The sequence below is a fragment of the Euprymna scolopes genome, chromosome 21 (genome assembly GCF_053919585.1).
Source record: "Euprymna scolopes isolate OS-2025 chromosome 21, ASM5391958v1, whole genome shotgun sequence".
Taxonomy (NCBI): Eukaryota; Metazoa; Mollusca; class Cephalopoda; order Sepiida; family Sepiolidae; genus Euprymna; species Euprymna scolopes.
In genome coordinates this window covers 54,544,767-54,616,855 of record NC_136502.1, presented here as the reverse complement: position 1 = coordinate 54,616,855, position 72,089 = coordinate 54,544,767, and the positions used below count along the sequence as shown (strand labels likewise).

Sequence of the window (72,089 nt, the reverse complement as noted above, 5' to 3'; positions counted from 1 at the left end):
TCAGTGTGGTAATAAGGACCAGTGTTTTTATCAAGATGTTATCTCTAGGTAATTGCAAACCAAGGCTAAGAAGCACTTCACCTGCCCTTTTGGATTTCTTAAAAATTTGTTTTTCATTAAAAACAAGTAGTACAATTATAAACTGGTTCTGTGATCTGACTTCTATTGGGAATATACCCTGGTCCAATAGTTTCAGAATTAGTATCTAAAAACTAATATCATGAAGCACTGATCAATATGATTGATCCTCGGTCACCACTGTCTAACATTTAAAAGTTAGAGTGATGATGTGTGTCTAATTGAATAGAAATTAGGTTTAATAGTATATTTTTTGTTAGAGCGTGTTGTGACTAGCTGCTTGGTGAAAGCAGGCCTCAGACCTGAGTAACAAAGTGGAGTGTTAATTGATTAATTACTGACCATTTAAGGAACTAGTCCATAGATTGTTCAGCTATCAGGATCAAACTCCAATAGATTGCACTGTTGAGAGAGTTATTGTTGAAATATTCTACAGGCCTACCTGACAGGGCATACAATAATTTAATAATAAATTAAAATATGTTTCATTATTCAGCCATATTGATCCATGCTGTTAAGATAAACTTTACGTTTGATTTCACCAATTCCAACTCTTAGTCACGATCAATATATTTTTAATTGTTGATTCACTCACCCAATATTATATTGTAAAAATAAAACTATTTAAAAATCGCTGTAGAATCTGAGATGAAGAATTAAGACTTAAAACAAAAAGAAAATGATTTAGTTCAATTAAGTTCAGATAAAGACTTTGAAATGGCTACGTTTTGGATTTTTATACAAATAGTTGGGTAGGTAGGTCTTATAAAAGGGCTATCTTTGTTATAATTTAAATCAAGAAAGAAGTGGCTTTATCGTAATTTTTATAAAGCTCAATGCTCACTTTTTGTAGGTCTTATGACTATATTAAGAAAAGCATCAGTTGTGTGAATATTCAGTTTAACATCCATTTTTCATCCTGGTATGAATAGAACAGCTTTTAGAAAGTGACGTCGAATCTAACTTATCTAACCAAGTCTTTATCTTTCTTTCATGTGCATTCTTATCAATTTCTCTTATCTTTTCTTTGGCCTTCTCTAGTGAACTGAACCTGCTACATCAACTCTTCAGTTGAACCAAGAACTCTACCCCAGACTTTCAACATTACAGTACTGACAGTCTTCTTTTCTGCACTTATATCTATATTCTACCCAAATTTAATCTTCCTCTGAGGTCATCAAAATGAAAACTATCTTTAACATTCATATTACACATTCATTGAATAATTCTCATATTATTTCTCTTCATGCAACACATGTTCTCAACCCTCACTGATCAGGTTTTACTTACATACATATATGGCACTCCATACACATGCCTTATGCATTGGTTGACAGTGATAATGCTCTGCTGGTTAGTAGCGGCAGCAGTTCCCATCCATTCTTAACTCTTGCAATCATACTATCACCTGCTCCAGTCTGTGCTCAAATCGTGTTACCAAGGTAACAAAACTTCTTGACAACCTCAATAGTTTCACCATTTAGATATACATTCTCCACATTTGAGTTCTCACTCATCTCCATCATTTAACACAAACTGGTTATTATTCCTTTACCTCCCAGTTAGTACACTACACTTAAAATGTATGTAATGCTTACAAGTACCACAAAAAGTTGAATTGCATCAGATTTCTTTCCCACAAACTAAGTAAAAGGACTTTCTTTTTTCTGGGAGTTTTTCAACACTGATCACCACTTTATACCCAAACTTTTACTTTTAATAGTATTCCTCCAAATCTTCAACTTAACAAGTACCATGAATTCCAAAGCAATTACTAAATAATTATAGCATCTCTTCTGGACAAGCCATACAAAAATTTATACATGTTGCTTCTAAGACACAACTGAAAAACAATTAACTCAGTATAAAACCCTGATGTACTCTTACTTTAACATTAAAAGCTCTAACTAAATGTGTTCTTAATTCTAACATGACTTTGAGCATTTCTGTATATTGTTAGTATAGTCTTCACTAACCACTCATTTACACAAAACCAACCAGACAACATCTCTTGGTATTTTGCCAAAATCTTTCTCCAGCTTCACAAAGTAAAAAACAGGGTCTATTATTGCATTTGTCTCTAAATAAATATAGCATCCTCACTGGTGCTTTACGCATCTACACTTATGTGCTATGCAATCACTTTCAAGGTTTAACTCAATAAACTTCAAGCCTCTATAATTTCAATTTTGTGCTTCCACTTTACCTTTGTAATAATTCACAATGGTACTAAGTTCCCAGTCTTACAAGATAACCTGTTTTATGATCCAATTTGTTAAGTCTGTGATCATTTCAATGCCACTTTCACTTGCAGATTTCAACATTTCTGAAACAATGTTGAAGGGTTCTACACCCTTCTTCATTTTACTCACGGTTCCCACACTACTTTGTCTCAATTCTTATAGCTGAACCATATACATGCCATCAAAACTCAGTATTCAACAGTTTTTCATAGTGAAATTTGTAAGCATCCATCTTGTTTTGATCAATTTGTAAGCATCCTTCTTGTCTTGGTCATTTGCTGCTAACACTCCATTATTAATTCGAATGTACTTTTCTCAAACAATATCTATATTTCTCTTTGCCATATGTTTAGCTATATTCTTTTTAGCATCTGGAAACCCAGCTTAACTTCCTTCTTAGTGCTGTATATTGCCTTTCTTCTTTCCTTCTTAGTCACCAAATATATATCTTTATTCGATACACCTTTTATCCACTGTCTCTTATTTCTTTGCTTTTCTTTGGTACATTTTTTATCTGCTTCATTCCACTACCATGTCAGCCTATGCCTCGAATACCCTTCTAGCCCCCACAAGTCTGGCCTGTTATCGCCAACAATGTATCCGTCAGCTTCTACTTCCACACTTCCTATAATGGATCTGTTAGTTGAATGCACCATCACTTTGTCACTAAACTCATGTTTCATGTGTTCTTCATTCAACCTCTACAAGTTTTTTCTGAGACGAAACTTTCTCTTTACCTCATGAGCTTTCTTTTATATTATGCCAATTTCTTCATCAGGTCAATTTCTTTCACATCATTCAAGAGTTATTTGTCCCTTTTTCAAATCAGCAAACTTTAGGCTTTGATGAATCAAAACAAACTTTAGGCTTTGATCCATATGCAGTAAGATGTTTTTTTTCATGAAAAGATGTTTTTAGTGAAAAGGATGTTCGCAACCAACTTATCCATTGTAAGACAAATTCTAAAATTCTTTTTTATGTATTGTTTAAACTATATACATTTCTTTTAGACACACCATCAAAACCATCAGCCTTTCTAACATGATCATTCAAATCTCCTTCTACAGCAAGTTCTTCCTCCTCATCAACTTTGCTAGTTACTGCAGAAAACTTGTATTTTGCATTTTCACGTAAACTATATTGACAGGTGTTATTTTTCATAACAATTCGAAGATACGTTATTGATAACAAGTCTAACAATCTTTATTTTGAGTTTAGTAATGTTTAATTCTGTCAGGTTAAAGCATGGTTCTGTGCAATTCTAGGAAGTCAACCTTCTCAGGTGTTACCATCTCTCTTTGAGAAGAGATTAATTTATCGTTAATTGTTTGAGGCATCCCTACTGAGGAATGCCAATGGAGTTTCTTAGACATTTTTTGTTTGGCTACAGTGCTCTACCTCCTGGATGCTAGCTTTTCAATCTCCACCTTTTCATCTCGGATCACATTTTCCCACAAAAAATCTCATCAGTCCTTTCACACAAGCTTCCAGCAGTCTGAAATATAACTGATTTTCTTGGAAAACCATTTCCTTATTTGAGGCAAAATTTTTTCCAACGTTGGTCCCCTTCAGTGATTAATTTGAAACACCATCTATCTCAATTGATTACCTCCCAAGATTATAGAGAGTTTTACTTGCCCTTTTAAGTTTAAAAATATTACTTTTAATTAGAAACTTGGTTGGATTGGACCCCTCCGACCTATGTCTAAGCCAAGTAAGGTTTAAATGAAGTGCTGCAAATCATGTGTTCATTTAGACAAGCACAGAGATTATTCATTTGTATGCTAATATATATACATGTATATAGATCCATACATGCATATATATATTAATAAAAATATATAAAGCGGCTTATACGCAGTATATATATACAGGCACACATGTACACAAACGCACCTCACATGCATATATACACACATATATACTCATAGAATGAGTAGTATGTCATTATGGATGGATATACCATACCAAAACAAATATGCCTACACGCAACTGCATGTAAACAGATAAAAAATGATGAGGTTTATCATGCTTATTCTTCTCAGCTGTGTTTTGAATATTCAAATGTTAGTTACACTCTAGTGAATATGTTTTGTAATGTTTACAATTAATGATTTAAGATCTTTTATTAAGCAACGTTTCACAATCACTAAATCTAATTTTACTTTTTGATTCATGCTCAAATAAAAGGAGTCATTGTTTTTGTTTTCTTTAAAATTCTCCACTCCAATTGCTGTTCGTTTTATTCTAATAAAATCCAAAAGTATTTAGATAGTGAAGTGCTGTTTATGCACTGTTATTGTTGAAAAAGCATTTATAGTTATATAATCTGTTTTTTACATGTGTTTCTACTATTTACTTTGTATGATTTTTTTTCTTTAAGGTTTTCTATTGAAGATACGATCAGTTGTCTGGTCTAGCTGAAATTTTGCATGTGCAATGATTTATATCTCTATGAGTTATGTGGCAAATTACAGCTCTGAACTAATTGTGGTTTCTGTTTTACAGGTGTTTGAACTGAGTCAGGTGTGAAATGGAGCCTCTTGATCCGGTTTTTGTATTTGAAAGGATGCACACCACAGGAGATTTTTGATGAAATGAAATAAACTTATGGTGATAATGCCCCATCATATGACCTTGTAAAACGCTGGCATTGTCAATTCAAACATGGCCGGAAGTCTGTGGAAACAGCTCTCAGACTTGGTCACTCCACTTCTGCCATTGATGAGGCATCTGTCCATTAAGTTGAGGCTACCATTTTGGAAGATCGGTGCATTACTATTTGCCAAATAGCCCAAGATGTCAAGATTAGTACAGGGTCTGTGGAAACTATCATTCATGACCATTTGCATATGCATAAGGTGTCTGCCAGATGGATTCCCAGGTTGCTCACACCATTCCAGAAGCGAGAATGCGTTGAGTGCTCGAGGATGAATTTGGAGATGTGCCAAGAAGATGAGTCAAAGTTTTTCAAAAGACTGATTACACATGATGAAACCTGGGTCCATCACTATGATCCAGAGACCAAAGACCAGTCAATGCAGTAGAAGCACTTGGACTTCAAAGAAGGTAAGGGTGCAGCCCTCTGCTGGCAAGGTCATGCTCACCGTCTTCTGGGACCAGGACGGAGTAGTGATGACAGATTTCCTGGTAAAGGCTACCACAATTACAGGAGCCTATTATGCTTCACTTTTGAGGAAATTAAGGGAAGCTATCAAAATCAAGAGGCGGGGCAAGATCAAGGACAACGCTCCGGTCCACAACTCGCATGCCACCAGATCAAAAGCACGGGGCGTGTGGTTATGAAATCCTCCCCCATCCTCCCTACTCTCCTGACCTTACACTCTGACTTTCACCTCTTCCCAGCCATTAAGTTGTTTTTGAAAGGAAAGCATTTCCCAGATGATGCAGCCTTGATTTCTGAAGTCACGTTGTGGTTGGAGGACCAACCTGGGGTGTTCTACAAAAACGGTCTCCAGAACTGCATCAAACGATGGGAGAAATGCATAACTCTGGATGGTTCCTATATAGAGAAAGACTAATAACTGTGCCAAGTTTCGCTCTACTGCTATGGGAAGTGGGCCAGGGTCATTACTTACTGCATGCCCCTCGTATATTCGTTAATAGACACTATTTTGTTGTCGACAATCATCTGCATTTTTACAGTTACTACTGTTTTTGTTCACATTATTATGTTCAGATTGCTTATTATTTACATTGTTTCTAATTTGTGTTTTTAATTTGTTTCTCACCTTTAGTGCATTTGTTAATAAGTATTTTGTATTTTTGGGAAGTGTGAGTGTGATTTCTGCCCTAATTTAGTTTTTATCTTTTGGTTCAATGGACATGTAAACCAAATGATTTTTATATTTTTTTCTGTGATTAAATGATTTAATTTGGAATAGGTGCACCATTCATCATATACGTCAGTGTGTTGACCATGCTGAGAGGATCTTATTTGGTCTTGGAATATGTGGTCTGAAACGTTACCAAAGACAAGAATGAAGAAGAAAGAAAAACAATGGCCACTGTTCTCTTTATATGGCTATAAGTTTGTCAAGTTTGTCATGTGATATGCAAATAAGATGCTCTGGTTATGAATAAAATGCCTGTGTTTTGAGAAACTATCAAGTTTAAATTTGGACGTTGAAGAAGCAAGTCTTGTGAACAGTGAGTCACATTTATAAGTTGAAAGTTTAGTGTCAAATGTTGGTGTTGAATTTCTGACAGCAGAGTAAGGAGTGAAGTTGAATTCATTGACATCAGAACCAAGAGTAGAACAAGTAACACTTTTTAATTTATATTTTCTTTTTAGAAGTTATTCTATAATTTTTAATGTATTGTTCTTTAAGGCTTTGTTGTAGTTATTTTCATGTTCATTACTCAAAAACTTCTTCATTGGATGAGTTGTTTGTTTTACTTTGAGTATATGCTTCATTATTGTTAATGGGTAATTTAAGAGTAGGTATATCAGGGTTATGTCTAGTTCTAAGTCATGCATGAAACAAAGCTAACTGGACATTATCCAACCATTTTCCCAGTAACCTTAGCAATGGGTTGGATGTACATCTTCTATTTTAGATCTGGTGCAAAAGTAGATACTTGCTTATCTAAACAAGGACTTCCTAAACAAAATGGCCATTCATTTCAGCTGGTGCAAAACAAGGATTTAAGTATGGATAGTGAAAGGAGAAAAGTTGGGCTATAGAAATACTAAAAGTAACAAGTTAACCTTTTTCTTCATTACATTGTTTCAGATCAGAAGAGAGAGAATAAACAAAATCTTGATCATTAATGCTCTTTGAAGTGCTACCATAGATAGTTTTATTATCTACATAAATGTGAATATGATTCAGAAGATCATGATGATGAAAATAAAGAAGAGAGTTGAATCCAGAATAATTTGTGGATTCATGTGCTTCAGGTTTCTGCTCATCAACAATTAATTTTATCCACCTATATATATATATATATATATATATATATATATATATATATATATATATATATATACAAGGGTTTGATATTTGAGAAGACATCAAATATTCCATGATTAGGAATTTGATAGGGCAAGTGCTATTACCCTAAAAACAAAGTCCTCATTTACTGTGTGATATTAGTCAACTCATCAATCTAGCGAGATAAAATCAATATTTTTGTAATTAAGTAGCTTGCTTTTGCTGAGGTGATTGACAACTTCTTGATTTATCACATGCAAACAACTTACTCATGATGCAGAGAAGACTGGTCAGTCTGTACCGAGATGTAAAAGACTAATCAGTATTTTTAAATAATGGACAGATTGGGAAATTTTCCAAGGAGATGAAAAGCATTTCTCCTTTATGCAACGATTGAATAACTGATCACAGATTCTTAAACACAATCACTGGGATGTTATTAGGACCAGTTGTCGTCCTTTCCAGGGGGAAATTTTTAAAGTAATGCTGATTGCAAAGGAAGAACTTGAAGCAAAGTTATTTGCAAAAATTTTACTTCATTAGATGCTGAAGACATCATTCCTGATCTATTAATTATGATTAGAAGTCTTTTCTTTAAATATCTGCTATTTTAGGTGTTCAAATTATTGTCAATTGTTACAAATAAATACCATTTAGTAAGATGCAAAAGAAATAAATTATTAATATATGTTCATTTTTTGCTCAGATTTGCTTACTTCCCCATGAAGGCAAAATTACGCACTAGATTTATTTTTACTATAAGGGTACCCAGTTTGCACATAATGAAAGAAAAAGAAAAATCATCCCAGTCAAGAAGTATCCTTCTAAGAACAGAGCATCTACTGCATTTTGAATTATTTGCTGAAAATACTTTTAACAACTATTTCACAAAAAACTTTTATTAAATTAACAAAAATACAAGCAGACACAATGGAATAACTCTCAGATGTTACTAAAGCATAAATAACTCTCAGATGTTACTAAAGCATAAATAACTCTCAGATGTTACTAAAGCATAAATAACTCTCAGATGTTACTAAAGCATAAATAACTCTCAGATGTTACTAAAGCATAAATAACTCTCAGATGTTACTAAAGCATAAATAACTCTCAGATGTTACTAAAGCATAAATAACTCTCAGATGTTACTAAAGCATAAATAACTCTCAGATGTTACTAAAGCATAAATAACTCTCAGATGTTACTAAAGCATCGAATAAAAATTTCCAATCTTTTTCTGACGGTAACATATGTCTTTTTATGTCGCTTTATTTAATAAATATTCTTCAAGACACATGTAAAAGAATCATGTTTGTTGAATCAAAAAATTCTTAAATTTGATTAAAATGATATTTTTTTATGTTTAAATTTTTATACTTTAAGGTCTACTCTTAAGTATACACCGAAACAGATTAGGTGTATACTTTAATCCCAGCATGAAAGCCTGGAAATCATGTGTGATTTTGCTAAAACATTTGGTAGAGAAAACAATGTGTAATTTCCTAGTTTACTGTTATGTTCCTATTTACAATGTCTCCCCACGGGACAGAGTTAGACACCAGGGTCGTTTTTTAATGTGGAGAAAAGGAACAAAAATAAAAATTGTCTCAGTCGTGAAAGATTTCTCTTCCACTGACAGAGAACAAGAAATTAAAGTGCAGCATCTGAAGAACAGATACTACACTTTGATCTTGTCCCGAAGGCCAAGCCATGTTGTTTACTGTTATGTTATTCACTTAAAAATAAGTTAAAAAAAAAAAATAAAATCATGATTTATGTATTTATTGTTATATAATGTATCATTAAAAATAATGTAAAAAAAATATTTTTCATGTGATAGTTACCTTATTGTTACTGTCATTTTCTGTTCAATTTTAAAAATTTTAGATGAGTGAATAAAGAAAATCATTAAACCCTACTTAAAGAGTTTTGTAAAATTTATCAATTGGCAAAAACTTTAAAATTTTACTCACAGCTTTTTATTATTTTCAATGAGTAAGCCCTGTTTAGAATATTAATACATCAAACAGATCCCTGACTTGTTGACACACAAATAGTTTTATTATCTTTTTGAGGATACTAGTCTCTTTATCTATCTGTCTTCTATTACAGCAATGTCAGATATGAAGTCAGTTTATAGTGGTGAATCTGGCTGGATGGATGTAAAATTTTCTCTTATCAGATTTGTTACTATTGAGTCAAAATGCCTTACATGACCGTCCATGAACAAATCACCACCTTCTGAAGAAAAAAGGTAACGTCTAAGAGAATGGCCTCCTAGGACAGAACTGGGACAATATTCCACATTTAAACCTAAAGACCTCAGTTTAAAATGAAATGTATCTGATGAGTGTAGAGATATGTCTTCACCTCCAACTGCCAAGTGTATATGCCATGGTTCCTGTTTTTTGCATTCATCTAAATTTCCAGTATTAATAGTTCACTGGCACAAAATCACAGTTCACAATTTATATAATAACCAGCTTGGGTGTTTGGAGGTTGAGCAAAAACAAAAAAGTGGTAGTAAGCAGGCAGGCTCGAACCGCAAAGGAGGAAAAGAATGTGAAAAAAAAGCCTGACGTCTTTGCTGTTGCACCCATCGCCAAACCGGAAGTACTAGATATTAATTTAAACATTAAGGCTAGACAATCAAAAAGAGGGATGACTTTCGAAAATATTGGCGAAAAAAAGACCCCTCCCTGTAGAAAAGTGCCCAGTTGAGGGTGAAAGAGTTAATGTTTCTAGCCAATTTTTCGATATTTGTTGTCCGAAGGGTCGAGCTTTACAATGATACTGATCTCATGAAAAGCCTCTGTCAAAAGTTTCAGGTAGACATACAAACATACATACATTTAAACAGGCAGGTGAGATTTATAGAAAACAGCACACACATGTAGTTCGGGTCTTGTTACTAGTGTCTCTTCATATGAGATAATTTTCCATCTCTCAACTTCTGAATCTCAGCTAAGACTGACACATCTCTTGCCATCATCCTCCTTCCTTGTCCTATGTCACTTCTCTCTCTCTAACAACCAGCATGTCTTGCAGCAGAATTTAAGATTTTCCATTTTTTTTCTCTGCATACTTCTATCAAAAACTAGAGACGTTTGACTTCTTTCTTATTTTAAATTCTCTGTTTTGATCCACTGCCTGTAAATGGCTGTCTATGTTCAACTCGAGATTCTCTTGTCAATTAATAGTATGATGATACATTTGTTGTCAACAGTATCATCATTCTATTAGCAAACGAGCAGATTACTCCTAAGTATATGTATATAGTTACAAGAAAATGAATTATTATCAAAAGCTGTGAAATCAATCTGTTTATTTGCAACAAAACGAATCAACTAGTACAAGACATTAACTGATTATGAGCCGCTTACTCTAGCAGATTAAATAAGTTTTTATCAACTTCATGGAAAAGTTAAGTGCCATTTCATGTAATAGAAAAATGTAGTTTTCTCAAGCAAAAAAAAAAAAAAAAAAATGGCAGCATAAATCCAATCAGAGGAGCTTTAATCCAGTCAGGATCAACATAGTGTGCTGAGCTTCCCGTGTCTAGATAGAAATCTACCACTGAAGTATTTAAAGAGATTCAGTATATTTTATAAAGCGATTCTGACATTTGATCGGGTTGCTCTTATCACCTACGGGTATAAATGTAATCGTTTAAATCTCCTAACATGCCAAAAATATTGAAACAGCTTTGCTCATATAAACTCTACAATATAAAAGAGCAGATTACTTCCAATTCGTAAATGATTGCAAAGTATTTGAAAATGAATTCTAAATAGAAGTTGTGAGCTTAATTTTTGTTTGCAAATCAACTAATACTAGATATTAACTGATAAATTAATTGATCAACTGATGAACAGTTAAATAAGTCCTTTTAATCAATTTCACTTAGAGAGCTTTGTTTTGCTTGTATAGAGGAACTTACAGATTGTTGGTGTATATATTTCTCTGCCCCAGTGAGAAATGTGATGCAAATGTTGGAAAGTGGGATTGAAAAGTCAGCACTCCTGAGAAGAGTACTTTGCCCATGCAGTTCTATCGACATTACTTGGTAGAGGCGCCTCAGGCGATTAGTAATAAACTAACCCATTCTCAAAGAAAAAAGGCAAAGACTTGGAGAATGGATCTCTGAGAACTGCATTATACTGCAGTCAACAGTGAAAAAAGTAATTACAAGAATAATCTAAATTCTATTACTTTTGAAAACTGAGAAAAAATTGTTAGTCTGTGAGTTATTTTCCATTAATAATTCTTTGCATTTATATTAATTTTATCTTCCTTTCAAATATACTTAAACTAATAAGATATTAACTGATTATAAACAGTAGATTAAATAAGTCCTTATCAAATCAACTTGAAGAGCTATTAATTCATCTACTTATACAGAGGAAACTTAGAAATCATTGATTATTTTCCAGTAATAAATCACAAAATTCTTTGCATTTATATATTTTTTCTTGTTTCAGATATGATGCCTACAGAATCAAAACAAATTACAGTCAAACGGAAATTGATAAAACGGACACAGACTGGAGAGAAACCATTTTCCTGTTCATTTTGCGACTCGCGATTTTCTTTCAAATCTGAAATGAATATTCACGTTCGAATGCACACTGGGGAGAAACCATATTCATGTGACGTCTGCGCATCTTCATTTTCGTTGCAATCAAATTATAAGCGTCACATGCGCATACACACTGGTGAGAAGCCATTCACGTGCGACGTTTGTCAGTCATCGTTTTCGGTGAAATCAACATTGGAAGCTCACATGCGAACACACACTGGAGAGAAACCATTTTCCTGTGATGTATGTGCATCTTCATTTTCAAAGATGTCAACATTAAAAACACACATGCGCATCCACACTGGGGAGAAACCGTATGGATGTGAGTTGTGCGGGGCTTTGTTTTCCGTAAAATCAAGTCTAAAAGTGCACATGCATGCACACACTGGCGAGAAGCCATTTTGCTGTGAAGTATGTGGATCTTCATTCTCAGAGAAATCACAGCTAAACAGGCACATGCGCATTCACAGCGGCGAGAAGCTGTATTCATGCGGCATCTGTGCATCGTCGTTTTCACAGCAATCCAACCTAAAAATGCACATGCGAACACACACTGGAGAGAAACCATTTTCATGTGAAATATGTGGATCCTCGTTTTCTCAGCAATCTCATTTGGATAGCCATGTTCGCATACACACTGGAGAGAAACCATTTTCCTGTGACATATGCGCATCCTCGTTTTCCGAGAAGGCAAACCTGAAAGTGCATATGCGCATACACACAGAAGAGAAACCATTCTCATGTGGAATTTGTGCAGCTTTATTTTCGCAGCAAGCACATTTGAAAGTGCACATGAACGTGCATAGTAGGGAATTGGAGAGCATACTGGATACAAATCTCGACTGCCTTCTGCCTCACTGTACGACAGTATGTGAAGATACTGACATGAGAATACTTCCTCTAGGAAGTAAATCTTGATTAAATTTCTACAGTAAAGTAATAAGTGCCCCTTTTACTGATTCTAGTTGAATGCCACAAAACAAGCACAATTCGACTCAGGAATCGAGTGAAACTAGAAATCAACACACAAAGCTATGAAATAGTTAAGTGGTATATTAGACAGAAAGGAAAAACAGTTTTTCTACTTTACACCATTCAGCAGAAGTAAATTTTGACTAAATTTTCTTCCAATATGCTCCATAATTTAGATAAATTGTAATTAAATTAATATCAAATTTTGACACCAATCATGGAATTGTATTTCTCAATTTTAACTCATTAAATGATATGGAATTCAAATTTCACGAAATTTATACGATATATGATACAACTCTGATGTAGGTAGTTTGTTGAAAAGGAACACTTCCGGTCTTCATCTGCATCTGTGCAAAACATTGACATAATTCAATGTATTTTCAAATAGTTCCTTTCACAGTGTTCAAATTCCATTATTTTATTATATTTATTTTTGTAAACATTATTTGTAAAGCTCTCCAATTTCACCATACTTCAAAATTCTCTTTTGTCTTTTTATACAAATCATAAAATAAAATATAAAATCCTTTTGTTTTGTTTTTAAATTATTGCTGCTGATCGTACACTTCTAACATCAACATTTATTTCCTCATTGTAATGGCCGTAACATAATTTTTGAACAGTCGTCACTGTTCTCATATGATCTCAAACGTTATTTTTTTCTGTACTCCACATCTCATATGAACTTTTTAAAGTCTTTATGTTCCAGTACCAGTGACGTCAGTTTGCATGCATTTGCATACGTCTATTTGTATCCACGTTATGTTATACCTGGATATTCCATCTGACATTGTTGTTTAAACAATTGATTTAGTTGAACAATCTTCTGCGGGAAATATTTTGTCTTTAAAAGAAATAAAAGCAGATTTTCATAGAAATTATAGGGATACATCTTTCTGAATCATGGGAAAAAATTCTAATTAGTCCAAATAAAACTTGTTTCAGCTGAGATTCTATTATTCTATATTTTTACATTTTCTTTACAAGTTTGTGAATAAAACAAAATTTTTCCTGATTCTGATACAGTTACTAATTCTGTTATAAATTCTCATTTCCAATATAATTACCGATTCTTTTGTAAATTCTTCATTCCAGTACAGTTATTGATTCTGATTCCGATTCTTTAAAAATTTGTAAATATTTAATTAGTGGTTTATTGCTTTTTTTGAAAGTTCAGATTACTATAAAAACGCTCCTATAATGTCAGCATATATTTTTGCAAACATAAAAATATACTTGGGGGCATATATTACACAAGTAAATCTTAAGAAATATTTTCTCAAATGTTTTCCTTGTAATTTATTGAAAATAAAGACAACTAAAAATTTATTTTGATTTAAAACAAAGCCGATTTGTATTAGTTTACAAAATTAAAAGTTTTCTTTACAAATGATTGAAAATAGTCAACAATTGATATGTAAAATGAGATGGTGTCAGAACAGAAACTCCCTCCCGTGTTAGTTTCTAAATAATGTTACTATTTAGAAAAGACATTTTTAACACGAAAGGCAGGTTGAGGTGGGTTACTATTTGTTTTCCCTTTATGAAAGAATGTCCATATTATGTATAATTATAAAAGTTGGGTTGGTTATTAGATTGACTTGTTTTACTATTGTATTGTGTTTCGTATGGATACGAAACTTCCCAATAGCACTCTCTGTGATGAAGTGCTAACTCCGTATACTACCCCATTAGTGTCCGCCATGTTACTTTGTAGTGTTGACGTCGGACCTGACGTATGGTTCTTTTGTATTAATAAAAACCTTATTTAAAGGGTATACAGTATTTGTTTTACAACAATTTTATTAGCACAAGAGGGTAAAAAAAGTAAAAGATTTTTAAAATGGATTGTGCCCTGGGGCCTTCTCGATTGGACGTAAACCCTAATTCATCTAATGCCGAGTGAGAGTTTAAGCACTGGCTTGCTATGTTCAAATGTTTTTTAGCGGCACTACCCCAGGAAAATCTCAACAAGTTGTCAGTCCTGATAAATTTTATTTCACCGGATATTTTCGAATATGTCAGCGATTGCAGAAATTATGAAGAAGCCTGTCTCAAACTGGAGGCACTCTTTATCAAACCAAAAAACGAGATATATGCACGGACGGCGCCTACTCGCCATGAGGCATCAGCAACCGGGAGAAAATCTGGACGAGTATCTTCGGGCATTACGAGTCCTTAGCAAGGACTGCAATTTTAGGGACGTCAGCGCGGCGATATACGCTAATGAATCGATTTGGGATGCCTTTGTTGCCAGAATTCAGTCCCATACCATTTGCCAGCGTTTGTTGGAAAATAAAACGCTTGACCTGGACACTATGTTTGACCAGGCCCAAGTGCTGGACAATGCAACAAGGAATATGGAATCGTATTCACCAGCACGATACCGGGAACTAATCGCTGCAGCCCTCGGTAAGGAAGAGACATCGGACGTGGATTTTAATCAAATAAACCTAAATGCTGCTAAATCAGAAATTAAATGTTGAAACTGTGGAAATTATAAACACCAAAAATCATGAGGTCCAGCGAAATCGAGTGTTTGTCATCGATGTAAACAGATCTGGTATTTTGCAAAATGCTACAAATCAAATAATTCAATCAACTTCCGCCTCGGTCCTTTATCCAACCTTTGCCTCTATAAGTTCGAGTTCGGCAGTTCCATCGTCCCTACACCGTAGAAATCCACATTTTGGGTCGGTCATTAAGAACACTAATAGACAGTGGTAGCTCTGACAGCTTTATTCATACCAAAGTAGCTGAGGATCTGGATTTCCAAATAACAGATTCAGACAGATTTCGATGGTCTCGTCTGACCTCTCATCCAAAGTTGTATTGTTTTCCTAACATACTTTTTAACAAACGTATGTATCCCAACCAGAAACTGTCAGTTTTAAATAACCTTTATTGTGATGTGATTCTCGGACTGGATTTTCAAAGTAAACATGAAAGTGTTACCTTCAAGTATGGTGGGTGTTCAACTCCTATTGAGATTTATGGACTCGCTGTGGCTTCGGTGGAACTGCCTGAACTTTTTGCTAATAAGAACTGCAAACCGGTTGCCACCAAGTCTAGACGTTATAACTCATGTGCTAGCAAGTTCATTGACTCAGAAGTTAAGTGTCTTTTAAAGGAGGGGATCATCGAAACCTCAAACTCCCCCGGGAGGGCACAAGTGGTCCTTGTGGAATAATCGGAATTATCTCCCTTGGACTGTTAACCCTCTTTCCTCTTAATTGAACTCTTTTGGGATGGGAGAAAAGAAATGTAATGTAATCGAGGCTCACGCGGGCTGGAAGAGGAGTCAATAAATCCTGTCGTATTTCATATTTCTCTTTTTGTTCTGTTCTTCAAAACATTACATGGAGTCAGAAGTGAGATCGAGAAAAAAAAGAAGAATTTTATATATAAAAGGAAAAAACAAAGACATCAAAACAGCAAACAAACCCGGACAACCGGAGTAAATTACAAAAAAAAAAAAAAAAAAAAAAAAAAAAAGAGTTTCGTCAGAAAACTAGTAAGTTTGTTTTATTTTTACAAAAAAAAAAAAGAAAGAAATAAAAAAAAGAAAGAAATAAAAAAAAAGAAAGAAATAAAATTATGGCTCAAAGAAATTTCAACGCCAATATACCGCCCCCGGCAAAAATGTCTCTGTCAGGAAATGTTGCAAACAATTGGAGGAAATTTAAACGAAATTTTTTGAATTATTCTGTGGCCAGTCGATTCTCAAACGAGGGTGATTCAGTATATCAGACTTCTGTTTTCCTTTCTATAATCGGTGAGGAATGTTTCGATATTTTTGAAGGGTTACATTTTAATTCGGAGGAGGATCGAAATAATCTTCAAAAAGTCTTGCAAAAATTTGAGGACTTCTTTGTTGGAGAAACGCATGAAGCGTACGAGTCATACAAATTTCACCTTCGAAAACAGGAGATTGGAAGAAATAAGGGTGAAACAACACTCTGACAAAATCTGCAGTCAAGTCATGAACTATTATAAAATGGACCATTGGCCTGAAACCGCTACACGAGACCCTCAGCTAAGACCCTACTGGTTTATAAGGCAGGACCTTACAGTCTGCCAAGGACTTTTACTGTATCAGAACCGACTAATCATCCCTGCGGATCTTCAAAAAGACATCTTGGCAAAAAGTTGCAATGGATTTATTTGAATTGAATGGCCACAAATACCTCATAGTTATAGACTATTATTCAAGATGGATAGAAATATCACATCTTGAAAATACCAATGCAAGTTGTATCGTAAACCACTGCAAATCAATATTTGCTAAGTACGGTATACCTGAAATGATAATAAGTGACAATGGCCCTCAATTTATATCTAAAGATTTCCTGGAGTTTGCAAAAATCTATGGTTTTATTCACCTTACCAGCAGTCCACACCATCCTCAAGGCAATGGCGAAGCAGAACGTGCTGTTCAGACAGTCAAAAGTCTTTTTAAAAAGTCAAAGGATCCTTACATTACTTTACTTAATTACCGTACTACTCCACTACAGCATGGCCAAAGCCCTGCAGAATTGTTGATGAATAGGAAACTCAGGACTCGCATTCCAGCACTTCCTCACCAAAATGAAAATTATCAACAAAGTGTCGAAAAATTCAAAGAAGCAGACGCTCGGGTCAAAATGAAACAAAAGTTGTATTTTGATAAACGTCATAGAACTAGAAAACAAACCCCTGTTACCCAAGGACAGACAGTTTGGGTGAAAACACCCAAAACGAGCCCAGCCAAAGTGGTAGATACTGTTACTCCAAGATCAGTCCTGGTTGAAACGGACTCAGGATTGTTTCGTAGAAACAGAAACCATCTTCGAAAAAGAAATGAGCACATCGATTTTCCTCAAATAGCTGCACCGACAGAATTATCTGTCTTACCAAATGCATCCAGAGACATTCCTGAGTGCAGCTACAATAATTTAATGGGACAAACTAACCAAACAGATGTGCAGTCAACTGTACATGAGGATATCCAATCCTTTAACTCAGAAAGTCCCAAAGTAAAATATACAAAGAGTGGTAGAAAAATTCAACCATCAGAGAAACTTTCACTATGAATTTGGGACCTGAAAGGGGGATGTGGAATAATCGGAATTATCTCCCTTGGACTCTTAACCCTCTTTCCTCTTAATTGAACTCTTTTGGGATGAGAGAAAAGAAATGTAATGTAATCGAGGCCCACGCGGGCTGGAAGAGGAGTCAATAAATCCTGTCGTATTTCATATTTCTCTTTTTGTTCTGTTCTTATATTAAACCTTCAAAACATTACAGTCCTGGTTAAATCCGATAATCAGAAAAAGAAAATGGTCATTGATTATTCTGAGACTGTGAATAAGTACACAAGTCTTGACGCCTACCCCCTGCCCTGGCTGGATGACGTAGTGAATAAGATTGCTCAGTATAATGTATTCAGCACAATCGACTTGAAAAATGTGTATCACCAGATTCCCATCAATGAGAATGACAAACCCTTCACTGCTTTTGAAGCTAACTCCGGTTTGTATCAGTTCACCCGAATACCCTTTGGGGTTACAAACAGAGTTGCTTGTTGTCAGCAAATTGTCGATGAAATTATTAGTTCTGAGGACTTACACGACACCTTTGGATACTGGACAATATTTTCATCTGTGGATCAGGAGCAACACGATGAGAATCTGGCGAAATTTATCAAAGTAACAGAAAAACGGAAAATTACGTACATAAAGAAAAGTGTGTGTTTTCTGTGAATGAACTGAGCTCCATGGATTATATCATTGGACGCAACGGTCAAATTAAACCAAACCCCGAGAAGTTGAAGCCTTTAAAAGAACTCCCTTATCCAACTGATGACAAATCACTCAAGCGACCCCTGGGTTTTTTCTCGTATTATTCAAAGTGGATCCATAGGTATTCTGATAAGATTCAGCCTCTTATTTAGACCAATTTATTTCCCCTTAATCAGGAAGCTCGAAATGCATTTGAGAGTCTAAAGCTAGATATTGAATCAGATGTAATAAAAACTATCGACGAGAATGCTCCCCTTGAGCTGGAGACTGATGCCTCTGATTGTGCTCTTTCTGGAGTCCTCAACCAAAATGTTTTTTTTCTCACGAACTCTACATGGCTCCGAACTAAACACTCAAGCTGTGTAAAAGGAAACCGCTGCCATTATAGAAGAAGTTAGATATTGGCGTCATTACATCTTGGGGAAGAACTTCAAACTTATTACTGATCAGAAATCAGTAAAATTTGTTTACGATTAAAATCACCATAGTCGAATAAAAAACAATAAATTGTTTCGTTGGAAATTGGAGCTTCCATGCTTCAATTTCGACATTATCTACCGCCCAGGTGAGAATAATCTTGTAGCAACAACCTCCTCAATTTGCATCCATCCTTGTGCCATCCTGGGATTACAAGGATGATGGTCTTCATAAGGAGTAGAAACCTCCCTTACTCTCTTGAGGATATTCGGCAAATGACAAAGGACTGTATTGTTTGCAACAAGTGTAAACCAAGATTTTTCCACTCTGTTGATGGGCCTTTAATCAAATCAACTCAACCTTTCGAGAGGTTGAACCTCGATTTTAAAGGATCGCTATCTTCATCTACCCCAAATAAGTATATGTTGGTATTAGTTGATGAATACAACCCCTTTTCATTTGTATACCCTTGTAAAGACACAAGTACCCAGATTGTACTGCAATCTTGCTCCCACCGGTTTTCTATATTTGGCATGCCCAGCCAAGTTCATTCGAATAACGGGAGTTGTTTCAAGAGTGCTAAGTACAAGAATTATATGCACGGCAAAGGGATCTCCACCAGCTACAGCACTCCATATCACCTGCAGGGGAATGGTCAAGTGGAGCGAATGGATGGAACAGTGTGGAAAACTATTTCATTAGCATTGGAGGACAAAGGTTTGCCGACTGAACACAGGGAAGAGGTTTTAGCAGACTCTCTCCATTCCATTCGGTCTTTAATAGCCACAGCCACAAATGAGACACCTCATGAGCATCTGTTTAAACACCCAAGAAGATCAGTGTCCGGGATAGCGGTACCATCTTGGATGACTGAATCTGGTTTTGTTTTAATGTGGAGACACAGCCAGTTAACTAAATATGAACCTCTAGTTGATAAGGTTGAACTTCTAGATGCTAACCCCCATTATGCCTTTGTTTGATCTAACGAGGGTAGGCACATGACTTGGCCCCGTTGAAAGACTTCCAATTCACCGATCACCCACATGACTCGGAAAACTGGAATGATACACCAGCAGATCAGCAAGAGGAAAATTCACCCCCACCAGTAAAACCACCTGTTTTGCGACGGTCAGAATGTAGTAGAAGACCACCAGATAAGTTGAATTTGTGATTCTAGAGTTTAGTGAATGTTGATTAAATTTATTTTGCGCATCAGAACTATTAAATTGCACTCCTTGTGCTGGCTAAATTAGTGAGTTTTAACATTGCGAACCTGAACTATTAAACTACATTCCTTGCATTGGTTGTGATCAACCCACCTTCATACACTAATACTTGAATGAACTTTCCACCCACGGCAGGAACTTTCCAATTTAATGGAGGGATAAATGTTGTATTGTGTTTCGTATGGATACGAAACTTCCCAAAAGCACTCTCCGTGACGAAGCACTAGCTCTGTATACTACCACATTAGTGTCCGCCATATTACTTTATAGTGTTGTAGTGGACTGGTGGATATATTATATATATGCCCCAGTCGTACAAAATAGGAAAATGAATTTAATTGAGAAAGAAACGAACAACACGTCTATTGAAATAAACGAACTAGAATTTATTTCATGAAGAAACAAATGAAAGAAAAGGGTACAGCACGTGTTTAGTTTGGCGTGCGTCTCTCGCTGTTAACTGGTGAGAAGGAAAGTCTATTGTTGTAGAGAGAGAGAGAGAGAGAGAGAGAGAGAGAGAGTGAGAAAGTCAATCCTGGCCATGGAGAGAAAAAGTGTGTAAGGTGTACGTACTATCTGTTGGCGCTTGCCCCACGCATAGTAGCATGGGACGTGAGGTGTGTGGGCGCATCCCGAAGGAGTGGTTGGTTTGTCGACCGCTCAGGTCTGGAGCTGAATCGCAAAGAAGGAAACAGCTCAGGTCTCTTGCTTTTGTAGTTGTTTCCGGTGATCTTTTGCGCATGTGTGGATTTCCTTTAAAGGGAAGTGACGTTGCCCATGTGTGTGTACATGTGTGTACGTTGTCGTGTGTGTGTGTGTATGCACGTGAATGTGAGTGTATGTACGTGAACGTGAATATATGTATGTGTGTGTACATGCGCGCGTATGTTTGTGTGTGTGTATGTGTATGACAAGAAAAATGGCTTCAGATGTGAACGCGTGTTTTTGTGTGAGACTTGAAAAGGCTTGCACACGTCGGACCCGACATATCGTTCTTTTGTGCTAATAAAAACCTTATTTATACAGTATTTGTTTTACTTACAACAACTGTGAAAAGAAAAACAACAAATAATAACAATCATTAGTATTATTATAATAGTAATAATGGCACATTTATAGATTAACACCCTCAATTAAATCACGATTTCGAAATGAAATTCTACTTTTTCAGGTGATTACGTGTAAAAAGCTTCGAAAACATTTTGGGAAGAAAAACATCATTTTCGAATTTACAATAGGAAGTCAATTTCATATTTAAACTTCAGATGAAATCATCATTTTTAGACAATTCTAGTTTATTTAGAGATGCTCACTAATTTTCTCCACTCACCCTAAGTGTAGCATAGAGGAGTTGATATAACTATTGTGTGTGTGTATATATATATATATATATATATATATATATATATATATATATATATATATATATATATGTATATAATTATTTTTTTGCTATAATAATTAAATACCTACAGACACTAGTGTTTCATCCTTTTGGGATTCTTCAGTGCAGGGTGCCACGATTAACATCAGCTGAATGATTCGAACCCCGCACCACGAGACATCTCTGGCTCGATTAGCGGAGACCGTATCCATTCGCTTACCATTAACCGCGTAAAATAGCGTTGAATTTAAACATTTTAATTTTAAATGTTCATTTATGTCAGTCAGAAAGTGATCTAATCGTTATATGATGATCTATGCATAAGAGCTAAATTGACCGACTTTAATTCTACTGGAAGTGCTCAACGATAAGAAATGAATTTCTTAAAGGAGCTGTCATAATTATATTTTCGCTATAATAATTAAATACCTACAAACACTAGTGTTTCATCCTTTCGGGATTCTTCAGTGCAGGGTGTCACGATTAACACCAGCCGAACGATTCGAACCCCGCACCACGAGACATCTCTGGCTCGATTAGCGGAGACCGTATCAATTCGGCTACCATTAACTGTGTGAAATAGCGTGAAATATATATATATATATATATATATATATATATATATATAGGTTATATTTAGGCAGCATATTCTCATTGAGACAAGTGTTATTAAAAAGCACAAAATTCTTCTGTTTCACTATTTTCATTCTTACTTTCTCCAATCTCCGAATAATTATTTTGCATTTTTCTCCAAATTAGGTTGGATTCATAAGTTTCTTTAGCGAGCACTTTATATATATATATATGTGTGTGTGTGTGTGTGTGTGTGTGTGTGTGTGTGTGTGTGATGGTCACGTAGTGGCTAATTACAAGTTAGGTGGGCGAACAATTTTTTTATATAGATATTTAAATTTTACTACCCTAGGCATTTTTAGAATATTTAATTAACACTATTTATGTCTTAATATACAACGCTTCAAGTATTTTTAATCTATTAATATTATTTTTGCTTTGTAAGACCTTAGTGTTTTCAACCATGATTCTTTGGAGTTCAGAATGATGGCAGCCATGTTTTCCCAAATGTTGTTATATTCAGAGAAGTGGAGAGTAAGTCTTCGTGACTATGTGGTTGTAGTATGTGCGAGCCTTTTCTAGTCTCACACAAAAACACGCGTTCACATTTCAAGCTATATTACTTGTCATATACATATGCGCACACAAACATACGCGCGCATGTCCACACACGTACATATATTCACGTTCGCGTACATACACTCCCATTCATGTGTATATACACACACACTAACATACACACATGTACTCACATACGCGCACACATACGCACACATGGACAATGTCACTTCCCCTTTCAAAGGTAATGCTCACATGTGCAAAAGACCACCGGAAACAACTATAAAAGCAAGAGCAATAAGCAACTTCCCTCTTTTCCAACTCGCCTTCCGAGGTGAGTGGTCTACGGACCAGCCGCTGCTGTTTCGGCAGGCGCACGCATGTGAGCGCCTCACGCCACTTCCTACCATGTGGGGCAAAAAGCTAACAAACAGTACATACACCTTATACGCTATCTCTCTCCATGAACTGGATTGACATTCTCACTCTTTCTCTCTTTATATATACAACTTGTACCTGAGAATACCTTCACGTAGCTGACTGCTAACATGGTGCACAGCTTTACTGATGTCAACCTTCTATCTTTGTCTTTGTCTACATGCTGGACTATCATTCCCATTTCCACTACATTACTCACTAAATCTAGAATATGTTCTTTGCTTTACCAATAAAAAATTAAAGTAGACTGTAAGAGTCAAAATGGGATTTCTAATCTGGTCCTGTGGCCTTTATTTACAGCATAAGAATAATCTTCTAATAAATAAATACATGTGTGTTTTGTTTGTAATACAGTATGCCAAATCGGTTGAGTGCTAATCGGCTGTACAACTAACAAAGTAGACACAGGCAAAGTACCACACATGGCAAACACAAATGAACAGTTGTAAAAGAAACATTTATTTTGCCATGAATACAAGAGACAAATGTAGAACTCGAAAGTCGATCGATGAAGATGCAGAAAGGTAGGAAAACAGAAAATGTTATATCTGAACAGCAGTGGAGACTGGATGGAGAGGAATGTGGGACATCAAATAGCTGGAGATGCAGAAACTGTATCCTGGACAGCATAGGATGACATCACTTGGAAATTGATGTCAATGTACCTGAGGTGTGATGAGATTTCTCAGGTAGGTCCAGTCCACATGGACATGGCCAAGGGAAGGGCTGAATTGTCAGGAAAAGTGGTTGCAGGAATGAAAAACTATAAAGTGAATCTTGGACAGGATTTAAAAGTTTCATTTATTTTATGTCACAAGGAGATTGATGTGGATGTCCCTGAGATGTGATGAAATTCTTCAGGTAGGTCCTGCTGTGTCGATGTGGCCAATGGCTAGATCGACAAAAACAGAGATTGCAAAGGTTGGAAGTGAGGAAGTTGGATTCTGGAGCCAGGCATAAGTGGTCTCAGGTATAGAAAACCAGGTATTGACAGGCACTGGAACAGAGGGCCAGGTGTTGATAAGCACTGAAATGAAGGACGAAGTATCAATGAGCACTGGAACAGGGAGCTGGAAGCTACAGGCAGGATCCTGGTTCAGGAAGGAGCTGAAGCAGGTGTTGCTAGAAGGAACCACTGGAATCAGAGCAGCAAGAGTCAGCTGGAGAAGGAACTGCAAAAATGAAATAAAAAACTGGACAATATAGCTGCAAGAGACAAGTGGATGAATCAGGTGTGAAATCTAATTTTATAGTTTGTTACATTTAAAAGTTTCATTTATTTTATTTTGAAAAACAAAATTAAGCACAAAGCTAATCCAAAAAGTGGACCTTTGAGTTGTCTAAGATATTCCAAGCTAGAGTTCTCAGTCACCATAATACTACATTCTCACTAGATTCCCAAGTCGTTTTTTATTATACATAATATCTGTAAAAATAAAAGTTTGTAAAAGTCGTTTTTAGTAAATGAAACATTTCATTGGCGTGAGGTGAAGGTGAGACATTTCATTGACGTGAGGTGAAGGTGAGACATTTCATTGACGTGAGGTGAAGGTGAGACATTTCATTGACGTGAGTTGAAGGTGAGACATTTCATTGGCGTGAGGTGAAGGTGAGACATTTCATTGACGTGAGATGAAGGTGAGACATTTCATTGACGTGAGGTGAAGGGTAAAAGTTCAAAAGAAATGTTGTAGTAATGCACTAAACCAATTACCTCCTTTTGTATAGGCTCGGATGTAACCTTACCGGCCTAGCTTTCATGCTCAATAAACGTCAATTTAATCGCTCCTCTCTTCGGCTCTATTTCCTATAAATACCACCCCAATAAGTAACACATCATGGTGGCAATGGTGGGATTAAATAACCATGAATAAATATATACAGAAAGAACAATAAAGAAAAGAAAATAACAGACGAAAAAAAAAAAAAATTTGCGCACGCACAGTTGGCCAGTGACCACATGGGGATATGAACGACGCCATATTGGGAAAAAAGCGTGAGTACGTATTATTTACACCCCTTAGAGCCCCGCTCTTAATGATAAAAAATAAATAAATAAAAATAATAAAAAATTAAAAAAACACAAACAATAATAATAATAATAATAATATTTGCCGTCAAAAGAACATCAAAAAACAATAAATTATGGCACACCTCCTACTGACTATGAACTGGTCAGAACCAGACCTCAGCGAAGCTATGTCCCTGTTCAAACAGAAAATGAACCTCTATATAGAGGATGAAGAAATTACTGAACGCACAAAGCAAGCTAGGAAAATATGCTGTGGTATAGGCGACCAAGGCCTAAGACGCCTAAACGCCAGAGGACTCACTGACAAGGAAAAGAAGTCACCGGAACAATTTCTTCGAAAGTCAACTCCGGGTGAATGTAAACTTCCGAATCCATAGACTTCACCTGATGCAGTACCGTCAGAAACAAAACGAGACACTGGACGACTTTGTTACACGAGTCAGAACCTTAGCACATAAATGTGATTTTACAGACGAGGAGCCGAGAGAGCGATTAATAAAGCTCATTATTTTCTCAACACCATACGAAGCCTTCAGAAATGAGCTCTATAGCAAACCAAAGGGGTATAGGGTCGGAAGTACGAAGCCCTCATTGCTGAGAACAAGCAACTTAACCAGCTGGGAATGCCAAAAACTGAAAGAATCGACATCAACTGAGACAGGAAATGTGGGAACTGCAATACCAGCCACAAGCCCAGGCAATGCCCAGCATATAATGATGAATGTTCTGCATGTGAAAGCAAGGGACACTGGGCGAGATGCTGTAGAAAGGTAAAAACCAAAGACCACAGAAGAAAAGGCAAGCACTACAGCAATTCTCGCAGACACCGAAACCAAACCTCAAAGAGAACCGAAGGCAGGACATATCGGAAACGTTTTGATCATATACATACCGGCAGTGATGAGGACGCTTACTGATATATCCTGCGGTTGGTGGCCGTAATAAAAGGATATTCAAGAAAGGTATTCCACAAGGAAAATAAATGGATAAAGAGGTTATGAAGTAATAAAGAAATAAAGAAGTTTATTGAGAATATTTACAGAGACAGCATGTTACGTTTTAAGTGTTCCCGCCCAGGGAAGGCTCTCACAACCGGTAACCGGTGATAACGTTCTTTTGATAAAAAGTTCCGGCGGTGAATTGCTCATCTCGCCATAACACCTCTCCCTAAGACAATTTCTTCCAAGAGAATTTGGCTTAATATCGTTTGCTTTTTGGCTTGGGGCTCAGCCAGTTAACTTTTCTTTTCACCCTTGTACTTTGTCTCCTCAATATCGTTTGAGTTGGTGGAGAAACTGGAACTCTCAAATCTGGAGTAAGTTCTGTTAAGGGTTGGGGAATATTAAAAGAATCATACAAAACCTCTAGGGGCAGGTCATTTTCTTCTGCCTGTTTGTAGTCATCAGTGTGTCGAGGTCTTAGCTGATTTATATGCCTGCGACAGTCGAATTTATTACTTCTTACAGAATATAGCATGTGTCCGATTCTTTTCATGATAATCCCCTCCTCCCAAAAATTTTTTCCACTCCTGTAATTCAGGAAGAATATTCTGTCACCAGGTTTGTAAAACCTTGTTGGAAAATTTTCTTTTGTTGTTGTTACTCTGGTTGCACTTGGTAAAATTCTGTCAAATACAGATCTGATTTTCCGTGCAAACATCAGTTCGGCTGGTGACGAACCGGTATCAGTGTTTGGGTTCAGAGTTATCCTGTACACCAATAAAAATTGTTCAAGACTCTTCTCGTCAGTGTCCATGCCTTGGTTTTTCTTTAAGGTTCTTTTGAATGTATCAACGAACCTTTCTGCTAGGCCATTTGACCTTGGGTGGTAGATTGCCGTTGTTAAATGTTCAATGGCTAGAGCCTTGCAGAATTCTTCAAATTCTTTGCTGGTAAATTGGGTGCCGTTGTCGCTGACGATAGTTTTAGGCACTCCAAAACGACTGAAGAGAACTCTTAGTGCATCTATTGTACTCATCGAAGTAGGGTGTTTGTATTTAAACACTTCTGGCCATTTTGTGAAACTGTCGACGACCACTAAGAAATAATGTCCATTTAAAGGACCTGCATAATCGATATGTAACCGAGTCCATGGTGTACCAGTCTTTGGCCACGGTTGTATCTGCACAGGTGGTGCCTTTGCTTCTAGCTGACACCCTTGACACTCTCTTACGAGTTTTTCAATGTCCTGGTCCATCCTAGGCCAATACGTATATCCACGCATTAAAGCTTTCATTCTCGACATGCCTGGATGACCACTATGAAATTCTTTTAAAATTCTTATCTGAAGCGTAGTCGGTATGACGACTCTGTCTGCGTACATCAAGGTTTGAGCACAAATGGAAAATGGTAAAATTTTAGGGTCTTTCTTTGATTTTCTATTTAGTTGCACCAACCTTTTCATTTTCACAATATAATCATCCTTTTCTGCTGCCTTCTTTATTTCGTCTAGAGTCACTTGTAACTCTCTGATTGTGTTGCACAGTAATCCGGAGAGTTCTTTTTCCTCTGTCAATGCAGCTATTACTGTGTCTTCCAAAGGTTCAGCACACTTTTGGATGAGCCTGGACAGTCCATCTGCATGTCCGATATTTTTGGATGAAATGTACTCCATTTTAAAGTTATAATTTAGTAGAATTATGCTTCATCGTTGGAGTCTGTTTGCAGTGTGCGTAGGTATGCCTTTTTTTAGAGCCAAAAATAGTCAATAAGGTTTTGTTGTCGGTTTGCAAAGTAAACATCCTTCCATGAATAAATCTATGGAATTTTTTAATGGCATAAATAATCGCCAAGCTTTCTTTTTCAATTTGAGAATAGTTTCTTTCAGCCGGCAAAAGTGATCTGGATGCATAGGCTATTGGCTTTGTTGATCCATCTTCAAGTTTATGGAGAAGAACTGCTCCTACTCCGTAGTCACTTGCATCTGATGCAACAATCAATTCTTTCTGTGGATCAAAATGTGCTAGAGCTAAATCTGATAGCAGGCATTTCTTAATATCTTCAAACGCATTTTGGCATTCTTTCGACCAAATCCACTTTTGTCCTTTTTTTAACAAATCATTCAATGGTGCTCTCAACTTATGCATGTTTGGAATATAAATAGCATAATATTGAGCCAAACCCCAAAAAGATTGTAACTGGGCAACATTATTGGGTGCTGGCATCCTCTCGATTGCTTCTGTTCTCTGAGGATCCGGTCTTCTGCCTTGGCTGTCGATAATTTGACCAAGATATTTTAACTGTTTTAAAAAGAATTCACATTTTTCGGCACTTAACTTGAAACCAAATTCCTCAATTCTTTGGAAAACTGCTCTGATGTGTTCCTTATGTTCCTGTACATTTTTACTTTTGACAAGGATGTCATCCAAATATGCGATTGCAACATCTAAATCAGCAAGCATTGTATCCATTATTTGTTGAAATAGTGCTGGGCCCACTTTTAATCCAAAAGGAAGTCTTTTTAGACGGAAAAGTCCTAGATGGGTATTGATACACAAATACTTAGAACATTCTTCACTGACTTTTACCTGAAGGTAAGCTTCCGATAAGTCGATTTTGGAGAAAATTCTACCTCCATTCAGCTTTGTAAAAATGTCTTTAGGAGATGGAAGTGGATAACTATGATCCATCAGACAGTCATTAAGGCCTGTAGAAAAATCGGCACATACCCGAATCTTCTTATTTTTCTTTTTAACATACACAGTGGGGCTCGCCCACTCAGAATAGTAAACTTTTTCGACTACACCATTCTTCTGTAGTCTTTTTAGTTCAATTTCAATATCTTCTTTTGAAGAAAAAGGCACATTTCTTTTTGGTCTAAAAACAGGTTTCACATTCTATTTTAATTCAAAATTTACTTCAGTTTTGGTGCACACTCCTAATCCCTCTGAAAAAACTTTGGGGAATTCACTTTTTAACACTGCCAGAAAATGGTAATTTTGTTTGGAATTTTTCTTTTCCAACGCTCTTACATTATTGCAAAATGAATTTATGGGTAGCTCCCATAAATCAAACAAAACAATCCAATCAATTCCAAAAAGGCAAGAATTTATTCCTGGAACAACTGAAAGGTTTGAGGAAAAAGTTTTCGATCCAAGAGAAACACTGCAATTAAATTCTCCCATGAATTTTAATCGCTCTCCAGAAACACCTTTTGCAATTTTTTGTTTTTTTCTCAGTTTTGGACCACCAATTCTCTTCCAGGTCACTTCGTCGATAATTGATATGTCGCTACCTGTGTCTAAAAGTAGCTTCACTGAGTGACCATTTATTTGTGTGCGAATGAATTTCCGTTTCCCTCCTTGTTTTATTTCTTCTTTGGACAAAACCACATTTACTTTTGGCTTCCATTTCCGTCTTTTGTCTTGCTTAGTTCGGCAGTAGGATGCCCGGTGTCCCACTAGGCCACGTTTGGTACAACGTTGGTCTTTATAAGGGCAGTTTTTTCTTAAGTGCGGGCCTGCACAACTCCAACATTCAAAACTTTTCCCTTTGTCTTTTGGAAATGTCTTCTGTTTTACTACCTGGACTTGGGATGTGACTTTTCCCTCTATCCTCGTAGTGTCCCTTTTTACATTTATCAATTTTTGACATTTCTCTGTCACTTTTTGCAAGTTCATTTCCGGGTCTTGTTCCATGATTGATAATATCCTTGACCTTAAATCCTTGTCCTTCGGTGATGTCACTCCCTGGACAAATATGTAGCACTTAAACATGTCCTCTGATAAATCCTTTAATTTAAACAGTTCACACTGGGCGTTGACTTTACCCGCATATGTGACAATGTCATCAGTTTCGTCTTTTGACATATTTAAACACCTATACCGTGTATGAAAAAGACTATCTCTTTCATCGAATATAACACACAAAATTTTCACCGTTTCAGAAAAAGAGATCTCTTCCGGTTTTTTAGGCAATATCAAATTCGTGAATTTAGTATTTTCTTCTGTGCCCATTTTTTGGAGTAATAGTGTTATTTTTTCCTCATCCGACCACTTCTCGCATCGTTTTGTAAATATCGTTTCAAACCAACGATAATAGGCTGGAAAAGTGTCACCTTTTTCTGGGTCATATTTAAACTCTGAAAGCGAGTTCGTTATACCCTCAGCCGAAAAAAATCTGGATGCACCCTCCTTAGATTTTTCTGACAAAATCGTTTCACAAAATAAGCGATTATCCGTCATTTATTGCATTACAAGAGTTTCGAAACGTTCTTGTTGAATTAGCATTTGTTTTTGAAAATTCATTTGGTCTTTTTGTTGAGCGATTAAACTCTCAGTTAACGTTTTCGTCAACGTCGCTATTTGTTCCGATGTCATTTTCTTTTTAAATGTATCAATAGCAAGTTAACGTATACCACAGAGAAGAAAAAAAAATATATATTGTTCAAAAACAAGATGCTTATTTTCACAGAAAATTGTCAACACATAGGAAAGTTCCGAAAAAAAAATCACTGTTAAAATAACACTTGACAAAATTTCAAGAGACTCTTCGTTCGTCTACTTCAGCAGACACATGTAAACTTCTTTTACAAAATTTTCTTTATTAGATAAACACAGCTTCCTCAGTATTGTTCATTTGTTGTTTTTTTTATTGTATTAACCAAATACAAAAAACACGAGAAAAAATATCTCTCATGAAGAAAGTCACAATTTACACACACACACACACACACACACACACACACACACACACACACACACGTTATATAACGTCAACTCTTTGGGAGTTTAAAAAGAGAAAAACGGAGTTTAACTCGTCAATAATATAAAAATTATTTTTTACTTGCGTAAATTTGTGGCAGACACCAGTCTTTCGCTTTCTCAGAAGCTTTTTCTTCAATTAAAAGTGAACTTTGTGAACAACAATTTTCAGAATGTTCTCAGTTACCACATGTTTTTCTTGTTTTTTTTTAGATGAATTTACAGTTCGTATCTCATCTTCGTCGCCAGTTCCTGCGGTGGGTGGCTGTAATAAAAGGATATTCAAGAAAGGTATTCCACAAGGAAAATAAATTGATAAAGAAGTTCTGAAGTACTAAAAAATAAAGAAGTTTATTGAGAATATTTACAGAGACAGCATGTAACGTTTTAAGTGTTCCAGAACAGGGAAACTCTCACAACCGGTGACCGGTGATAACGTTCTTTCGATAAAAAGTTCCGGCGGTGAATTGCTCATCTCGCCATAACACTTACCTGCAGCACTTCCACTCCATCACTGTCAGTGCAAAATGCATGGACAGCATCACTAAGAGACCTAGGGATGAGACCTACATAAGCCTGAACATCAGGCCACTCCACCTAAAGTATAGAACGCACTGCACCTTACAAATGAAAATTGACTCTGGGGCATCAGGCAATACTCTGCCAATGCAAACTTTCCGGCAAATCTCAAGAAGGTCTGTCCATCTTAAAACCCTGTCCACATGTTAAACTGACCTCATAGGGAGGCGAGTTTCCCATGTCAACACAAGGACTTGGAGTGGACGAACACATTGTTCTACGTTGCAGTCATGGGGCCCCCAACATGTGAAGGCTGAGGCTTATCACAATTCATGTCGACACCTTCAAAAGATGCCCAGTTGCACCCATCATGTCTATCACCCAACTGATGTCTGATTTCCTAAATCAGTTTGAGAGGATAGGAAATTTTAGTGGGACTGCCAAACTCCTACTGAAGGAAGGCGCCGAGCCTTTCATTGACCCTCCATGGAAATGCAGCATCCACCTCAAGGATAAAATAAAGGAGGAAATCAATAGGCTCATTGAGGAAGGTGCTCATGAAGGTCGAAGGTTGGTGCTCCAGCCTCGTGTACAGCACAAAGAAAGATGGGTCGCTTTGAATATGCATGGATCCACAGAAGCTTAACGCAAGTCTTAAAAAGTGCCCACACAAAGTACCCACCGTGGAGGAACTAAACCTAGCTTTTGCAAAAGCCAAAGTATTCAGCAAACTCAATGCCAAGGCTAGATACTGGTCGATACACCTGAATGAAGAATCACAGCTCTTGACAACCTGCAGGACACCTTTTGGACGGGTATGCTGGAAACGCTTACCATTTGGCCTTAACGTCTCCCAGGATATTTTCCAAGCAAAAATGGACCAAATCCTGGAAGGCCTAGATGGTGTGGCCAGTATTGCTGATGATGTGGCAGTATTTGGCCAGAACGATGAAGACCACAGTATCCATCTACACAAACTCATGACCCGAGCAGCCAAAACAGGTCTCGTTTTTAACAGTCAGAAATGCTTCATAAAACAGCCCACCATATCTTTTTTTTGAGAACGTCTACACCCCTAACGGAATAAAACCAGATCCGAACAAGGTACGTGATATAAAGAAGATGCCAAACCCACAAAACAAGGGGGAACTGCAACGCTTCTTGGGTATGTTGAACTACCTGTCCCCATATATTCCCAACTATGCTGAGAAAGCACACCAACTACATGGTCTTCTTAAATCCCAAGCACCATGGGTTTGGGACATTGGACACCAAAGGTGCTACGACCAGCTTAAAGAGATGATCTCCCAGGACACATGCCTGTCGTACTACGATCAGACCAAGCCTATAACGCTCGAAGTGGACACTTCGCAGAAGGGCCTGGGAGTAGCCCTGATCCAGAATGGCAAACCGATTGCATTTAGATTGAAGACGCTTACTGATGCCCAAGCCTGGTACAGCAACATTGAACGGGAAATGTTGGCCGTGGTGCATGGTATTCAACAGTACCATACATACCTTCATGGAAAAGCCTTTTCTGTCATCATCATAAGCCACTGGTAACAAGATGCATTCAGCACCAGACCGGTTACAGCGCATGCTGCTAAAGATCCAACATCATGTATAGACCGGGCAGTGAAATGATCCTCGCTGACACCCAACCCTGACAACAACAAATCAGTTGAGCTGGATGAGAGGGTTGACAACCTAAACGCAGAGGTCAACAAAGATCAAACCATCTCCATCATCAACTTCTCACAGGAAAAACAGAAGATGCTACGGATGGAAACTATCAGAGACCCAACCAGTAATATCCTCAAGGAGGTCATACACCAAGGATTGCCTAACAACATTCGTGATTCACCTACAGGGATCTGCCCATACTGGTCTTTCTGCGATGCACTTGCTATCAAATCGGGAATTTTATTTAAAGGCAGACAAGTTCTCATCCCAGAAACCATGAGAGAAGACATTCTCCACCAAGGCATTGAAAAAACCCACTGATTTGCCAGAGAATGTGTGTACTGCATCAATATCAATAAGGACATTGAAAGGATGTGCAGGTCGTGCACACTATGCCAAGACTACCAGGATGCACACAGGCACAAACCACTGCTCCCACACGACATTCCATCCCAGCCTTGGAAGTTCATCGCATCCGACATATTTGAAATTGATGGACAACAATACCTACTCACTGTCGACAGATACTCTAAATATCCCATCGTCGATGAAATGACATTGTCAGAAAAGCAGTGGCAGACAAAATCAAATACTATGCCTCACTTTTTTGGTCGCTCGGACAAAATTATGACTGACAATGGCCCCCAATACTCTGGACATGCATTCTAAAGCTTCATAAAATCCTGGGGCATAAGACATGTGACAAGCTCACCCCACTCTGCCAGAAGCAATGACTTTGTGGAAAGACATGTGAGACATATCAAGTCGATCATAAAGAAGTGCAAAAGGGAGAGAACTGACATCCACCTTGCTCTGCTTCAAGCCAGGGTAACACCAATAGATAGCAAACTCCCTTTGCCAGCCGAAATGCTGTTTGGCAGACCAATACCTACCACTCTACCCAGTCGGTCAGAACCAGGCAAAGAAGACCATCGCGACCAACTACAGGCAAGGTCGTCAAACATGAAGACCCACCATGATCAGCACAGCGGAGCCAGACTGCTACCCCCACTATATCCAGGCCAATGTGTGCGGATACTCAACAGGACGGATCACACATGGCACCTGGGGACCATCCTCAAAAATGGCGAGGGACACAGTAGTTATATAGTCGAAACGCCTAATGGTGCAAGACACATTTATTTTTTTTTGTTTTTGTTGTGCAAAGAAGTTCCAAAAGCAATGTTTAATTGCTTCATTCAGCAGAATATTTTAATGAAATGTAAATTTCTGAAAGAAAAAAAATTAAATTCACTTACTGCATTTATTTAACAGATAGTAAAATGGTTGCTTTCTTTTGTAGTTGTCAAAAAACCTTAAGCGGAACCGTCAGTCAGCATAAATCAAAAAAGTCGACTGACTGGCAAAGTTTTGCGAACTGATACCACATGATCAGTTTAATTTTAGTTTTAGAACTATTTCCTGAAACAGCCTTTGTTCAGAAAATAGAAAGTACATATATTGTTCTATTAAACCTTTTATTGTTAAAATAATTTGACTTTGCTTGTTTTATTTTTTTTTAAATATAAAGGTTGACAAGATATTTTTCACTTACTAATGAGATTTTTCATTCATTTACTAATGGAAGAGTGTCGGTAAAAAAAAAACTTGCCAAAAGATAAGCGCCCTTTTTTTTCTTTTTTTTTAGTTACAAGTTGGAAAAACCACTGAGTTTTAACATGATTTACTCGCAATGAGAGCACTGTAATATCTTTTTTCGATAAGGGTTAAGTATTCATCAACTTTTTCATGGACTTGACGTAGTTAGGCTGCTTAATAAATAAATAAACTTCGCTCACAAATAAAAAAAATGTTACCTCACGGTCCCTAAAGTTTCGCAACAGTGCAAACATAACTAATCATGAGCCTCAAAGTTTCAAAACAGACAGACAGCACCTATGTATGTGACGGAATAAGAAAACTCATTAAGATAAATAAAGATTACCTTTAAAGTAGTTAATAAAATTCTTATATATCATATTAAATATGTTATGAAAAGTTCTATGACGTTTTTATTATAAATTTTTTACAGCATTAATCTCACTTCAAACAAACATTTCAACTTAAAAATATAAGAGAATCATAATGAAAGAATCGTAAATCTAAGGTATTTTTTAACAATGCGATTCCGACCCCCCCCCCCAAATACACGATTCTTACGATTAATGATTCCGATTAATCGTCCCACCACTAATTGTAACATATATTCCCCGTAAATATAGCAAAATACATTTCGATTGTTTAAACAATGTCACCTAAGAAATGATATAGCCATGCTTAATTTTTTTCTCCAAAAATATGCAACAAAAGTAAAATAATGCAACTTAATTATTTCCTGTCTGACTATTAATGTTAGGAATTTATTTATAAATGTATTCCTAACATTAAGAGAATAAATCTTATTGGACCCAGAAACCAACAAAAACATGCCACAATCGGTAGGCTTATTTACTACTCAGTGTCCACTTCTTACCAACTACATATCTCATTGTATAGCAAATTTTACTTTTACTTTAAGGCTTGTGATGTCATAATCACTTAACATACATCACAATAAAAACCTACAGTTTTGAAGCACGAATATATATAGAAACATGCCTAATGTAAAAATATAAAATCATAATAAAAATACTAGAAAAATAAAATGATAAAATAAGATATTATATAAGAGAGTAATAAAAAGATAAAATAATAAAATATCAAAATAACTATTTGAAATAAGCTATTGAAATTTTTAAGTGACAAATGGTATTAAAATGAGATATATAAAAAACATGGATGTACAGGTTTGATGGAAATTTAATGAAAGATAAGTTTGGAAGGGATTACTGATAATAATTATAATTAAAGTAACAAATAAAAATATCATTAGGCGAGAAGTGTAAGTTAATTAGATTTAAAAATAATGATTTTTAAATCTAATTAACTAACTTCACTTCCAAGATAAGTTTTTATCATTAAATTAAGAGGGTGTATAAACCAGATAATTTTTCTTCTTTCTGGTTTAGATATATTACTTAATGGTATAAGTTCAGTGTAGTTTACTTGTATTTGGGTGTTTTTGTAACTACTATCTTTTAGAGCCGTATTGTAAAAAGCTATCTAAGTATTGGAAATTTCTTTAATTGAGCTGATTAATAGATTTAGGGATATGTTTAAGTGTAGTTTTCGGATGATTTGATAATGGATGAACATAGATTGGATTTGTACTTTCCTTATCATTATTATATGGTTCATATATTCTTTTAATGAGATGAAGATCTAGGAAATAAACTATTTTTACATTTGAAGTTATTTACACTTCATGGTTTATTCTTTTCATTTGTTTAGGACGATTTTGCATTCACATTTTTATTTTTTTACAACTAGAAAACCGCAATTATTTCACCATCTATGCCCTTAATGCTTATATAAGATGTAAAGCTCAACTTGATTGATAATTTCTGCTGAATCTAAAACTATATATTAAAATGTCCGTTGTTCATGTCTGCTGGTCAACACTTTCTAATCATTAGAGATGTCAGAAAGGTTGGAAAATTCTATAACATTTTCGAAAAGTTCCTTTGAGACCCAATAGCAATTTTCAATATCAAATTGAATGAAGGAACATTTTTCTTTGTGGTCACTGTTTGAAAACCAGCTAATGATTTCATCATTATTGATCGACTGATTTACTTTATAAATTGTTTTTATCTGTTTGTTAATTCTTTCTATTTTTCGGTTACTTTTTCCTATTTCAGGTCTAGTTGGATTGATATATCTAGTACATAGTTTATTCTGAAAGTCTGGTTTATGGTCTTAAAGAAGATACGAAGTGCTTTCAATGTTTCCAGATTTTTTTGTACAGGCATTTTAAATTGTCATAGACGCTTGAAAATTTAGTATGTTATTGCTAGACATCTAATCAGATGACGGACCAATTTTTATGATTTCATGTTTAAATAAACAGCTACAGCAAGAATTAGAATACACTCTGTTAAAGCCTGATTGTCAGTGAATTTCAAAAATGCAATCTTGACGTGAGGGCACTTTAAAAGAACGATATGCAATAAAATAGTTTTTAACTTGGAAAAAATGCTACGGAAATAATGCTTAAAAAATAAAAAAACATTGAAATCATTTTATGATATTTCAGTGTTTTTCTTTTCAAAGGATATTTTTTGGCATTTTCCTTTTGAAAAAGAGATGACATTGTCGGAATATCAAGACCTATACTATCCTGGTTATATCAAACAGTAAGTTCATGTTTACTGATTTGTAATGTGATTATCTTGAACAATAAATGGATACACGCAGTAAAAAAAATAACAAAAACAAATAAAACCTTTCATTTTTGTTCATACATCACACTAATACAACAGTTTGTTCCCTGCATTGCTATGGCCTTTTCATACCCCCCATATCTATATATGCATCTATCAATATGTGAAGATTTAAATTGTTTTCAAATCATACTCCAAATAAAGAGTACAGACAACATTATCCAAGTCGTTTGCCTCTATTTCCAGACGAATGCTAATTTCACAGTTGTTTAAACAAGTATCTTTCTTTAGAACAGGATTTCGAAAGCAGTCTTATTTATATCCACTTACATTTTGCAAACAGTTTATTTTTTGTTTTAATTGAGTTTATTCCACGACATCAAAGGTTTTGGGTTAGCATTAGGATTTAATAAAGAGGCTCCTTCCTCAAACTCATATAGGATTTCTTTTTGAGATACAATGATATTCAATTGTTCATTTAACGTATTCCTCTACTTCTCAAACCTCTTACTAACTTAGCAGTAAAGAATATTAATTTCCTTCTTCTCAAGGACCCCATAAATATATGTTATAGTTTATTTATCTTGGTATTGCTAGATTCAAGGATAAGAATTCATCTGATCTGGTGAATTATCCACTATAGTGCTGTTATTTGATAAGTCAGTGTAAAGTCATGCTGTGGAGATCTTATATAGGTTTAAAAAGTATTTAGACAATTTGAGTTTCCTTACAAGGCAAATTGTCCTTATGTAAAAGAAACGTTTAATAGGCATTGCAACGTGTATACAATTGTACTTATTCAATTTTCTGGAGGATGGGGAATCCCGTTGGAGGCTAAACATTGACCCATTATTTCAGGAACTCCATTCAAGAAATCTTTTTAGACTTCTAACCTTTATATGCAATTGTTTGAATTTTTTTTAACTTGATACGCCATCATCATCAGGTCGCTTTCTTTTATCCTTTGTCATGAGATCAATGGTTTCTATGGCTAGAGAGTATTCTAAATTTTTTAAAAATTTTATTTTACTGGGATCGGGGGATTAAACTGGATGCAAGGTTTTTATCTGGTATTTTGTGAAATATTTTGGATTTTATTCTCTTTTCCAACTCTGTTTAAGCCAACATCATTGGAGATACTGACTTCAAGTAGGTTTGCTACTCATAATTTTTAAATTTTCTTTTCCAAATATTGGAGCATTATACTAGATGCCAGGCATTTATCTGCTTTTTCAGAGATTCCAATCATCACTTAAAGTTGAAATCGTTTGGATCTCTCTGGCACTTCATACCTTGTATATTCAATAGGTAGTTTTTAAAATTCTTTTCATAAGCTTGATAGTTCATATGATTAGTGGAATGATTAGAATCTTTCTAAGATGTCAGTTTAGTGTGTATATCAACATGCCTTTGCAAATGTGATTTATTAGAAAATGAGGACTTGCATATTTCACAAGAATATGGTTTTTCCCCAGTGTGTACACGCATGTGTAACTTCAAATGGGCTTGCTGAGCAAATGATGATTTGCATACTTGACAAGAATATGGTTTTTCTCCAGTATGCATGCGCATATGCACTGTCAGATTTGGTTTCTGAGAAAATGAAGAACCACATATTTCACAGGAAAATGGTTTCTCTGCAGTATGTGTACGCATGTGCACTGTCAGATGTGGCTTACGGGAAAACGAAAGTCTGCAAATTTCACATGAATATGGTTTCTCTCCAGTATGTATACGCATATGCATTTTTAAATGTGGTTTGTGGGAAAACGAAGATCCACATGTTTCACATGAAAATGGTTTTTCTCCAGTGTGTACACTCATGTGTTTGCATAAATTGTATTTCTTTGAAAATGACAATTCACAAATCTCACAGGAAAATGGCTTCTCACCAGTGTGTGTTCGAATATGTGCAGTCCAAGCTGATTTCTGAGCAAAAGAAGATCCACAAATTTCACAGGAATATGGTTTCTCTCCAGTGTGTACCCGGATGTGATTCTTGAGAGCCGATTTATCAAAAAACGAAGATTGGCATACTTGGCAGGAAAATGCTTTCTCGCCAGTGTGTACACGAATGTGTTTCTTTAACGTTGACTCCTCGTAGAATGAAGATTGACATACTTCGCATGAATATGGTTTTTTCCCACTATGTTTCAGAATGTGCACTTTCAAATGAGCTTTCTGGTAAAATGAAACTTTACACATTTCACATGAAAATGGTTTTTGCCCAGTGTGTATACGCATGTGGACTTTTAAATTTGATTTCTGGGAAAATGAAGAACCACATATGTCACAACAAAATGGTTTCTCACCAGTGTGTATATGCTTGTGGATCTTCAAACTTGTATTACTGAAAAAAGAAGATCCGCACGTTTCACAAGTAAATGTTTTCTTGCTGGTTTGCATAACTTTGCGTTTGTTTAAATATTGTTTCTGGGAAAATGAAGACTTGCATTTTTCACAGAAAATTTGTTTCTTCTCTGTTGTAATATGCATCTTACTACTTGACTTAGATTCATATGGAAAGGGAGAACTGCACAATGCACAGGATAATGGTTTCTCTACGGTGGCACTAGACATTATATCTGTAAATAAAGAAAATATATTAACACAAAAGTTATTATTTTTTATACCATCTATGTCTTACTCAACAGTTATGTATTTGGATTTTTCATGTTTTCAAGAAAATAAATGGTCAACGATCTATCATAAATTTAATATGATGTTGCTCTTTGTGTTACATGAGAAGGGACAGACCTCAGTAAAGTAAAAGAACAAAATAGATAAGTTTAAAAATGATATTTGGAAAAGGATAGAATTGAACCCATCAAGCAAGAGTTGAAACGATAATATTTAATTTAGAAATGTAGCGCTTGTTCATTGTTCTTAGAATTAACTGGATATATTAAATCATGTCAGTTAAAATAATGGACAATACGAGTTAGAAATAATTATGAATTAAATAGGTTATAAATGATACAATTCAATTTAGGAATTTCTTTGTTTACCAAAGGAGTCGTGATGCATATGCAAAGTGCACATGTAATTTGAACACGTGAGAGAATCACATCGCAGGTATGCCTTCGACGTCATAAAGAAAGAGAATTCATAATATATTGAGTAAGAGAGTCGAGTTAGAGACAGTCAGAGCCAAAGAGATTGTCAGAGAGTAATTTGGTCAAAGACAGTCAGTCAGAGTTAGCTGACGTTCTCTTGGAGGTGGGGAGGAAAGATAAGACCATGTAATCAAAACGACTTGAATTCCTGATTCACCAATCAACCAGCTGGTCGAATAAAGGATCATCATTTTTATTTTGTAAACATAGTCTTTGTATCTTCATTTCATAAAGAAAGGTAAATGTTTTCATCTATCATCTTGTAAAAGAACTTTGTGCAACAGCCTTTACGTGTTAACTGTCTGGCCCATTCCAATCATCATCAAATAATGAATTTCTCCCTCTGATGTGTCAAAAGACTATACGTCATATCTCTCAGTCTCCGTTATAAATGTCTCCCCCCGAATACAAGTGCCTCCCCCAGAATACAAATGTCTCCCTCAGAATACAAATGTCTTCCTCAGAATACAAATGTCCCCCCCCCTTGTTAAACTGTATCCCAGTCATCTGTCAGCAGCAATATACACTCTTTGATATATGTACACACGAGATAAACACACTGAAATATATATACGCACCATTCTGATATGCACACAATATTTTAAAATAATTTAATTTAAGGGTATATATTTGGTTTGTATGTCTTACATGCTAAAGTCATACTTAGTAATAATGTCAACTTTATCTAGAGTAGGGAGTAGAGATGAAAAAATTAACTGACATGATTGATTCATTAATATCTTACTCACAAACACAATCATGACCTTGATCTGCTTCCAGTTGTCTGGTCAGTTAAATTTCGCATGTACAATGATTTATATCTCCATGAGTTAAGTGGCAAATTACAGCTATGAGTTAAGTGGCAAATGAACTAATTATGGTTCTTGTGTAGAGAAAGCCTAATAACTGTGTCAGGTTTCATTGCTTTACTACAATAAGAAATGGGTCAACAGCATTACTTGTATAAAATCCATCACGGTTGCAAATGGAGATGTTTATTTCTATTCAAAAGCTGCATAAAACTAAAAAGGACAGAGAATATCATTAGGCGAAACAAAAGTCATAGCAAAATGAGAAAATAGGCAACAGCACTGATATAAATTAATGAGAGATCGACACTGGAACCATTAGCAAATTATAAGTGTATTCAAACAATGGTAAAATATACCAAGTTCAATGTAACTGTTTGCATGTGGAGATGAAACAAGTAGGAGTGTATTGTCATTATGTTATAAATGCAACATTCCATGTTATAAAACCCAGAAAATTTAGTCAGAGTTTACTTTCAAAGATACTCAATAGTAGTGTTCATTAGACATTATCTCGCTTTTTATATTTTTTTTATCAATTTGTTCAAGCTTAGGATGGAGCATCCTACAGATGCCAAACATTCACTCACTAACTCAGACATTCCAACCGAGAGATCTTTTTAAGATTCTGAATGTCTCTTTTAGTGCAGTTGTCTGACACTCTCTTGCACTTGGTTCACCGGATATATTTGCCAGGTAGTTTTTTACTTTTTATTTTACTTCAGTTAGTTTTAAGAGACCCTTTGATGGCACTCCACGTTTATTTTTTATTGTCGTTTTTAGATCATTTTTTTAGGTCATGATATTTTGTTATCTTTTCTCTTCAGCTCTATTAAGGCTAAAATCATTTGAAACTGTGACATTGATAATGAGCGCAGTTCTGTCATGGTTGTTCCATATTACAATGTCTGACTCAATATGAAGGATCCAAAGATGATTGACGTAAATTGTAAAGGATCATCATGAAAAAGTTGATCTTTGTCACAATTCCCCACAAGAGATGTTAATCACTAAGAACTGAAGGATAATCTATATTGATTGCTTTTGAATGTTATATTTTATCAACTACTTTTATTTATTTCTTTAATGTTTTGTCTGTATCATGGTTTCCAGAGCCGCACATAATATGTCAAACATAGAATATCGCAGTTGTGAAAAGGTATTGAATAAGGGAAGCGCTCTACAAGGAAATTGAAATGGTTAAATACACTAGTGTATATTTGAAGAAATGCCCCCCCTCCCAAACAGAGAATTATCAATTCCCAATTCACATGAGTTAAGGAAAAATGTTTAGAGAAACATTACAGGAACTGTTTTGTCTATAAACAGGCACAAAACTATCAAGAATAGAAACTATCACAAAACTATCAAGAATAGAAACTACCACAAAAATATCAAGAATAGAAACCACCATAAAACTATCATGAATAGAAACTACCACAAAACTATCCAGAATAGAAACTACCACAAAACTATCAAGAATAGAAACTACCGCAAAACTATCAAGAATAGAAACTACCACAAAACTATCAAGAATAGAAACTGCTACAAAACTATCAAGAATAGAAACTACCACAAAACTATCAAGAATAGAAACTGCCACAAAACTATCAAGAATAGAAACTACCGCAAAACTATCAAGAATAGAAACCACCACAACATTATCAAGAATAGAAACTACCACAAAACTATCAAGAATAGAAACTACCACAAAAATATCAAGAATAGAAACCACCATAAAACTATCATGAATAGAAACTACCACAAAACTATCCAGAATAGAAACTACCACAAAACTATCAAGAATAGAAACTACCGCAAAACTATCAAGAATAGAAACTACCACAAAACTATCAAGAATAGAAACCACCACAAAACTATCAAGAATAGAAACTACCACAAAACTATCAAGAATAGAAACCACCACAAAACTATCAAGAATAGAAACTACCACAAAACTATCAAGAATAGAAACCACCACAAAACTATCAAGAATAGAAACTACCACAAAACTATCAAGAATAGAAACTACCACAAAACTATCAAGAATAGAAACCACCACAAAACTATCAAGAATAGAAACTATCACAAAACTATCAAGAATAGAAACTACCACAAAACTATCAAGAATAGAAATTGCCACAAAACTATCAAGAATAGAAACTACCGCAAAACTATCAAGAATAGAAACTACCACAAAACTATCAAGAATAGAAACTACAGTTGGAAAGTGTTAACAAAATCTAGTAACATTCATGGTGAACAATGAATGAAATTCGAGGTTAGAGTGAGCCATTCGAAGTATTTTGGCTATGACATAAGGATTTATTGAGGGCATAGTTGGGTGACCCTGCTGTATAAAAGTGAACACACAGAAAATTTAGCAGTTTAATGTTAAGAATTATTTTAGTTACCATGTTCATGGCAGAACTTAGCTAGCAGATTTGTTTTGAATAACCATTTTCAGATGCTGAGAAATTTTTTGTCATCTTCATTGTTGAAATGTTTTTGAATTGTGTTTGAAAAATAATACATTTTCTTTTACTTTCATTCACACTAAAGCACTTTGCCACTGTGACGTAAGGTGCTACTGTGAATTAGAGGCCATAACTATAGTGACACTGTACGTGGGGAGTTGCATAGTGAGAAATTTATTCATATTACATTTAAATTTCTGCATGTTAGTACAGTATGGGAACCAATGAGCTAAAAGGGAATTCCAAAAGTTAGCAATTTGAGAAAATAAGCTATATGAGTAGAGTATTAGCTAGTAGAGACCCCTAGATGCCTTTTGGCAGCTAGAAACCTCTACAGTAAAGGGGTTGGATTTTACTGAATGTCAGGTCGAGTGGGAATATTTATGTATAGGAAACACTAATGCACTAAGTTCGTCGGAGCACATTCCATTAAAATACTTGTAAAACAAATACAGGGATGCAACATTGATGGGGGAGAGGCTAGAGCTTATATCATAGTGAGTATTTATTTATTAGATTACAATTATTTTTTTAAACTCTGTCTAAGAAGGAAATTAGTAGTTGCTATACCATCCCAGATGTGACGAGAATACTCCATCTATAAGCGATTTGTGGCTGTGTAGAGATATAGTACGCTGGTAAGCGAGAAGATTTCTAATAGAATAGAAGGAGACCATGTTCCTCACATCCTGGTAATGTCCTTTTTGGATTTGTTCCATATCATGTTTCCTGTGAATGTTTGGTCAAAGAGTTTGAATGATGAAAATCAGTAATTAAAAAGGTTTCTTATAATTGTTAAAGGAAAATAGCCTTGCCTTAGCAGCATTAAATGTTGCCATTCATTTATGTCTCCATTCCACTAAAGACTTTTGTTTTGCTAAAACCCACATTCCAATTGTCATTATATAAACAAACTCTGCAACATTTTATTGATTAAAATACCTACCTGGCTTAAATATTTATTAGATTAAATTCCATTATGACTCCAAATCTAATTGTTTTATTTTTCCGACATTCCTTTTTTTGGTGACATATCATTCTGGATATGTTCCTTAAAATGCAAACCATTTTCTTCCCAAAAACTCATGACAACCAAATTATATTACACATATTTAATGTTTCATTTCTTTTGAAGTGCACACCATTTATTTTAGTTGATTACATTCCACTAACTTTCTAGCTGAATTCTTCCACAGGTGTCGACTCCCAGACTAGAACTTTATTCTAACTGGCCTGTCTGCCAATAATGAAAATCCTACCTTTGTTAGTTGAGCCCAGTGACGTAACATAATGAAGTCAATCTTATTGTTATTCTAAATTATCTTTTGTTTTGCTATCAAACTCTGTAACATTTTATTGATGAAAATATCCATCTGACTTAAATTAGATTAAATTCTATTACAACTCAAAGTATAATTGTTTTATTTTTCCAGCATTCCTTTTTTGTTATCGAAATATTTTCTCTGAATATTTCCTATTCCATAACATCTACATTTCTATAACAATGATAATAATAATCTTACTTAGGTGACTTATATACAATATTTTTCCCCAGTGGATGTCTTCAGACTTATCACTGGCAATGAAAATGTTGGAATTGTTTAAATCCGAATAGACATCTAAAGAATTTTAATATTCACAGAGATTTTCGAATTGTGATGTACACAGCTACCTGAATGTTTGACAAGTAGAACCATTTTTCGTATTTGTGCAGTTTATGGACTCTGTCGTTTTTTAGATAAGATTTTCAAGCTAAGTTCAATTTTTTACAGGATCTGTTGTTTATTAACTTGTTAGGTGAAAGTACAGAATAGTTCAAAATATCTACTCTGCAATGTTAAGGATGCTTTTCTAAATAATAATGTTATTATTTTAGTATGGTTTGTAAATTGCATTAGTGTATTTTTTTTTTCGAATAATTCAGTGCCTATTTTTCTTGATTGCCCAAAAGACAACCGATATTTTTAATTGTTTTTTTTCCCCCGTTTAAGAGAGGAGTAGGGGAAGTACACTTCTAATGACAGGAGGCCAAAAAGTTGACATTTTTCTTTTGTTTCATTTATTATTCTTTTTTTTGGCGGGGGGGGGGGCTCTTGTCACCTGAATTGATTCAGTGGCAAAGTTCCATTAAGTTTTGGAGATGGGGATTGATAAATTGGAATTATGTATGTTTATGATGAAGAAGAAGAAGAAGAAGAAGAAGAAGAAGAAGAAGAAGAAGAAGAAAAAATAGTAGTAGGAAGTGCTTTTGCTGAAATAAAAGGTATCGCTTTAAAGACGTGTATAACCCATAAACTGTTGAAAGGGTCAGGTTTTCTGAATACTTGTCTTCACCATTTATTGTCTGCATAATTTAATAAAGGTCTGGCATTTGTCTACGAAAATTTCGATCTTTGTAAGATGTCTGTTTGGTATTTGTACCAAAAATAATTCTAAAATATCTATTTTTCCAAAAATGAATTTCTGGTACAGGTCCAGAATACAACCTAATTAAAAAAATATATATACAGAAAAAATCTCTATGATGTACGTACTCATCACAAAATGAAAATGTCATACTGCAAAAATCACGTGAATTGATAGGGAAGTTTTTTTTTTAATGAAGAAAATTTATTTTTATGAGGAAGCGAGAACGGTGTATCATCTTGATCTGCCCAAATTTTAAAATCTGCTTTGAAATGACTACAACGTACTATTAATCGCTAAAAATCATAAAAATATGATAACCTATATTTAAAAAAGACTACTTTATCAATGTACGCAATTTTTGGAATATGACATTTTCGTTCCGTGAAAGTGTTTACATCATAAATATTTTTCTGAACTTTTGATTTTTAGTTAAGTTGAATTCTGGATGAGAAAAGTATTTTAATATATAAAATAAACAAAGCGAAATGTTTTATCAAAAAACATTTCGCTTTGTTTATTTTATATATTTTTTAAAAATTCACGGTATTTTTTACATTAGGTCCACCTCCACAATTTTCTTTAAAACGCTGACGACTTTTATAGGTCTTCGACTATGCTGAATAAGACAACCTCATTTAACTTTTTAAGAGACAAGTAGTTTTTGAGATATAAAGATCTGTTTACGTACTGTAATTCACTGTCCGTCCTGTTTATACATACGTGCGATAAACAAATCTATTTCTTTGTGACCGACACTGCCACCTAGTGGAAACAAATCCACTTTATTTTCATAACTGGGAAATTCGTAATGTGCATATGTGTAAAACAAAAAATTACGACTTTTTCACTTCCAGGTACTTGTTTAGTTTAATCATACATTAAAAAATGAAATATTGAAAAAAATTATATTGTATGTACCCGTTATGGAATTAAGTTTTCATAAAAAATTTCACTTAATTTGATCAAGTAACGTTTTTGTTTACAGAGGAAAATCAAATTTTAATAAGATTGATCATATCTCGCCATCTTGTCTGTTTCGAGGTGCCATTAAACGAAAAAAGGGATTAACAAAGGACAAAATAAAAAAGGGATTAAAAAAGGAAACTCTGTAAAATAAGCAAAAAAAAAAAAAAACCCTAAAAAACTAAAATATTTATGTAGGTATTTTTTCTGTCCATGTTTCAAATTAATCCCGTCAAATTTTGACAAACTTCAAGTGGTGATCGAGTTATCTTCCTTGGCATGCTCTCCTTCATCTGCAAAGTAGGGAAAATGGTGGGATACAATCGATCTCATTAAAATTTGATTTTCCTCTCAAAAAAGTGAAATTTTAGTTTTATGAGAACTTAATTCTAAAACGGGTATATACAATATAATTTTTTTCAATATTTTAATGTCTTCATTAAACTAAACAAATACCTAATTTCATGTTAAGAATGGCTTTCAGAATAGACATTCCTGATCTCCCTAAATTAAGAACAGCTTTCAGAATAGACACCCCCTGATCTCCCCATGTTAAGGATGGCTTTTGAAATAGACATTTCCGACCTCCCCATGTTAAAAATTACTTTCGGAATAGACACCCCCGACCTCCCCATGTTAAGAATGGCTTTTGGAATAGACACATCCCACCTCCCCATGTTAAGAATGGCTTTCGGAATAGACACCCCCGACCACCCCATGTTGAGAACGGTTCTCGGAATAGACACCTCCGCCCTCCCCATGTTAAGAACAGCTTTTGGAATAAACACCCCATTTTTGGGGGGAGTGGGTGAAAAATATTTGCCTCAAATTAAAGTGTGATATTCGTTATCAGCATATACTATAAAAAATGGGGTGAGGGAAGTGTCAGTCGCAGAAAAGTGGGTTCGTTTCTGCTAGGTGGCAATGTCTGTCGCAGTGAAGTAGATTGTTTATCGCGTGCATACAAACATGGTGACCAGGGAATTACAGTGTATAATACAGGTCTTTATATCTCGAAAACTACTTGTCTCTGTAAAATTTAAACAAGATTTTCTTATTCAGCATAGTCGAAAACCTATCAAGTAATCATTTTAAAGAAAATTGTGGAGGTGGACCTAATGTAAAAAATTTCCAAATTTATTTTCTATATAAAATACAAAATAAATAAATTAAAAAATAAAAGAAAATAATAAACCAATAAAAGTTTAGGATGATTTTGTGTGTAACCAGTCAATCAGTGGGAGTGTCAGAAGTCGCCATTAAAAAAGGAGTGATTAATTAGACTCGCTATCTTTCAAAGCTTATAACAATAGGGATAATGTAATTTAAACCCTAATTTTTTTTAATAAAAGGAGCAAAGACCAAACTTTAAAATAATAAAAGTTTTTATCGAAAAATACACAATATTTTTTTTGGATCAAGTAAAGATTAGATACCCTGTAGCAGACGACAAAAACTAGCGCACATTTCAAGTGATACCGGTTGTTCGACATTGACATTGCCAGTGGTTGTTTGTAAACACGTCAAATAGCATACAAGGTCAAACAACCGGTGTCACTTGAAATGTGTACTAGTTTTTGTCGTCTGCTACAGGGTATCTAATCTTTACTTGATCTTTTTTTTTTTTAAATCGGTTTTCTTTAAAAAAGATTTCATGAAATTCAACGAATTTTAACTTAATCTAAAAATAATAAATATATAGAAATTAAAAAAAATCACTTATATAAAATACTAATCAATGGATGCTTCCATTCTTCATTTATGAGAATTTGTCCATATTTATATTTTATATTCCATGTATTTGTTAAATAATTTTTTTTTTTAAACAACTAGTTGAAAAGGCCGCCATTACGTAAGCAATGACTGGTGTTAGCGAAGAAGTGGTGTTTCTTCCTGTTTTGAAATACGGATGGATAAAAGGACCTAAAAACAACACATACACCTTTTACATCACATTTTACTTATGAGTTTTTGCCTTAAAAAAAACAAAAAAAAAACACTCGACAAAATTTTGATATTTTTTTTTCTTCTCTCAAAGAAATACATAAGTTTTTGATTTAATATATTTTATTTCTTCTTTATGGAGTGATTTTTTTTTTTTTTAAATATCTAAAAAAAAAAAAATTGAATGAAATCGAAAAAATTGTCGTAATTCTACGAAATTTTCTGGACAATATAACAAGATTATAAGGTTTCACTTAAAAAAAAAATCAACGTGATTTTTTTTAAAAAAAGGTTTTAAACTTTAGACTTTACAGGTAAATTTGCAAATAACTGTTCTTTTGTTTTAAATTAGCTTATTTTATTTATTGATCTTTATCTTCAATTCGTGATATATAAATTTTAGGTGAGAAAATTAATTATTTTCATTTGAATAGACATTTCAAAATCGGGGGGGGGGAGTCAATTAAAAAAAAACGCTTGTCTAGAATATTATGTTCGGTTTATTGGAAACAGCATAAAATTCTACATTGAACCTGAAAATATCGTAAAAATTGAACCGTTAGAAAAATTTTGATAGATTTTTAAAGTTTAAAAATTGGAAAAATTTAACTCGTAAAATTCAATTGATTTCATTACGTAATAAAACATGGCTGCATGAACGCGCGCAGGCACTTTGTAAACACTGATTTTTTTTTTTAATAAAAAACATGTCTATTATTTTAAAACAACTTTAATAGTTTATTTTGAAAGTATAAAGAAAATAAACAACCCACTTTAAAAAGAGAAATTACGAGTTTATATATATATATATATATATATTTATATATATATATATATATATATATATATATATATATATATATATATATATATATATATATATTTATTATTCGCAGTTTTGTGTTAGGGGTGTCAAAAATTCCCCCCAAATTCTGACCCACCAGTATTTTTTTTTTTTTTAAGTTTTCATTAAAAAGTTAAATTAAAATTAAAAATTTTTAATCCAGAATTTATTCTGCGTTAAACTAAAGAAAAAAAAATGCATTTTCAGCAAGTAAAACGGATCGGAATTTAATTTATGAAAATGCAAATATGAGGGGAAACAATAAGTATACTTACATTTTTTAATGCAATTTTGTGGTTAAAATGTTTTCATAGAAAACAAACAACAGATTTTATGGCTTGGTTAATTCATTCATTTGCTGTCCGTAGTATTTCGGTTATTTAAGGATGGTTAGAGAGATTTCATAAATAACGCGTATTAAGACGGCATATTACCCACAATGCAATCGTCACGTTGCTCTATGTGGTTCAAAGTTTTCTTCACATCCTTCGCCATCTAACAATTACTACTAGCATTCCTTTGGTACATGAACACATCTAGCTCAATCATAGCCCCCCCCCCTCCCAATGAGACTTTTTACATTGTTTTTTTTTAACGTGCAAACACTTTGAAAACTTGGCGGAAAGAAAAAAAAAAGTTGGATCATTTTACGTTAAATTTATATGCGCAACTGATCCCTCATTTTTAGGTCGTTTTCGGGTAGGTACGTGCAAAATGAATGGCCAATCCCTAAAATGCATAAACATTTTGACCTCTCCCTTCATTTAAAAATTTACCAAAATTCATGAAATCAACCAATTTTAATGAATTTTTCAGCATTTATTAATTAGCAATCATAGAATAAAAGGAAACCTATTACTTTTTGTTAACAACAACAGCAACAACAACAACACCTTTAAAAAATGACGCATGAATTTGAATGTTTGCTTCATATAAAGCATTGTGAATGTTTTTATTTTATTTTGTTTTCAATATTTCAGAAACATTACGAAAAAAAAAAAACTTGGGTTGTATTACTATACACATAGATTCGAAAAAGTTGTCAAATAACAAATGTATAACAAATAAATGTTATCAAAGGCAAGATATGTTCGCTTCTACCTATCTGGATTTTTTTAGCGGTGTTACTGCTGTTACTCACTTTAAAACGTGTAATCGATTCGAAAATAATACAGTGTTTATTGCTATATTTGAAGAAACATGTGGCGTTGTTATATATTTGTTTTTTTTTTGTTTTTATACAACTTTTTCGAATCTACGTGTATAGTAAAACAAACCCACACTATATGATTTTCGAACCAATTACACGTTTTAAAGTGAGTAAAACCACTAAAAGATTTTCTTTATAGGTAGAAGAGTAACTTATTTTGTCTTTGATAACATTTGTTATATATTTGTTTTTGTTTTTTTTGTTTACATGGGGAGTCACCACTTATCAAGGCCCGAAGGCCACTCAGGGATAAGGGTTATTGCATGTACAGTAATCAGTGCGATAGTATTGTAGTAATCATTAGTATTGGGGGTTTTGATAGAGTGTCTTTACTTAAGGGGGCGGTTTGTCAGGAATTTGTTTATGTTGGACTTGAAGATGTCCAAGTTGTAGTCAGGTGGGAAACAGGCAAGCGGTAGAGAGTTCCAGTGGCGTGCAGTTCTAAGAAAGAAGCTTTGCTCATGGAATCTATGTTTGGATTTAGGCACAGATAAAGAGTGGGGAAAATTATTGACAGTAGTTTCAGCCAGACGGGTATTTCTCGTGAAAGATTGGTGACAATGGTAAAACTTGCGGAGAATGCTCTATTTTACGGTTATTGTAAAAATGGAACGGAAATTTAAATTTTGTCCCATTTTAATCTTTTTCTTAATTGTGCCCGAAAAAACGAAAGTAATCTAGGTACCTCCAACGCGCGCCACGGTTTACCCCCCCCCCGTATGAAACACTGTAATTTAATATTATCCTAACTTTTTTACCATTCAAAAGAAGCTTCAAATAAACTAATATTTTAAAAAAATAATTTTCACAGCATATAAAAATAATGAAAATGCGAGACAAAAATCGTGTTTACATTATCGACGCTTTAAAAAACGTTCCTATGTAGTTATGTTTTTTAAGTCGTTAACATACCCATGTTTTAAAAATCTAACAAAAATCAAATAATCGTCATATTTTCGATATTTATTGATTATTAAATAAACTTACATAATAAAAGTAGGTTTTGTTAACTAAAACGCGGATTTCATGAGCAAAGCTTCTTTCTTAGAACTGCACGCCTGTGGAACTCTGTTCCGTCTGCCTGCTTCCCTCCGGACTACAACTTGGATGTCTTCAAGTCTAATGTTAACAAATTCCTAATGAACCGCCCCCCTAATTAAACACTTCATAAAATCTCCTCACTAACGTGATTTACTTGCAATAACCCTTATCCCTGAGTGGCTTCCGGGCCTTGATAAGTGGTGATCACTGTGTAAAAAAAAAAAAAAAAAAAAAAATTCTTTTTAGGTGTTCTACCCCCCTCCCATATTTCATGTTAGGGAAACTAAAAAAATAAATGTATGTTGATAAAAATTTCAACATTTTTTATATCTGAAAAGATCAAACAATAAAAACTATATATATATATATATATATATATATATATATATATATATATATATAATATCCTGTTATTTTTTTCACTTACCTTAAAGTTGTAAATAAAATTGGACATAAAATCAATATTATTATGTAAAATAAATAAAAGCTTTTTCTTGATCATTTTTTTCTCGGTAATATAATTGTTTGAATTACAACACAAAACAAACATGATTCTAAAAAAACTAATTATTTTTAAAAAGCTTTAAATGATATTAATTTAAAATATTATGCAATATGAAGTTCAAACTGTTTTTTTTTAATTAACAGGTTTCCAATAATAAAAAAATATTCACATCATAGAATATATGACTCTTGAGATAATAAAAATTGCAAAAGCAAAATTGACTAAAAAAATTGTTTGGATTTGATTATTTAAAATGACAGAGTGAATCAAATTTTGCGTTTTTTTTTTCAAAAAAAAAAGAAAGAAAGAAAACCATGGACGCCTGTAAGCAGCATCTTTATATGCTGCTTACAGGCGTCCATGGTTTTTCATCTGTTAAACAGAACAGATTAAACAGAACGGTATAAAATTAATTTTATCGTCTATGTAGTTCGTTATTCAAAATCAGTTTGTTTTATAAAAGGTAAGTCTTATATTGTTTTTTTTATCCATTTTTTTTTTATTGTACATATTATTTATTCATGAATTTCTGCATAATGATCTTCCATAGAAATTGACCCAGACACACGAAATTATGACGTCAATAATTAATGCGTACAATGATGACGTTTTACACAACGGTTTGGAGATGCCTAAAGTACCTACTTACTATGCCTCCCCACGGGACAGAGTTAGACACCAGGGTCGTTTTTTAACGTGGAGAAAAGGTACAAAAATAAAAATTGTCTCAGTCGTGAAGGATTTCTCCTCTACCGAAAGAGAACAAGAAATAGAAGTGCAGCATCTGGCGGAACAGATGCCTAAAGTAATCGAAAGAATAACATTCAATAATCATACTTTATATATATATATATATATATATATATATATATATATATATATATATATATATATATATATATATATATAAAAACGAAAGATTTTTTCTAAAAATAAAATTTTATTAAGAAAAACGAAACAATTTATTTTTTAAACGAAAAAAGCCAATTTGGTATGCCTTTTTGATATTTTATTTTATAAGTCCAACTCAGCATTAAACATTGGAAATGTCGATTTTTGTAGATTTTCGTGTATGCTTATAATAAATAAACATCCGGAACCTCTCATGTTAAGAACGGCTTTCGGAATAGACACCTCCAAACTCCCCATGTTAAGAACGACTTTCAGAATAGACACCCCCAACCTCCCCATGTTAAGAACGGCTTTTGGAACACTCACAACCTTGTCAGTAGGCACCGCCAAAAATGGCCGAAAAATCAAGTTGTTGTTGTTTTTTTAAAACGAAATTACATTTATTAAAATCCATTATTTCTGAGTAACTTTTTTTTCCAGAAAGATAAAACCCTGAATTTTATCATAGAGAAAGCAGAATGATGTAAAACTTTTTCTATTTTTAATTAAATTTTAAATGTTAAATTTTCCCCAAAAGTGAGAAAACTTTAAAATTTTAGCATTTTTAAGCTGTAAGCAACAAACAAGTCCATCTATTGCTTCTCTGTAGTGGAATAATATGAATATATAAATCGCTTAAATAATTAAATAATTCGTGCAAAAGAGGAACAAGAAATTTATTTTAAAGACAAAAAAACAACAAAAAAAATTACACAAAATAAATGTACAAAATAAATTTAACAATGCATACTTGTCCATATGTGATTTTCAAAAAAAACTTCTTTTTAACACACAAAAGGAAAAAAAATATATTACTCACAGTTTGAGTTTTCACGCTTTTTTTTTTATAATAAGCAGACAACATTTTCTCTTTTTAACAGCATAAGACTTTCTGTGCTTTTAAAGCAAATAAGCTCTACAATAATGCAAGAAACAATTTCTTTCACGGAGAGTTCTTTTTTTTTCTTAAAATTTGTAGAAAAGTCTATAGAAAAAAGTTCATTGGTTTCTTTTTCTTTTCTTCTTCTTCTTCTTCTTCTTCTTCTTCTTCTTCTTCTTCTTTTTGAAATCTTGCCAGACAGCGGCAATTTTATGAAAAAACAAATTCAGAGGCGTCTTTTTCTCGGGAAAAATTTGGTTATGAATCTGAAAAGGAAATAGCTGAAAAAAAGAGCCTAAATAGGAGAATGTAGCTTTTAATATTCTTTTTTTATTATATTTAAAAATTAAAATTCTTTCGAACTCAAGAAAACCTCCGTAACTTTCTTTTTTAGAGAATATTCTGAAACAATCCTTGTTTCAATTCTCTTAAATTCTTTTTAATTTATTATTTATCTCTTCGATAAATAATTAATATTTCTTCTTTTTAAATCTAGTTACTCTAACTTCAAAATATATATATATCGGACGGATCTCTATCCGAAAAGTATTTCCCTCAAATTTTTTTTTTTAAGGAAAAACAAATTTTACGATTTTTAGGGATAATAAATAAATAGACTTCTTTTAATACAGAGAATGTGGAAAACACTAGTTTTTTTTTTGTTCGCCTGAAAACAAACTTTAATAAGCGAAGTAAGTACTTCTTTTTTTTTTTTTTTGAAGAAAAAACAAATTTTACGATTTTTAGGGATAATAAATAAGTTGACTTCTTTTAATAAAGAGAATGTGTCTTTTAATAAAGAGAATGTGGAGAGCAGACCATTGACTATTTTTATTTTATTCATTTTTTCGTAAATGTCGAAAACCCTTTTTGATTGATAAAATATGGAACTCAACATCAAACCGAAAAAGTAATAATAAAAACGGTGCTTCTTCTACACTTTATTGTCGAAATTGGAGACGCCATTTTATTTCACGCACCTGCTGTACAAATGCAAGGGAGATACCAGTATTTCAAACTATAGCCGAAGCATGAAATAAATAACAAAAAAAAAAAAAAAAAAAAATTAAAGTGGAGAACGAGTGCTTCCGGAAAGGGAAAGAATAAATTAGCTAAAATTAACATTTATTACTTTCAGAAATGTGGTAAAACCGACATTACTGGAGAAAATGAATATTGACAATATTACTTTTTTTATTTTATTTTTTTAATTTTTTTTTTTTACAGATAATAACATCAGGATGATAGACTTTCTGCATGTTTAAAATCATTTATCTGTTCGAAAAAACAAAACAAAACAAAAAAAAACAAACAAAAAAAAACAAAACAAACAATATTATAAAAATCCAATGTTGCTTTCATTACAAAATCATTTTATTAAAATTATATTTTCTTACGCAAACTTTTCAGTAAATGTTTTTACAATTATATTTCGATTCCCAATAATAAAAAAATAAAACAATGAAAAGCACCACTTCTCCGTTAAAAAAAACAAAAACAATCATTTAAATTAATTTGTTATTGACCCTTCAAACTTGCTTTAATTCAATAACATGTTTAAAATTATTTATTTGTTCGAAAAAAAAAAAAAGAAAAACAAAAAAAAAAAAAACATTTTTATAAAAATCCAATGTTGCTTTCATTACAATATTATTTTAAAGGCCGTTGATATTCGCAGCTGGCTGCGGCTATTCTAAAATGCTATTCGCAGCCGGTCGCATCAGCTGACCGGAAGTGACGTCAGACAAATCTTAAGTAAATTCTTGGCTAGAATTGTAAAAATAATTTGTTTTCTTTTGTAATAGAATTTAACAATTTCTTTCATTTTGAGCTGCTTTTTTCTCCCGTTTATTTTTGTTTTCTACAATTAATAAACCAGTTTACAAGTAAAAAATAAGTTGTTTTAATTTTTACTTACCAACACAGTGGCGAATTTAATTTTTCTCTCTCCCATTTTTTATTTTGAGCGGAGAATTTAACATGTCTTTTCATTTTAATTATTTGTTTTAGTTTTTCAGCGGAGAATTTGGGGTACTCATGCAGAGAACGGCATGGGCGTGGCTTATCACTTGCTCAGTTGCGAAATATTTTTGTTTTTAGTAAATAATTTGTGTTTTTTGGGAAAGTTTATTTTTAATAAAATCAGCGTATTTACTGATATTTTTGAACCGCGATATTACCATTCTTTCATAACACCGATCACTTTAGTCCGGCCTTCTTACACAGGTTTTCGGGTCGCTGACAACGAATCTGATAATCAACCCCACAGCAAATTTACCGTTTAGATGGTATTAACCCCTGGAGACTGGCTCTACCTGTCGCCATTTTACAGGCTTCGTTGCCCGCCCGCTAGGTGTATCAGAATTTTAGGCGGAATTTTTGACACCCCCAACAAAAAACTGCGAATAAAATATATAAAACTCGTAATTTCTGTTTTTAAAGTGGGTTGTTTATTTTCCTTATGAAATATACTTCCAAAATAAACTATTACAGTCGTTTAAAACATAATAGAAGTATTATTTTTTATTTTTTAAAAACAATGTTTACAAAATGTCTAAGCGCGTTTCTCCGAGCAGCCATTTTTTTTACGTATACAAATACATTGATTTTTACGAGTTCACTTTTTTTTTAACTTTAAAAATCGATCTAAATTTTTCTATTAGTTCAATTTTTACGTAATTTTCAGGTTCAATGTGAAATTTTATGCTCTTTTCAATAAAGTGAATATAAATTTCTGGTAAGGTTTTTTTTTTATAATTTTGAGATCAATACCGTCGACTCGACAACTTCCGGTTTCGCCGCCGGCCGGCTGCGAATAGCATTTTAGAATAGCCGCAGCCGGCTGCGAATAGTCACTTCGATTTTAAAATTATATTTTCCTACGGAAAATTTTCAATAAATGTTTTTACGATTATATTTTGATAAATTTCCCGTTTTCAGTAATTTATTTACTTTTTTCCATAGTTCTTTCCGGAAGTTTAAGTTTTTTGTTATTTATTTCATGTTTCGGCAATAGCTGGTGTCTACTGTCTCCCTTACATTTGGACAGCAGGTGCGTGAAATAAAATAGCGTCTCCAATTTCGGCAATAAAGTGTAGAAGCACCATAAAAACTTAGCAAACGCAAGAACTTTTTTTTTCTTCTTGGAGTGGGGGAGAGCGCTATTTACTGGTTTCAGAGGTTCACGAAAAAAAAAACAAACCCTGTTTCGTTTCATTTCGATAATAATTCACTTAGAAAAAACGGACGAAGTAAAGAATAGATACCCCGTAGCAGACGACGACGCCTGGCGGTGACAAGCTCACAATTCAACTAACACCGGTGATTCGACCTTGACATTGGCACAAGCACACGGCGTCGGTTGTTTGTAAACACGTCAAATAGCAAACATGCTCGAATATTCGCCAGCAATTTTTTTTTAAATATATTTACAAACTTTTGAAGATAAACCTTAGAATAATAATTATGTTTCGCGGATTTTTGTGCTAAAGATTGATTTTTATGTAAAGTGTTTTATAATTCTTTTTTTTTCTGTGTGTTTTTTAATACAATTCAGTATTTATTTAATTATTCTTTCTTTAAAACATTAACTTTACCGACAATTAATATATTTTTTTAAATAATATTTTTAAATATTGAATTTTGATTTAATCTCATGATACCATCACGTGATCAATTTATTAAATGACAAAAAAAAAATCCAAAAGTCGAAGAAGCCAAAATTTTACGAGGTATTAAAAGAAATTAATATTTAGACCATTTTGTTTTAAATACTGTAACAAATGGATAAAGTAAATGTAAATAAATATTGAATTGTATTAAAAACGCGCAAAAAAGAAATGGCCAAAACCGTATAGAATGAACCTTTTTTTATAAGTTTTATTCAAACAGTTTTTATTTGAACTTAATGGACTGTTGTTTTCTATTTTTTCATTTATTATTTATTAACTGTTTTATTCTTTTTTATCACACAAAAATAGAACTTTTATAATGAAATATATATTATGGACTGTTTTTCAAACATCGAAATTTTAAAATTAAAGTTTTATTTAAAACAAAAAAAAAAAGACGAGGTGTTTTTTCTTTTCGATTTTTGTCACCATTTATTACTTTGAAATTTTATTCAACAATGAAATGATAAAAAAAAAACTTTTCGTTAAATATATTTTTTTAAAATTATAAAATATCTATAAAGTCTATTTTTATGTCTGTAAAAGTTTGTGGAAAGTTCAAATAAAGTTTATAATTTAATTGAAAAAAAACCACCTCGTCTTTTTTTTTTTTTAAATAAAACTAACTTTAATTTTAAAATTTCGAAACAGTCCATAATATATATGTCATTATAAAAGTTTTATTTTTGTTTGATAAAAAGAATAAAATAGTTATTAAAAAGTTCTGTAAATATATTAAACACACACTCAGAAAGAAAGACACCCATTTATTGAAATATCTTTTATTTTTAAAAAAATCTTGCTCGCGAATATTCGTAAAAATGTAATATTTAAAAATATTATTTTGAAAATATATTAATTGTCGCTGAAGTTAATGTTTTAAAGAATAAATATTGAATTGTCTTAAAAACGCACACAGACCCCCCCCCCAAAAAAAACACGGTACATAAAAATCAATCGTGGTCGCAAAAATCCAAAATAGAAAGAGGCACCCGTTTATTTAAATATCTTTTATTTAAATACGTTCGTTTTGTTACTTATTTTAAAAAAAATGTTTTGTAAATATATACTTTTTCTTTTAAATTTTCAAAGGTTTTGTAAATATATTTTTTAAAAAATGCTGGTGAATATTCGAGCATGTTTTCTATTTGACGTGTTTAAAAACAACCGACGCCATGTGCTTGTGCCAATGTCAAGGTCGAATCACCGGTGTTAGTTGAATTGTGCGCCTGGCACCGCCAGGCGGCGTCGTCTGCTACGGGGTATCTATTCTTTACTTCGTCCGAAAAAACAAATAAAAGAATAACTAATAAAAATAAAAAATAAAACTTTCGTTTCATTTCGCTAATAAATAACTGAGAAAAAAAGGGGGGGGATAACACATAATGTTTTGTTTCGTTTCATATTTTCATTTCGGTTTCAATGTTTTGCTGTCTTAATTCAAATTTGAGACGAATTATTTTGTTGGGTTAATTCACACCCATAGTAACATCTTGGTCAACATTACCTATTTTTCTTATTTGCACGATGGTGTAAACAGCGTAAATTTTTTTTTTATGAACCTAAAGTAAAAAAAAAAAAAGAAGATAAAATGAAAAAATTGCGATCCAGGATCAATAAGAAAAAAATAATTTCAAATACATCGTTATTTTTAATAACGATTAATTTAGACAAATTCGGATGGGCAAAACTGTAAAAATAAAAATAAATAAAAAGGAAACAGTATTTGCAACCTATCTGCCGTATTCTCTTTAATCTCCATCTCCATAGATTTGATTGCAGAAATCACCCTCTGGACCAAAATGCCGTAGGTTTGTAACAGCAGATACCACATACAAATTTATTATGTCTAGACTGTCAGCCAATATCTTATGTAACTTAAGAACGACATTTTAGATACATTTAGTCATTATAAAAATCCTACATTTCACCTTAGGAGCAACACCATCACAATCGCAGGATCTTTAGAGGAAGTATTTCCTATTTCCCCTCTATATATTAAGTCCTCCTACCAAATCCAGTCAAGACCAGGAGTAACTATGCACATTCTACAAATATTGTGCTTGCACCCTTCATAACTGGATCATAAACTCATAGACGTAATATAATCTTTCTATTTCCCAATTCAAAGGTAATAAATTCTTCCTTTTCAAATTCTACCCATTCTCATTGGCTGAGAGCTGACAATTTAATTATTCCAAAATCTAATACACAAAAGAAGGCTCCACAACTTTCCAAATATGGCGGCACTCTCTATAAGAGGCAATCGTTTAAAAAAGATGAACCAAATACAAACATAATAACCGTTCATGAACAGAAAATTAAGTACTGATAACCTTACACTTACCTGTGCACACATTAACAACACACCACTACCTCCCCCGCCCAAACAAAAACTCTGAAAAAAATATGGAGCATATATTTTCTTTATTTTTTTAATGGTCCTTAATTTTCTCATTCTCTGACTTCACTTCAGTGTAGTGTAGAAATAGGGAACCTTGCTTTTCTGTGCTGCAGTAGCAGTGTCAGAAATCTCCAGTAAAAATCCATGGTAAACACTGGAATATTTAGACTTACTTTCTTTCGAAGCCTATAACTTCTTGAAAAACGTAATTCAAACCCTAATTTTTTTTAATTAAAGGAGCAAAGACCAAAATTAAAAAAAAATAACAGGTTTAATAGCAGATTATGCAATATGTTTTTTTAAATCGGTTTTCTTTAAAAAAGATTTAAAGAAAATCAACGAAATTTTACTTCCTTCGATTATAAAAAATATAAATAAAAAAAACACTTACCTATAAAAACTACTATTCCATGAGTAGTCCAATTGTTCATTGTTAAGAATTTATCTCTATATTTATACTTATATTCCATGTCCTTTTTAAATAAAATACTTTTTTAAACAAGGGTTAAAAAAAAAACACATTTTTTAAAACTGTTCCAATAAAGGGAGACAAGTCCTATTTTATTCGCCTTTATATTCCGGTGCCTTAAAAGGACATAATTTATATGTCTTTTTAATGCGTGCTGTAAACTAAAATTAGTATTTTGGTCCCCCGTAGCTAAAAACTGAACACATTCACTTATAAGTTTTTACTGTTAAACAAAACAAAACCAGTTAACCGATTTTTTATTTTTTTAAATTCTCTTAATGAAATACATGAGTTTTTAATTGATATATTTTAATACTTCTTTATCGACTGATTTTTTTTAATATCTAAAAAAAGAAAACATTGAATGAAATAGACAACAATTGTTGTAAGCGTCCCATATTTACTTGACATTCTAAACATAATATAAGCGTCCACTTAAAAAAGATCAATGTGTTTTTTTAAAAAGAAAAAGGTTTTAAACTTCGGACTTTACAGGTAAATTTCCCCAAAAAACATTTTTTTGTTTTAAATTAGAATATGTTATTTATTGATCTTTTATCTTCAATTTGTGATATATAAAACTTTGGTACATAAATCAATTATTAAACTTTTAATAGACATTTCAAAAGGGGGGGGGCGTGAATTAAAAAAAACGTTTGTCTAAAATATCATATTTGGTTTATTGGAAAGAGCATAAAATTTCACATTGACCCTGAAAATATCGTAAAAATTGAACCAATAGAAAAATTTTGATAGATTTTTAAAGTTTAAAAATTGAAAAATATTTAACTCGTAAAATTCAATTGATTTCATTACGTAAAAAAATGTCTGCATGAAGGCGTGCCGGCACTTTGTAAACACTGTTTTTTTTTTTAAATAAAAAATATTTCTATTATTTTTTGAACAACTTTAATAGTTTATTGTGGAAGTATATTCCATAAAGAAAATAAACAACCCACTTTAAAAAGAGAAATTACGAGTTTTTTTTTATATTTTATTCGCAGTTTTGTGTTAGGGATGTCAAAAAATTCCTTCAATATTCTGATACACCTAGTGCTGCAGAAGTAATGATGAACCCTAGCACGTGTCCTGTTGTCTTGAAAGTGGTGTTCACTTCTTGAAGGATCACAGCAAACAAGGATTTAGGGAAGGTGTGGTTTGCACTCCTATAAATTAATTTCTTGAACACTGTAGCAATCACCATAACAAACTATTTTCTCTTGTAGCTTAATGCCCCCTTGCTGACTGATGCGGCCATGCACTGACCAGTCAGTTATGAGGGCGCATTAATCCTATATGTCCCTTAAAGAACTAATTACCCATGCCAAGAACTAGCCAGCAGCCAACAGATGAGCTCAGACCACCAAAGAAAACAGACCTCTTTCCTCTCACTCTCTATCCACAGAATCCCCCAGGCTTCGACTACTTCACTGAAGATCTCCACTGGACAATCTGAGGACACTTCAAGTTTCTGTTTCCCGACACAAGAACATTCAAGAACTTTCTATTCCTTTTCTTTTCTTTCACTTCAGACACAGTCCTTTTTCTCTTAAAATAACCTTTTTGTTGTTTTGTTCCAAAAAAGGTATTGATGAATTACTCTGTGCTTCTGTGTTGAAAATTAATCTTTCATCAAGGATTTTGTGCACTCACGCATAAAAACTACCTAAAACACATCGCATAGAATAAACAATAAAACCACTTCTAAAACAAAACAACGGAACATTTTATTTTGGCGGTCGGAAGCTGGACTGTGTCTGAGTGAGAAAAAAAAAACAGTAGAAAAGTTTTTGGGTGTTCTAAGTGAAGCAGCAGTTCTTTGAGGCGTCCTAAGTCGACCAGCAGTTATTTTCAACCAATACCCAGTGTACAGGGATGAGAGGACAAGAAGAGAGGTCTGTCTTTGCTGCTTGCTGGGTTCTCTAAGAGCCTAAAAAAGTTCCTTAGGGGACAGATGGAATGAATGTGCTCTGTTAGCTGATTGATCAGTGTGTGACTGAATCGCTCAACAGGGGACATTGATTCCCAAGAGAAAATAGATTGTTATTTTATTTGTGGCTGTTACATCATTTCCTGCTTAGGTGGAAATCTGACAGAGAAAAAAAAAACACAGTCGCAGTTGTAAACAAAACAAACAAAAATACTAAAAATGAAAACGTCAATTCAGTTTACAGACAACTGTTTTTAATGAGAAAATTGAGTTAACCAGGCTCAACGTTGCTTAACTTCAGCGATCCAATGGGTACCAGTGTGTCTACATGATTATGCCATAAGCATTTTGTATTTGTATGTCAAAGAAAAGTAAACAATGAATAGCAAATAAAGGTATTAACGATTAGGTAAGGTAATATTTATCTCTTATTTCATTCTGATTTTTCTTTATTATCTATTATTATTATTATTATTATTATTATTATTATCTATTATTATTGTTATCTAAAGAGTGTTCTCATAAAGCTTAGGACGGATTAGACGATTTATATGTAAAACACTGTTTAGTATATGCAAATTTCAAGATATGAAAGTCAAGCTGGAACCAATTAATTTCGTATCTAGAGGTTTCACCATATAAAGTTTATCTTATCTCTGTTAAGGTCGGCATCATCAAACACATTAACTTAAATTTTTCCTTTTTTGTTGGCATCTATTGGATATTAGATACCCGCTACTTCAGATACTCGAAGTAGAGGCTCACTCTGGAGGCTCACACATGCACTAAATATGAACTTTTCCAAACTGTATAAATTAACTGAGAGTTATGACTCTCGGAATGATCAATGAACTTTTGTAGTCTGCCATCTTGGCGGTACTTACAATGACAGTTACTGTTTGTATATGTTTTTCTTTCAATATATTTTACTTTTTCCAAGTCATGTCCGTGGTTTTCTTAGTGACCCTTCCACAACAACTGTGCTATACAACAGAGATCATTTAGGATTCGAGCTATTGCTTTAGGTGAAATTATTGCATCTCTCTTGCACTTAGTTAACCGGGTATATTCGGCAGGTAAGTTTTAAATGCTTTAAGAACCCCCATAGCTGCTATGATTACAAGAATGATTGAAATCTTCCTAAAGTTTCAGTTTAGTGTGTATACGAATGTGCCTTTTCAAAGTTGATGTATTGGAAAATGAAGATCCACATATTTCACAAGAATATGGTTTTTCCCCAGTGTGTGCACGCATGTGTAACTTCAAATGGGCTTGCTGAGCAAATGAAGATGCACATATTTCACAAGAATATGGTTTCTCTCCAGTATGCATGCGCATGTGCACTGTCAGATTTTGTTGCTGGGAAAATGAAGAACCACATACTTCACAGGAAAATGGTTTCTCTGCCGTATGTGTGCGCATGTGCACTTTTAAGTGATGTTGGCGTGAAAATGAATACCCGCAGATTTCACATGAAAATGGTTTGTCCCCAGTGTGTATAAACATATGGGCTGCCAAGTGTTGTTTCTGGGTAAACGAAGATCCACATATGTCGCAGGAGAATGGTCTTTCTCCAGTGTGTATAGACATATGCTTTTTTAGATTGTATTTTTTAGAAAATGGAAATTCACAAATCTCACAAGAATATGGTTTCTCACCAGTGTGTGTTCGGACGTGCATTCTCCATGCTGATTTGTGAGAAAAAGAAGATCCACATATTTCACAGAAAAATGGTTTCTCTCCAGTGTGTATACGAATGTGTTTTTTCAAAGTCGATTTCTCATAGAATGAAGATTGACATACTTCACATGAAAATGGTTTATCTCCTACATGTTTGAGCAAATGTACTTTCAAATGTGCTTTCTGAGAAAATGTTGTTCCACACATTTCACATGAAAATGGTTTTTGGCCAGTGTGTATACGCATATGCACTTTTACATTTTGTTTCTGAGAAAATGAAGAACCACATATGTCACAACAAAATGGTTTCTCACCAGTGTGTATATGCTTGTGGATCTTCAAACTTGTATTACTGAAAAAAGAAGATCCGCACGTTTCACAAGTAAATGTTTTCTTGCTGGTTTGCATAACTTTGCGTTTGTTTAAATATAGTTTCTGGGAAAATGAAGACTCGCATTTTTCACAGAAAATTTGTTTCTTCTCAGTTGTAATATGCATCTTACTACTTGACTTAGATTCATATGGAAAGGGAGAACTGCACAATGCACAGGATAATGGTTTCTCTACGGTGGCACTAGACATTATATCTGTAAATAAAGAAAATATATTAACACAATATTTATTATATATTATATCATCTATGTCTTACTCAACAGTCAAATCTTTGGAATTGTCATGTTTTCAAGAAAATAAATGTTCAACTTTAAATCTTAATAGTTTCTCTGTATAAACTAATGCAATTTAAATGCACATATTTAGTTTATGTCTTACAAGGTAGTTAGTGAGTTAATATAAATTAAAATTTTCTCTTAAAAATAAATGTTTAATTACCTTTAATAAATTTTAACATTAATAAAAAACACAAAGATTTACTGGCATGATTAGTTTACTAATCACTTGTCCTAAGCATCACCAACAAATTTATTGCATATTATTTTTATATATAAGAATGTAAGACATTATTTAGGTGCAGAAAAAGTGACTATTTAGCAGTCTCATAAAACAAAAAACAAATTAAAAAAATATATAAACAAAAAACACCTAAAAATCAGAGATGTAGACGAAATATATATATATCGAACTTCTACAAATGAAATATAAGTCTGAATATAGAATGCATATAAGACTGTGAACGCTTGGTAAGCATAAAGTTATGTTTTGTTTCCCAGATTTGATTTTCATTTAATTTAATTCCTCTTTTAACATAAAATTGTTTATTGTAACTATATCTACATGTCCGCCTTTCTTTCATCAGTTATTTTATCAAAATGTATTCTACTGTAGACATTATTATAGAATTGAGGAAATATATACCCACCCAAACAAATTCTATCAAAAATATGAAAAATAATTTATACTTGGTATGACCAGCCGTCATATCAAACACACACAATGTGTGTGCAGAGATAGATAGATAGATAGATAGATAGATAGATAGATAGATGTGAGCATAATTCACACGGATAACGTGTTCATGTCATATGAATATCAAAACCCAACTTTCACTGCACAGTACTTAAATTTCAACTCTCACCATTCATATAATGGAAAGAAAAGAATCGTCTATTGCCTACAACATCAAGCAAAGGTAATATGTAGTCACAGCAATAAGTGTCAAGATGGTGATCGACAGCCTACTGAAAAAACTATTCAGCGAGTATGACAGGATCTCAGAGAAATCAGGATCAAATATCAAAGGACAATAATTAAAAATTTACAAAGGTTTGCTTCATATAGAAGTGAAAAATTCAGAGAGTATGTTATGCATAGGGCAATATTAAGGAGTGACTCAAGTGATTTTCAGAAAAAAGATGTGAACAAGAAATGCAATTCCATGTGAATGTGGAAAAATATACAAATGGAGGACATCCAATCCACTGAAAATAAAGCTAGAACTCAGGAAAACCTTGATATGTTGGTTGGTTGTTTTGTTTTACGGCATATCAACCCTTTTCAGGTTATTTAATGCCGAATCTGGTGATTTTGAAGAACGATTTTTTTAATATAGTATATTTGTTTTTTAAGTCGTAATCTATTTAACCCATAGTTGGGACCCTAACAGGTGCTACCACTCCGGGTCAGAGTGGACCTGGGAGCAATGGCAATTAAAGGGTGGCTCCACACTCCCTAAGGCCTGCAAGCTGGGGCCTCACCATCGGATATAGTTTTAGGTCATATCCAGGACCACCTTGATATGTTATATTGAAAAGTCAGGTATGCTCGATCACATATAGAAGGAAAGGGGAAACCGTCTACTATCATATGACAAAGTAAACGTTAAGGACAATAAAGAAAGGTGGAGAAGAGGATAACTCAAATAAGCAACCAATAATATATTGGGTGATAATGACCTGCAAAGTAAATCTAGTCTAGATTTTAATTATTAATTATGAATTATAATATTTATAAAATTAAATAAAGGTTTCCGTTTACAATTCTATGCAAAGTATCCAAGTTTAATATCAAGGTTTTCAAATTCAACAAGGCACATCTGAAGAAGGTCGGAGGTTTCATCGGCTGAATCATTGTGAGAATAACATCTAAGATAAAAACCGTAGTCCGGGTAATCCAAATAATCCAAATTATAAACCTTTGTCTAAACAAATACCGAAACATAAATTAGAGTCCCTAAAAATTAAAAAATCAAATAAGTTACAACCAATTTGCAAGCCATTTAATCTCAAACAATATGACAATGTGAAAATATTTCGAAAATGGAAAAATTAATAATAGAAAAACTAATAAAACCTCGCTCTAAAAATTAAAAACAAATTAGAATCGAGGCTTCACAAAAGGGATAATGAAATGTATTAGGCATTCCAGCAGCTGCAAAGCAGTTTGATAAAAGTCTTGTCTCATACAATACTGTTAGAATTCCTCATAGATATACTGATAAAAAAATATATATATACAATAAATTCATATTACTTTATTAAATATGCGTATACAGATGAAATAGTAATAAATTATATATTAAAAAGCTCTCAGTCATATGTACACAAACAAAAGGTATGAACATTAATAACATAATGCAAGTCTAAAAAGATTCATATAAGCCATTCTTAAGAAACACCATCGACAGAAATCGTTCTTGCTTCTAACAATACAGAATCATTCCTTGTTTCCATATTCTAATTGAAAGTGGTACTATTATATTATCATCGGCAACATTGGATGTTCCGGATAGTGAGGTAAGCGACAGACATTTGAGCTAGTGACAATGTTATGGAAATAAAAATGTGTTTTGATAACAGAAGAATGTTTTAAAGTAGGACCGGAATTTAATGTGGAAAAAATTAAGCCCGAAATATATTATAAACCATAAAATGTTTACAAGGATGTTTAATAAAATAAGATTGGAATGTTTGGTTTTAATAAACAAAGATATATGACAAAAGACCAGGTGATGATTTGTGGTTACATAGATACATGATGTAACAACTTGAGAGATATATTAGAAAGTTAGTTAGAGATATCTTTGATTTGCTGGAGGAATGCTTAATAACTTTAGCAAGTTAGCAGTTAACAAATAGAGACAGTTGACAGCAGAGGCAAGACCGACAATTAAGATGTAGACAGGACTGTATCAGCTTTCAACCTTTCCAAGATGGGAACAACATTCTGGAATAAAAGTTACCAAAAACAACCTGAGGTCTGTTTTTTTGTGGTAGAATTTTCATTGCAGCTTTCCGTTCAAGAAGATTAAAGATGGGTCAAGTGTGTTCCCTAATTGGCAGAATACCATAGAATGGTATTCCTTCCTTTGTTTGGCAAGTAACAAAGATGTTTATTCGTTCCTTATTTGTCATTATACGTGAACATACACCAGACAAGTTGTTTTGTGATATTTTGAAAACTAGACAGTCACACGCAAATACATGTAAGAATAGACACACATTCAATAAAGCACACATTACACACACATATACATTATATATACATCCTTCTCCATGTTATACAGAATCCGCCTTGGGGAATACAACAGTACTATCCTAACATTAATAGACGGCCTTTAAGGGCTTTGAATCTCTGAGATACTAACTGAAATCACATATTGCAGATTTAGAATGTATATAAGCTAACCCCTTCTCAAGAAAGGTTATGAACAGAATCAGCATTCAATGTTAATACAGAAGCATTTCCCATCTTCCATATTTTTATTGATACTGGTTCGAAATGGTGACTTGGGTCTGAGGTTCAAATTGTGTGACTGTCAAAACAATCATCCTAGATACTGATGATTTCCAAAAAAGGATAAAGCACATGTGTACGTGGATAAAGAGTAAATAAGTAAAAAGGGAATTTCTTCCAGATGTACATCAGCATATCAAGATCTACCGAGTTGATCTGTGTTATTTGATGTTAAAGATCATCAAGAAGAGTGGAACATAATAGCAAAGACGAACATGCAAATGGAGCATATATTTCTATTCATAAAACCAAAAAGGTACACAGAGTACATGGTCCCTGAGGAGTGCCCTGGTGCACTAAGTTTAGTCAACAAAGTCATCATCCATGGCAGTACAAATGAGGAACATGATAGGAGTTGTTTTTACTTTTTTTTCATCCCAAACAAGAAATATTGCCACTTGGAACATAAGGTGCTACGATTTGGGATTGTGTCTGACAGTGAACTCTGAGGAGTTGACCATCAAAATGTCTGTTCATATTACATTCAAACTTCTACTGGCTAATACAGTCAGGGAAATAGGAAACAGAGAGTCAATTCTAAAGTTTAGTAGTTCTTGTGTGTGGGATCTATTAGATTGGATGCTCCTTTTTGAACCCTGTCTAAGAATGAAAAACTAACGGTAGATGCACCAGTTCAAATGTGGCAAAAACTTGATGAAAATGTTCGTTTTCAACAGTGAAAAATATACAATCGATGAGAAGCGAATTTATTTCCTTTGGGCAATGTATGATTGAATGGAATAAAGGTGAACAAAATAAACTTCTGACCCAATCAAAAAATATGAATGACCTGCAAATGGTGTTAGATATCATCATCATTTACATCGCACCTTTTATTTCATATCTGTCTTATCTTACAGCACCACGGAAAGATCTACTGAAAAATGAAGCTGAATACAGATAGACTCAAAGTTATTAATAACTTTGAGTCTATCTGTATTCAGCTTCATTTTTTTAGTAGATCTCTCCGTGGTGCTGTAAGATTCCTCCAGCAAATCAAAGATGTGTCATGCGAAGAGATGCTATTAACCTACTTTGATCCAGAAAAAAAGACACCCGATAGATGCATCCAACAAAAGCGTAGCTGTTCTGCCAGAAGCAAAGTAGAAAGCTTTTACATCGAAATCCTTGACAAAGACAGAACAACACAAACTATTAGCAGTTGTGTTTAGATGGGAATGCTTCAGAACATACTTCTATGAAACCATTGGAAACAATACTTCTGAAGAACATACTTCTATGAAACCATTGGAAACAATACTTCTGAAGAACATACTTCTATGAAACCATTGGAAACAATACTTCTGAAGAACATACTTCTATGAAACCATTGGAAACAATACTTCTGAAGAACATACTTCTATGAAACCATTGGAAACAATACTTCTGAAGAACATACTTCTATGAAACCATTGGGAACAATACTTCTGAAGAACATACTTCTATGAAACCATTGGAAACAATACTTCTGAAGAACATACTTCTATGAAACCATTGGGAAAAATACTTCTGAAGAACATACTTCTATGAAACCATTGGAAACAATACTTCTGAAGAACATACTTCTATGAAACCATTGGAAACAATACTTCTGAAGAACATACTTCTATGAAACCATTGGAAACAATACTTCTGAAGAACATACTTCTATGAAACCATTGGAAACAATACTTCTGAAGAACATACTTCTATGAAACCATTGGAAACAATACTTCTGAAGAACATACTTCTATGAAACCATTGGAAACAATACTTCTGAAGAACATACTTCTATGAAACCATTGGAAACAATACTTCTGAAGAACATACTTCTATGAAACCATTGGAAACAATACTTCTGAAGAACATACTTCTATGAAACCATTGGAAACAATACTTCTGAAGAACATACTTCTATGAAACCATTGGAAACAATACTTCTGAAGAACATAACTTTGGCTCTTCTTTATCTTGTATACAAGATTAGGACTTAACCACTCTTTATCACTCTCGCAAGAAACAATCGACCTCGACCTTAGAATCGGCTTTGTACAATTCTTAACACAGAAATTTACACAAATACGTAAGGCAACAAATGCTGATCCCAATCTGTGTGACCTGACAGACATGATTTAGCAAGACTGGTCTGACATATGAGAGAAATTGAAAAAAAAAATAGGCAATACTACTGATCTTATTGAGATAAGCAGGCCATCAATTACTGGATTTTAATCAAAGGCAATAAGATTATAGTGCCAAAAATCATGCAATAAGATTATAGTGCCAAAAATCATGCAATAAGATTATAGTGCCAAAAATCATGCAATAAGATTATAGTGCCAAAAATCATGCAATAAGATTATAGTGCCAAAAATCATGCAATAAGATTATAGTGCCGAAGATCATGCAATAAGGGGTACTACACAAGAGATAAAGAAGTATAAACTGAGAGCAAAATTCGTATTATGTGGATTCTTTGAACTATGTCCTCATTTTAAATGTTATTTTTACAACGTTTCACCCAATGTAACTTCCGTTGCATAGTGGATAATGTATTTGGTAAAATTCAGTTTTAAGGTTACAGTCTTCCTGAAGGTTGAATGTGCAATCTTCACTGTGGGTGACACTTGAAATACAATTGCAAATTACTTAGAACTTCTACCCAGTCGTGGCTGATTAAACAAGGGAATGCTATCCTATGGATGAAATAAAGTGTCCCCCTTGAAATTCTATGTAGATTCACAAGATTGACAGATAGAAGTTTGGCAGAATGATTTCCAAGTTTGACAATATAATCCTGAAGAAGGTCGGAGGTTACATCGACTGAAACGTTGTGCAAATAACACTTAAGATGAGAGCAGTAGTCTGAAGAATAAAAATGATAAAAATAACCAATCCTCATCATAAAAATTTAGAAACGTGACAGCAAAATGCTGCACATTTTGGGATAATATCAACACAGGTATAGAAAGAAAAACCAAAAAGTCACAATATGGAATCCCTAATGTCATATGAGATAGCAGTGATATCATGGCAGACCTATTTCACATTAATGGATCTGAATTCATCGTGATTGTCAGGAGACTAAATAATTTTAATAGTTTTTCAAGCAAGGTCATAGATATAACTAAACAAATTTTTAGAGAGCAAGGTATCTCAGAGAAGATCATCAGTAATAAGCTCTGTTCTTTCTTTAAACAATTGTCGAAAGAGCATTTTGAGCATTGCATATTATTGGCAAGGAATTTTCAATTGAATGGTCTGGGTGTT

At 33.7% G+C, this 72,089-nt stretch overlaps 2 protein-coding genes across 5 annotated transcripts in view; one reads left to right on the top strand and one right to left on the bottom strand.

The window, feature by feature from the left end:
- LOC145242369 (uncharacterized) overlaps positions 1-12,889 on the top strand; it is a 16,548-nt gene extending 3,659 nt beyond the window's left edge. For 3 of the 4 annotated variants that reach the window (XM_080105372.1, XM_080105374.1, XM_080105373.1), the window contains one exon: positions 11,761-12,889. In XM_080105372.1, coding sequence (XP_079961498.1) covers positions 11,761-12,776 — 1,016 coding nt within the window. In that variant the 3' untranslated portion in view covers positions 12,777-12,889. Of the gene's footprint in view, positions 1-4,829; positions 5,391-11,760 lie in introns of all 4 variants that reach the window. The other variant, XM_080105375.1, reaches the window with a different exon arrangement.
- Positions 12,890-36,610: 23,721 nt separating this feature from the next.
- Positions 36,611-55,697, bottom strand: LOC145242368 (uncharacterized). The gene is made up of 2 exons (XM_080105371.1): positions 54,436-55,697; positions 36,611-39,991 (listed from the first exon to the last, which is right to left on the bottom strand). The coding sequence occupies exon 2, from the start codon at positions 39,984-39,986 to the stop codon at positions 38,781-38,783; it is 1,206 nt and encodes a 401-aa protein (XP_079961497.1). The 5' UTR covers positions 39,987-39,991; positions 54,436-55,697; the 3' UTR covers positions 36,611-38,780.
- Positions 55,698-72,089: the final 16,392 nt, after the last annotated feature.

What these genes read in the sequence shown, in the direction of transcription:
- LOC145242368 (XM_080105371.1), bottom strand. Translation starts at nt 39,986, where the DNA reads ATGTCTAGTGCCACCGTAGAGAAACCATTATCCTGTGCATTGTGCAGT.